At 36.0% G+C, this 72089-nt stretch overlaps 1 protein-coding gene across 2 annotated transcripts; it reads right to left on the bottom strand.

Moving 5' to 3' along the window:
- Positions 1 to 22984: 22984 nt before the first annotated feature.
- LOC131050153 (mitochondrial import inner membrane translocase subunit TIM44-2) lies at positions 22985 to 46905 on the bottom strand. 2 transcript variants are annotated; one of them, XM_057984326.2, is made up of 14 exons: positions 46472 to 46905; positions 46204 to 46310; positions 44977 to 45060; positions 44760 to 44835; positions 37139 to 37183; positions 36616 to 37062; positions 36370 to 36441; positions 36220 to 36284; positions 35984 to 36052; positions 35833 to 35905; positions 35578 to 35682; positions 23703 to 23774; positions 23502 to 23558; positions 22985 to 23383 (listed from the first exon to the last, which is right to left on the bottom strand). In XM_057984326.2, exons 1-14 carry the CDS (start codon positions 46547 to 46549, stop codon positions 23252 to 23254), a joined length of 1482 nt encoding a protein of 493 aa, XP_057840309.2. In that variant the 5' UTR covers positions 46550 to 46905; the 3' UTR covers positions 22985 to 23251. The 2 variants fall into 2 exon arrangements, with proteins under 2 accessions (XP_057840309.2, XP_057840308.2); XM_057984325.2 differs by having other exon boundaries at positions 23502 to 23564; positions 46472 to 46903.
- Positions 46906 to 72089: the final 25184 nt, after the last annotated feature.

Here is a 72089-nt window from a genome sequence, read left to right as displayed (position 1 = left end):
CAGTTTTAGGTTTTAGATATAGGTTCACCCACCTTGGTTTAGCAAAGCTTGAAGTGCAGGGGAATTTGATCTATCGATCATTCCCGTTTGTTGGCCAAGACTGATTTGGAATTCATCAAGAGAAGTGGCAAAACTCTTTGATTTCCAATCTGTGGTTTTGGGAACTAACAACTTCCATGTGGGACTGACTGTTGGAACTGGATATTAGACAATTAGAATAAGTCCAGTAGTCAACAAAAAGTTTGCAACTCCACAAAAAGTGAGAAAAATGACCAAAACCTTCCTGGATAGAGAAATTTTTTGGGCTTTTGCAACTTTCAACATATGATAATAGCAGGTGGAATGAAGAGGAATGACACCTAGACAAATTTGACCGAGGGAGATCCATTTAAATATTTCTCAAATCTATTATATATGATGGGCAAAATAAGGCTATATGCACAAGGGAGCATTCAAGCAAAAATTCCAACTGTTAGATTGAATCCCAACACACTCTACAACTGGTGCCAAATTGAACTATGGAAGATTCAAATGCTTATCACCTTATTTGATTTTAAAAGATTTTTTTTGTGGATTTGACAAAACTTGGAAGTTGAAGTCTATTTTGTAACACCACTTAGATAAATATGTGGACATCACTGTTGCTTGTGTCCCGATTCTGGTATAGTAAATAGGGTTTACTTGTTTTTAAATTTTTATACAATACTTTTAGCCTTTATCTAACATAATCGATAATTGGAACACTTTTCAATGACTAGGAATTGCAGCATTAGGAAAGTAAAGAAAAACAGATAAATGAGAACATACGAGTAGGATGCCAAGCTCAAATTTATGAGACACACACTCTGAAATGAACTTGTCTGCAACCAACTTTACATGATTCAAACACACAACCTGCAAGTCCACAAGAATTTACAGGCATGCGAAAATCTACAGGAATTTTGCCATCTCCAATAGTTCGATACCATCCAAACTACAGAATCAATCCTTCGATATCACCTGCTAGACAACCCAATTTGCAGAGGCAGAGGCAAAGGAAGAGGCAAAGGACCCGTTGAACCTGATTTATAGAAGCAGAGGCAGAGGAAGAGGCAAAAGAAACAAAGGAATTGGTAGAGGCAGAGGAAGTCAAGAGTTAATTCAATCCGTCACACGTGGTTTTCAAATGAACCCGCGCTTTTTTTTTTAATAATGCCTATGGTTGTCGGAATTCTGACTAACATGGGCTTCATTAGAAAATATCGTCAACATCGTCCTTGGTATTTCGACGTTATCGGGCGTTTTAAAAAAATTCAAATTTGATCACAAAATTCCTTGTCCGTCGGAAACCTTCATCGGAATTTGAGGCCAAATGTATTAGTGTTGGTTACAAAAGGCTACTCTAAGGTTGAGGGTGTTACTTATGGTGAGATTATTTCCCTTGTTGTGAAAATGATATCCCTTAGATTTTTTCTCTCTATTGCTATTTCTTATGATTTAGAGGTTGAGCAAATGGATGTGAAAATTTATTTCCTTCATGGTGATTTAGAGGAGGATATTTATATGAGACCGTCAAAGCACTATGTGGGAAAAGGTAAAAGTCATTTGGTTTGTAAATTGAAGAAATCTTTGTATGGACTGAAATAGAGCCTTAGGATGTGGTACAAAAAATTCGATACATATGTGTTAAACTTGGGATTTGAGTGTTCTAAATCAAATCACTATGTTTATTATTGATTTGATGGTGATCATTTCCTATGCATTGCATTATATGATGATGATATGTTATTCATTGGTAACGGGAAAGGTATGATTTCAAAACTAAAGTCTTAGCTTGTTGTTGAATTTGAAATGAAAGATCTTGGTGCAAAGAAACAAATTTTTGGGATGGAAATAAGAAGAGATAGAGTGAAAAAAAAAGCTATGACCAAAGTAAGTATGTGAATTCAGTTTATGAAGGTTCAACATGTAGGATTGTAGACCATTGTGTGTTCCTTTTACAGTTGGAACAAAGTTATCTATTTTAGATTGTCCTACATCCCCATCAGAGATGGAAGACATAAGAAAAGTGACTTACCAGAGTGCAATTGGAAATTTGATGTTTGTTATGCTCTGCACTAGACCAGACATTGCCCAAGCAATGGGAGTTCTTTCCTACTATATGTCTAATCCAAGTAGAGTTCATCGGGATGCAGTTAAAAGTCTTCAAATATTTGAAGGGTACCTTAGAGTATTCTTTGTGTTGTCATAAATAATTTGATAGGAGACAAGATTTCCATTGATATTCATGGTTATGTGGATTCAAACTAGACAAGTAATGTTAATAGTAGAAGATCCACTAGTACTTATGTGTTTACTTTATTTGGTGGTGCAATTAATTGGATGAGTAATTGACAAGTTGTGGTTTCTTTGTCCACTAATAAAGAAGAGCATATGGATACTACCCATGCTTGTAAAGAAACCATTTTACTTAACTAACTATGTTCATATATTGGAATAAAACAAGGTGTGATGATAGTATATTATGACAATCAAAGTGCGATCTGGCTAGCTAAAAACACTACATTTCATACCCAGACTAATCACATTGATATTTAGTATCATTATTTTAGAGATATAGTGGAGGATGGCAGGGTGAAGCTAGTAAAGGTAGAGACTTTAATGAATGATGCAAATTTCCTAACTAAGGTTCTCAGCATAGACAAGTTCAAATGGTGTTTACAGTCTATGGACCTCTTTACCCCTAGTGATTAAACAATGATGTTGGAACCCCTCCTAACACACTTGCAAGGTGCTTGACAAATGTGAGACTTGTTGGAAAATAGTGTCTCAATATTGCAATAGTAAAAAGGTATTACTAATAAAAGGTTATTGTCGATACTTGATGACGGGGGTTTAGGGGCTTGCCCCTAAAAAAAGAGAGATGCATAATTTATCATTGTAAATCTTGATTAAATTTCATTAGATCATATATAGATAACAAAAAATGTTTTGTGTTGTTTGTTTTCCCTAGAAGGCAACCTTATATTATGAGGGCATTGTATTACGACTAGGTGTTGTGATGTATTTTAAGAGTCTAATAACTGTTGAGTTGCCTCTAGATCCCATTGGTGATACACTAGGAGAAGTTTGTTTTGCGAGTATATTGTAATATGTTATTAATTTATAAATAATATTTTGCATGAGTTTTGGTGTGTAGGTCATGCTATTTATATTTATTTATGTTGAGTTTTTGTAACTGTTGCAAATATCTATAAATTTTTTACATTACCCTCCTCTCAAGATTAGTGTAGGAAGTTGTTCTACTACATTAACTTCCTTACAATATATGATTTTAGGGAAAGATGTCACTTACAAAAATAATGTTAATAGGGTATATTGACACCCAAACAACAAGCAATTGAGCTAGCACACTATGAGTCAATGGGGATTCAACAAATAATATTTATATAACTAAGAAAGTTGATGACAAGTGATGGGAAAAGAAATTTGTAGATGAACAAAAGAATACAATTTACTTTGGGTAAGAATTATGAGGGTACTACAACATGTACAAGCTTGTCATGTGTAATGGTATGAGGTATTAGCCAACTTCAAGGGGGTGCTTGTGCACAACCTATAAAATAGGAAAAGTGTGCTGGACTACATTATATGCTCCCAAGAGCTAAGCCAACAAATCATGCAAGTGAAAATGACGAATCATCAATTAATCTTAAATCTTATCATAATTTTACTATGCATAAAAAATAATGTGCTAGAAATTAGACAACACTCTAAACAAACTCAAGACCATCAAAGGCCCAAATAAGGGAAAGGAAATATAAAAGATGGCTCAAGAATATTAGGAATATAGGCCTCACATAAGTTACATTTACAACCACAAATTAGTGAACATAATCCAAGAAGGACTAAGCAACTATAAAAATTTAAACCCAAGGAGGAGAAGAAAGGCAACTTTCTAATAAATGTTTAGTTCATCAAAGAGTGTAACACAACAAGAAAAATGATATAGAATTTATTTCACAAAAGAATAATATAATGAAAAATTTGTTTTAGATAATTGATAATAATACACCACTTCAAGGGGTTAAACCTCCAAAAAAATTGATAATAATAAACTATCCATTATGTATATATATATGTGTGTGTGTGTGTGTGTGTGTGTGTGTGTGTGTGTGTGTGTACACACACACACACACACACACACACATATATACTGAAAATCTACATGAAAATATGATAATGAAATTACATGCAATATGATGACTACCCAACATAGCATAATATGATAAAATATTGAATTCGAAGATGCTATTCATCTCAAATAGTCAAAAAATGAAACTGGAAAGACATGCATATTATTATGTGTACCTGGATGATTGTTGCACTAATAACTTAAGAGGTCAAATGCTTTTTTCAATCTTTGTTCAGATGTTTTCTCCCTTTAAACTACACACTAAAATTAATGGCAATTATAAAATTGTGTATCACAAATTTAAATAGAAATCATATTTAAAATTTTGAGAAAAAACTGTAAAGAAAATACACAAAAGTAAAAGTTAAACCTTTGCATTCACCCAAAATTTCAAGATGCCACAAATACACTCCAACCATGTTTAAATAGAATTTCTATTTTGAAAGAAAAAAACATTACTTTGGATAGGATTTTGCTTTCAAAACAAAAAAAATTACCAATTTTAAATTTGAAAAATCTAATAATAATAAAGAAAATTAAATACTTTTTTTCTCTACTTTGAAAAAAAAGATGTATTTTAAATTTATAGAATTTGATAATAATAAAGAAAATGTTTTTTTCCAGTTGAAAATAAAAAATATTACATTTTAAAATTATATAATCTAATAATAATAAAGAGAATTAATTGTTTTTTTCATTGAAAACTAAAAAAAATTGCATTTGTCCAAGGGGTTGAGCTTAATTGGTTAAAACACTGGGTTCTCATTGTGAAGACCCAAGTTCAACTCCCAATAGGAACATCTAAAGTGGAATTCTAAGTTGTGACATAATAATTCAAAGATATGTAATGGGGATGGGGCCCCCTACTGTGTCCCCACTGGTTCATAGCTCCAGTCAAAAGCTATTCAGGCTTTGGCCAATTACCTATCAAAAAAAAAAATTGCATTTAAAATTTATAAATCCTAATTTAATATTTTTTCTAATTATTATTTTATATTTTATATTATATTTTGACTAATGATTTTTTTTGCTTTTAAAACATAAAATTTGATAATAATAATAAAAGAAATGCATTTTTTTTGCTTTCTACACATAAAATATTACATTTAAAAATTATATAATCTGATAATAATAAAGAAAATTAAATACTTTTATTTTTTTCTAATTATTATTTTTAATTTATATTATATTTTGATTACATAAAATTTGATAATAATAACGGAAATGTATTAAATGCTTTTTCCTTCTTAATTAAAATATGAAAAAAAAATTTGCATTTTAAAATTTAAAAAATTATATTTAAAGATCTAATTTAATAGTTTTTTCTAATTATTATTATTTTTATTTATATTATATTTTGATTAATATTTTTTTTTGCTTAGGGGGATGACCCCACAATGCAAGGGTTACTTGTGAGCCTCCTACATGGGAGGTCTTGGGTTTGATTCTACTCTACTGGCTCTTAGCTCCAGGGAAATGCTAAAATTAGCACTTCGGTTGTCAAGACGTGTGCAAGGTCAATTAAAATAAATTTTGGTATTTTTTTAGCATACATTTGTTATGTACATGTGGTCAATTGGTAGAGAGAGGTGTGCAAGGTCAATTAGAATTAGTTTTTTGCACACATTCATTATGTACACACACGCGCACACACACACACACACACGGGTAGGGAGAGAGGGAGAGAGAGAGAGAGAGAGAGAGAGAGAGAGAGAGAGAGAGAGAGAGAGAGAGAGAGAGAGAGAGAGAGAGAGAGAGAGAGAGAGAGATGTCTAACTATTTGGGTGTGATGTGTTGAGAAGAATTGTTGAAGAGCTTCAGGCTTGGCCTTACATATTGCTCTAGAACGATTTTGATTCAACTCTCTGCTAAGCTCTGAACTCTAGTATCCTCCATAGCTACAACAAGTATGCCTTGAATATTTTTCAAAAATTTCAATGTGTTTATTGAACACCCTAGTCAATAGTCCCTAATTAAATAAGGTTCTCATTTCCATAAAGTAATATTTCTTTGTTGGATTTCCATGATATAGTCGACAACAACAAATATTATTAAAAAAAAAATCAGCATTATCAAAGATTTGGGAGTTGGCCAGCTAACATGCAAGATTAGATTTGTGTTCTTCTTTATAAATTGATGGAAACACTAGAATTACTTCAATAATTTATAATGGAAATAACTGTCATGCAAGACTAAGTGTACTCTTATTTATGAATTAATGGAAACACCAAAATTACTTCAATAGTTTATAATCAAAATCATCTTTAATTTTGTTTCTTGGGTGAGGAGAGAAGAAAACGCGATAAAAGGAAAAAAAATATATATATACAAGTAAAATCAATTCTTAGCATATACTTGTGATACTTTAAAGGCCTTCGTGATAATAACAAAATAGGGATAACTATGTACATAGTTTTTTATCGTTTTTGTCAATGGAATTATTGTGGTAATTTTAATTGATCATTTTTTACTTTTTTGGTTATATTAAGTAATGTTTTTCAAATTTCCATGTTATATTAAGAAGTGTTTTTCTTTGTGATTTAATCTTGTTTCATTATGCAGATTGACAATAAAGATTAAGAGTTTGTCTCCTTTCTTCACAATTATATTCTTCAATATCTTAATACTTCTAGTAGTGTTTGCACACATGCTCGCTAGTTTATCTATCTTATTATAGTTAGGAATCCCATCAACTTGAGTTGTTTTACTTCAAGCTCCAAAAAGATTTGGGTCATATCATGCTAACAAAAAAATAACCCAAACTCTCTTTTATTTACCACTTCTCCATTTGCATTTATAGTATTCTATTATTTTAAATCCTTTGTCCTTCATTTTTCATTATGACCAAAATCTATATAAGCATCCAAACTCGACATCTTTACCTTGACTAGTGAATTAGTTCATAAGATCAACTTCCAAAGATATTGTGGTTATTCCAAAGGTTTCATTTTTTTACTTAATATAATAGATCCAAATCTAATGGGAAAAACCATCAACAAAAATTAAGAAAATAAAATTCTTACCCAATATTTGCTCTTACCTATCACCACAAATGTTAGCATGTACACAAGTTGTAGAGGAGCTTTTCCCTCCATGATTGTTTACTGAAAATCTATATGAGGATTGTTTTCTTAGTGGACACCCTAAACAAAATTCTTATCTTGCCTTAATTGTTGGAAGATATTTCACCATATTCTTCTTATAAAGAAAAATAAATTCTTGAAAGTTTAAATGTCCATAGCATTTTTGCCACAACCACAAACCATATGTCATTTCTTTGAGGGAATGCACTTAAGTGAAGTGAAAGGAAACACCCTCTTATTTTTTATTGAGGCCTTTTTCTTTATTTTTTTTGAGCAAATTGCTACCATGGGGTAGCTACCATTTTATTAACCAAAAGATTACATAATCAATTGAAAAGGGAGAAAAGAAGTGTCCTGAAAGTGACCTCTTGTGCTCTCTCAATCTACGCATTTGGGAACAGGCCCCCATTTACAAACATCGTGAATTGGTATGTTTCTAAGCCTACTTGGTTACATTGAAAGTTTACTATTCTTTAATTGTTAGTTTGTTAGTTTGTTAGCTTGGACAATTGTTTGTCCATTTGCTAAATAATTAGTAAATAATTGTTTGCTAACAAATGTAGTTAGAGTTCAAACAATTCTTATTAATTATTTGACTCTTTTTAGAAACTTCTAGCAACCAATTTGGTTAGGGTTGTTTAGTTGTTTTAATCTCAGTCGTTGATTGAGAATTAATCTCGGTTGTTGGTTTTCCAATGAGAGTAGTATATAAGGGGGTCGGGGGGCATTTGGAAATAATGAACGAATGAATTGTGTGAAGAACTTGCAGTGTTAGCAAGGGCACAGTGATAGCATTGGGATAGTAGCGGGGTGGAATCTCAGCAGGAGAAATTGGGAGGTCGTCGAAGCTCTGCCAGTAACAGGCAAGCAGTATTTGTATCTCTTGATTTGTTGTAGTTAATATATATTCCTCATCTGCAATACTAGTTTTCCCTTCGAGGTTTTTCCAGGGACAATTGTCCGAAAATATTGTGTTCATTGTGTTGCGCTTTTTTATGAGTTTGTGAAATTGCAGTTGTGTTATTTTCCAATATTTGTTGCTCAAATAATCTACCAAGATAGGAGGATAATAATCAGTAACTGTAATAGATTTTTCACATGGTATCAGAGCTAAGTTAAGGGTAGAAGAGATTTACCCTAGGCAAAGGAAACTGAGGGTTTATAAAACCTAGTTTAACCTTTAAAAAATTTATTTGTTTTAACCTTTGAAATGGCCTCAGTTGGTTTAAGAGATCGGGACAGATTGGATGGAAGCTCTAATTTTGGTGTCTAGAAAGCCAGAATTTCTTTATTGCTAGAAGAGAATAGTATCAAGGAATATGTTACCACTGTTGTGACTGTACCTACAGATGCAACACAGCGTGCAGCATACAAGAAGGATGATTCCAAGGCAAGGAGGCTAATCCTTGATGGTGTCAAGGACCATATAATTCCACATATTGCAGAGTTAGATACTGCAAAGAAGATGTGGGATGCCATTCTGAATCTGTACCAGAATGCTACCACTAATCAGAAGCTGATTCTCAGAGAAAAGCTGAGGAATACCCAAATGAATAAGGGAGAAGACGTGACAAGTTACCTTACCAGACTCAGACTTGTCAAGGATGAGTTGGCGGCTATTGGAGATAAACCAAATGATGATGAGCTGGTACGGATAGCCCTAAATGGGTTTTCTAAGCAGTGGGATGTCTTTGTTCAAGTTGTGAATGGACGAGACACCTTACCAAGTTGGGATCGACTTTGGAGTGACTTCACTCCGGAGGAGCTTAGACTAAGCCTTGTCAATGGAGCCAACAATAAGAGTCAGAAAAGTGAGGCAGAACAAGAGAACGTTTCCCTAGTGGGTAAAGGAAAAGCAAAGAAGGGGTCCAACAAAGGATCAAATCCACAAGGTGAGAAGAAGAAGAAAGACTTGTCGAAGATCAAGTGCTACGGCTGTCATGAGTTTGGCCACTATGTCAGCGATTGCCCAGAAAGGAAGAAGAATGACAAGAAAGGCAAGAAGCAAGTTGCAGCTTCAACAAGTGCATATGAGCTCTCGAATAGAATGGAAGATGAGTTTGCACTCATAGCGTGTATGGTTAGCTCAACCTCATAGAGTGTTTGGTACATAGATAGTGGAGCGTCATTTCATATGACAGGAGTTAGAGAATACTTCTCCAGTTATAAGGAGGAGAGCACCAGAATCCAGATCTCTATGGGAAACATGTCCAAACTCAACTCAGTTGGGAAAGGGACTATTCAGTTTCAGAGGGAGAATGGTAAGATGATTCCTCTTCATGATGTGTTGCATGTTTGAGGCTTAGGGATGAATTTGATTTCTGTATCTGTCCTGCAGGACAAAGGGTACAATGTACTCTTTAGAGGGGCACATGTATTGATTAAGCATAAGGATTGGAAATCACCCATAGCTATTGGAGTTAGGAGTGGTCGACTTTATAGGTTGCAGTTTGATACTCCTAAGGTACTCATGAGCAGTAGTAATCCTAGAGATATTGGAGAGATATGGCATAGGAGGATGGACCATATACATCATGGAGAACTTAAATTGCTTCATGAGACTGTGACAGGTGTTCTAGAGGTGAGCACAGAGCACGATGATGTATGTAAGGGATGTGTGTTGGGGAAGTTTGCAAAAGCATCTTTTCCAAGGAGTGACACTCAATCTGAGAGTGTTCTTGATCTAGTACCTTCAGATGTATGTGGACCAATGTCGACGAAATCTCTCAGAGGGTGTGAGTGCTTTGTTACTTTTATTGATGATTTCTCTAGGAAGACCTAGATATACTTCTTGAAGACCAAGGATGAGGTTTTCAGTCGCTTCCAAGAGTTCAAATCTCTTGTGGAGAATTCGACAGGAAAGAAGATAAAGGTTCTTCGGTCAGACAATGGAGGCGAGTACAAAGGAAATGAGTTCCAGGAGTTCTGCACCAAGGAAGGAATCAAGAGAGAGTGGATTGTTCCTTACAATCCGCAACAGAATGGAGTTGTTGAAAGGAAGAATCGGTCCATATCGGAGGCAGCAAGGGCTATGCTACATGATCAGGACCTGCCCCGTTACTTATGGGCAGAAGCATGTAGTACGACAGTATACATACAGAACAGCGTTCCACATAAGGTGCTAAGGAAGATGACACCAGAGGAAGCATTCACTGGGAAGAAGCCAGATGTTAGTCACTTCAGGATCTTTGGGAGTTTGGCATATTGTCACATTCCTAAGGATACACGTACCAAGTTAGATCAGACTACAGAAAAAAGGGTACTTTGTGGGGTATAGTGAAACCTCAAAGGCATATCGGATATTCATTCCAGGGACCAGGCGGATTATTGTTCGACGTGATGTCAAGTTCATGGAGGACAAGGCATTTAGAAGGTCCAGAGATTTGCCAGCAAATGATCAGAGTGAGCAGCCAACACAAGCTCCAAGGATCACTCAACCGAATCAAGGTCAGCAAAGCTCTAGTACAGTTACTAGTACAAGCATAGGCTCAAGAGGTGAGAGTTCTCAGAGTATGGAGCAATAGGTGCAAGAAGAGATGCATCAAGAAGACATGGAGGTTGATATTTCATCTTCTACAGTTGGCAGCAGCAACCGTAAGGTTCAACAGACACAAAGAAATACTCAGGAGTTAATGGGTACTCCTAGGAGGACTAGTAGACAACGGAAACAACCGGGCAAGTTTGATGACTATGTTGCATTAGTTGGTCAGTTGGTAGATAGTGAACCTTCTAGCTATCAGGAGGCTGCACAACATCAAGTGTGGCAAGATGCAATGGTTGAGGAGTATACCTCAATAATGCAGAACAATGTGTGGGAAGTAGTTCCTAGACCAACAGATAGGGTTGTGTTTGGATCATGTTGGATCTATAAGATCAAGCACGGTGCAGATGGTAGCATTGAGAAATACAAGGCAAGGTTTGTGGCAAAAGGGTTCTCTTAGAAGGAGGGGATAGACTATGAGGAGACATTTGCTCCAGTGGCCAGGTATACTTCTATACGAGCTGTAATATCAGTTTCAGCACAGATGGGATGGCAAATCCATCAAATGGATGTCAAGACAACGTTCCTTAATGGTGAGTTGAAAGAGGAGGTATACATAGAACAACCAGAAGGCTTTGTAGCACACAACAAAGAGACCCACGTGTGTAGATTAAAGAGAGCTTTGTATGGACTCAAGCAGGCTCCGAGAGCATGGTATGAGTGCATTGATAGTTACTTGCAGGAAATAGGCTTTGTGAAGAGTGAGGCAGATGCTAATCTCTACTACTTGGTGGTTGGGGTGAGATACTCATTCTTGTTCTATATGAGGATGACTTGTTTCTAACAAGTTCACTAGGGCTCATAGAAGAGTGCAAGAGGGACCTTGCAGCAGAGTTCGAGATGAAGGATTTGGGACTTATGCACTACTTTCTAGGCATGGAGGTATGGCAGACATATGGAGAGATTTTCCTTGGACAAGGGAAATATTGCATTGAAATCTTGAAAAAGGTTCAGGATGGAAGATTGCAAAGCCATGTCTACACCTATGATCATGAATTGGAGGAAGGTAGATACATCCAGGGAGAAGGATGTAGATCCCACCTTATACAAGCAGTTGATTGGTTCTCTCATGTATTTGGTCAATACCAGGCCAGATATAGCATTTGTAGTTAACTCTCTTAGTCAGTTCATGGTTGAGCCAAAGGGAGTACATTGGACAGCAACAAAGCATGTGCTACGTTATTTGCGAGGTACAATTGAGTATGGGATTTGATATGCTCGAGGTGAAGGAATCAAGTTGATGGGCTATATTGACGCAGATTGGGCAGGCAGTACAACAGACAAGAGGAGCACTTCAAGGTGTTGTTTCAGTTTGGGATCAGGAGTTGTCTCTTGGTTCAGTAGGAAGCATAAGTCTATGGCTCTGAGTTCTGCAGAGTCGGAATACATAGCAGCTAGCATGGCGACATGTGAAGCTATATGGCTTCAGAAGTTGCTAGTAGCCTTGTTTGGTCGGAAGGTTGAGACTACAGTGATACACTGTGACAATCAGAGTTGCATTAAGTTGACTGAGAATCTGGTGTTTCATGATAGGTCGAAACATATAGACATCAGGTATCACTTCATCAGAGATTGAGTACAGCGTGGAGTTGTTCAGCTACAGTTTATACCTACAGATCAGTAGGTAGCAGACATTATGACAAAGGCATTGGGGAAGGCGAAATTCATCTTCTTCAGAGAGAAGTTGGGTGTCATGCAGAACAGCTTCCTCGCTAAGAGGGAGTGTTAGTTTGTTAGTTTGTTAGCTTGGACAGTTGTTTGTCCATTTACTAAATAATCAGTAAATAATTGTTTGCTAACAAATGTAGTTAGAGTTCAAACAATTCTTATTAATTATTTGACTCTTTTTAGAAACTTCTAGCAACCAATTTGGTTAAGGTTGTTTAGTTGTTTTAATCTCAGTCGTTGATTGAGAATTAATCTCAGTCGTTGGTTTTCCAATGAGAGTAGTATATAAGGGGGTTAGGGGGCATTTGGAAATAATGAATGAATGAATTGTGTGAAGAACTTGCAGTGTTAGCAAGTAGTCTTGCAGTGTTAGCAAGGGTGCAGTGATAGCCTTGGGATAGTAGCGGGGTGGAATCTCAGCAGGAGAAATTGGGAGGTCGTCGAAGCTCTGCCAGTAACAGGCAAGCAATATTTGTATCTCTTGATTTGCTGTAGTTAATATATATTCCTCATCTGCAGTACTGGTTTTCCCTTTGGGGTTTTTCCAGGGACAATTGTCCGAAAATATTGTGTTCATTGTGTTGTGCTTTTTTATGAGTTTGTGAAATTGTAGTTGTGTTATTTTCCAATATTTGTTGTTCAAATAATCTACCAAGATAGAAGGATAATAATCAGTAACTGTAATAGATTTTTCACATTAGTTTCATCAGTGCATTCCCTCTGAGAGGTGGGGTCACCATTCTTCTTATTGCACACTCCATGGCTATATGATCACCAATTCTTCCTCACCATCCCTTCCTCCACATCTTCGTCTAGCACAAAATTTCAGTCGAAGACCAAGTCATGTTTACCACTCACATCCTTGATGAAGATGAATTCAAATCAAGTCGTCCATTATCTGTCTCGTTCATGGATTTAAATAAAAAGGCCCATCTAACAACCTGCCCAATATTCTTTCTTATCGATTCCACTATCAAATCATTCATTGTCCTCCCTCCATTCAAAGTCATTCCATGCTTTAGGATTATAGTTAATAATGACTAATTCATTCTTATCTATGACGTGGTTTGATAAGAAAATTGCCTCCATGTTTTGTACTTTGTATACATGCTTAATCGTGTAGTCCTTGAAATCTTTGAGGATCTTTCCTATGCCCTCAATCCACATTTTGGTTTTCCAACTCGGTGCATCACCAATCGTTATGGCTCTTACTACATTCAAGGAAATCCCTCTATGTCCAATTTGACCAGTCCTTTATCTTTGCACAGTGTCAAACCTGCTTTGAGTGCAACAAACTTTGTGTCATGATTTGTTCCAACAAGAATTTTTTGTGACCCTGCCCATATCAATTTCCTTGTATTGTCCCTTACAATGAACCCTACTCCTGACAAGCCAGTATTTCCCTGAGACATGCCATTGAAGTTGAGTTTGAGGTGACCTTTCAACGGAAGATACCATCGCACTCCTGTCCTATTAGACTTATTGATGAATGAATCTACCCTTGGTGGTATCAAGTGTGTCCACAATTTTTCTATATTGTCATCCCAAGTTGTGAACAGATTGTGTTTTTTCCTGCCACAGGCATTGATGTATTCGCATATGGCTATTTCAGTTTTGTTTATCAAAGTGCACACCCGCGTCTCTTTATTATTGAAAATGTGAGCATTTCGCTCTTTCCATAGCACCCATATTAATGTTGTCAGGATGGCAAGCCATAAACCCCCCCAAACCAACTCTCTACACATTGTGAGCTAGCATTCAAAAATATTTTTAAGCTTATTTGGAAATGGACCATTATAATTCATCTTCCTTAGAAAATATTGCCAACACTCTTGAGCCACATCTCACTCAACAAAGAGGTGATCTAAACTTTCTTCCTACTTGCAATACATCGGACATTTGAATGGACCAACATACCCCATCTTTATCAACCTATCCCCTATGAGGATCCTGCTTTGTACCACTAGCCACGCAAAAGCCTCTGCGTTGTAAAGAATATATGGACTCCAACATAGTTTTGATTTCCATTCACACTTCTCCAATTCCCCCCTCAAGTATTTGTATCCCAATTTTGTTGAGTAGTTACCTGATTTTACAACACACTAGATAATTTCATCTACACCTTTCACCAATATGATATGCCTTCTCGAGAGTCCTTCTCTTAACAATTTCCTACTATCTTCCTCCAATAAATTTATATCTTCCAATTTGAAGCTTCTAACCCCATTATTTTGAACTGTTTAAATGTAATCCTTGAATCTACTTCCCCATTCTGGCATCAAAATTTCTCTTGCCCTTTCCATCCCTAGAATAACCAAAAGGATTGGATAGCCATTCCACAAATCTTTCCAGAAGTTTGACCTCCATCCCTTATTCTCCAAGATATTTGGTTGTTATAAAATGTTTGCATTTAGTTATGACATTCAAAATGGCAGAGTCATTAGGTGGATTTGCAACTGTCAAAATTCTCTTCGTTGTCTTCATCCAGATATTTTGCTTGGAAGACCTAACGCTATAGAGCTTCATGATCCTTATACATTCACCACACTAGCTTAGCCACGAGTGCCCTATTTTGAATCATCATGTCTTAGACTTCTTCCCCCCCGCTCTTGTTTTGATTTCTTAATGACATTAAAGGTATCTTGTGAACATCATTCGCTCCATCCCACAAATTTTTTTTTTGAGTTTTTTATTTATTTCACTGGTTGATTTGTTCGTTATTTCTTATTGTTGAGAGCATGAAGATCAATATGACCACCATAACATATTTCCTCATTGTTAATCTTCCTGCCAAAGTCAGCCACTGTCCCTTCCAACATTTTGTTTTTTATCCAAAGTTCTTGACAACATCTTCCCATAGTTTGCTTCTGACTGCTCCGCTAAAGAGCAACAATCCTACGTATTTTGTTGGCAATTTCTCCACTCCATATCCCAATATAGCTGCTATCCTTCTTTGGGTCATTTTGTTTGTGTTAAAAAAAAAACTCTTGACTTGTCTTGATTTATCTTTTGACCCGAGAAAATGCAATAATTTTCTAGCACACCTTTGATCATCATTGCTTCATCCAAGGATGCCTTGCCATACAATAAGGTACCATCAATGAACATCTAATGAGAAAACGGTGGCAACAAATTTGCTATTATGACCATGTTCCACAACCCTTGACCAACAACCACCAATATTGTTTTGCTCAACACATCAGCCATAATTGCAAATAGGAATGGTGACAATGGATTACCCTAGCATAAGCCTCTTCCAACTTGGAAAAACCCACAGCCTTGACCATTGATGAGCACTGAATATCTTGGTGATGAGATGCAACCAAAAACCCATTCTGCCCATTGATTACCAAAGCCAAACTTTTTTAATACAAAGTAAAAATCTCCACCTGACATGGTCATATGCTTTCTGAATGTCCAATTTCAATATCATACTCCACATATTCTCTTTTTTAATGCAGTGTAACTGTTGAATATTCGGGCAACTAAGAGGGGGGTGAATCAGTTGACAATTAAAATTTCTATTAATCTTAATTTACAGATCTGGAACAATTAGTAGAATTGATTAAACATGAAAGCATATGCACATAGCAGATCAGACACAATAAACACCAAAATTTACGTGGAAAACCCAAGAAGGGAAAAACCACAGAGAATGATAATTCCCAATAAATGAACACTGGTTAAAGTGATTTTTATAATGGACGGCTCACTGCTAATGTGCTCATTGTAGATGGGCTCACTTCCCTGAAAGACTCACTGCAAAGAAGAAAGAAAAATAAAGAGAATTCACCACTAGAAACACAGTCTGCATTGTCGGAACTGCTTCCGGTAATAAGTTGCAGCACTATACTCACACAACCACTGGATTCCTCCAATCTCGCATGTCTTCAACACAAAAAGCCATATATAAACTCATCAAGTCATACACCTACATATACCATCTTCGGAAAAACATAATCCTCGATATCGGCTAAGACAGAGATCTAAAATAGGTCTCCACTAAACATTCTGGTGGTGGAAAGGAATAAGAAGTAGACCATATTTCATTGTTTCTCAACGAACATGTCAACACGCTACATACAACGCTGAAGCCGAACCCAAAACATTATCCGCATGCTATGTAACTATCTTTTCACAACTTCAATGTCTGGTCAAAAACCTCGAGCTCTGGACCAATCCAGACTCAAAAAATAGTACTAGATAACATCTTCCGAGAGACCAGAAGCATTTGGTAAATCCGAGAAACCTCTAAACACACATCACACCTATTTGTTCAACATACCACCTTCGGACCTAATTCGAACCTCAGGATTTGACATTAATGACAACACAAAACATAATGCTAACAATAACATCTCATGAGAAATTATTATTCCATCAAATATATTCCTATTGGGTACAAACCCACTTTATTCTAGCAAAATTATCTTTGGCAATATCCTTTTCAACCTGTTGGCCATCACTTTTGCAACTATCTTATATATTGTATTACACAAAGAAATGGGTCTAAGATCAGAAAAAATTGTGTACCTCTTGTTTCTTGGGAATAAGCACGATATTGGTATTGTTCATCTCTTTGAGCATGATCCTTCGCTTCCTTGATTCTTCGACCACCTTATGGATGTCTTGTCCCATGCATTCCCAACACTTTTGAAAGATCGTAGTAGTGAAGCCATCAAGGCCTAGCACCTTGTCTAGATCCAACTAGAATAGCATTTTTGGCCTCCTCCAATGTAACTGATGTTGTCAGCATTTGATTTCTTCTTCTAAGACTAATGTAGGGATCTCATTTATGATGTTCATGTTAATCCAATCTGCTTGCCCTCTCTTGCAGAAAGAGAACATCCTTGTTCCTTTTATGTGACTTGATTTTGCCCACCAATTTGAAATTATCTCCACCATATTCGGCCATCTAAACCACATTTTTAAAAATTTGAATTGACACTTAACTAGATGCGTCTCCTCTGTAATGTTTAGTTCCATCGGGAAGTGATTAGAAAGGGGAATTGGCTTGATAGTTGCACTTGGTGCACGAATCGCTTTTCACTGAAGCTATGAACTAGTGAGATCACATTTTTGAGGGGCCTCATCCTCAAATATATTCGGCATTAACACCCTTATATCTTCGTGTGTCGTCCTATCTATTCTTCTCCTTATCACTCCACCCCTCCATGACAGAACATCCACCTTATCACTCCACAGTAGCTCCATTGTGCTGGACGCTGGACATTTTGGTCAAACTTTCGTTGAAAAAGCATCTTCTACCACTCGGCATGGTCTTTGCGCTGACAAGCTACCCGTACACCTCCTTGGCACCATTGGCTACAACATTACACTGAGTATTGTCCTCTCTTCCAGCATGCGGAGGCAATACTCCTCTATGAACCTGCCTGCAATTCGAAATTGGGAATGCACTACCAACAATGCTTCGCAACCACAATTGCGCTGCAGGGACATCCCCTATTGAAGCCTTTTTCTAGAAGATAATAATTACTTGATTATCAAATAATTTGTAGTATGTATCTTCAAACAGAATTTTATTCTTTTTCTATGTTTGAATATTAGCTACAAGGACAAGGTTGTCATTCATTTGACCCCTTATCCTTGATTACATCAAATGGTATTAGAGGTATTTCATCCTACATGTGTGTGAATGTTATTTAATAAAAAAAACGTATAATATAGAAGAAGGCATGTCCTACACTTAGTGGTTGGTGGGTAGAGGATGTTTATAGAGTCTACATTTCTCAAATTAAAGTGTTGAATAGAGGGTGTGGTTACTTGGCCTAAATACTATTTTGGAGGTTCAACAGAGAGAATTGGTTTATATCTTACAAGATCATGTGAAAATGAGTATATAAATAATGTGTGGATGAAAATGAAGCATTACACTTACTATTAGAGTGGTTTGGTAGATCTTACATAGACTAGTGAGATTGTCTTGTATTGCAAACTAGTTACTAGAATGGAAAGAAGACGAGATGAAAATGTTTAGAATTTACAAGCAAGGGTTACTAATTTTTTTCTAAATCATGAGTAATTTAGAGGCTAAGGGTAGAATATAAAAATTAATTAGTTCAAGAACGTGATGTAAAAGAAGAAGAATAAATGCTTATGATGGGGAACATGGACATAATAATTGTTTTTTTTTTGTTTTGTTTTTTGCTACATGGGGGTACCCCCATGACCTAGCCCAACGCCCAACACCTCGTGTCTTGGGTACCAATGCGAGCTAGGGTGAGACTAGTCCCCCAAGGGGTGAGATCAACCACCCGCAAGATGTCCCACCCGTTTAAACCCGAGAGCAGTTTTGAACCCAAGACCATGGGGAACTACCCACAACCTCAAGCCGATTCGGCTACCTGTGCGGGCATACAAATTGTTGATCCTCAAGAAGAAGTAATAATAAAGATGTATCCTTTAGTCAACATGAAGATAATGGTGAAGATGATTCTAGTAACTGAGCTTGACATCTGTGAATGTGATAGATACATTCTTCTTTGGAATGAAAGGTGTGAGCGGTGGGCGGGAATCTCTCGATTCGAATGCAAGCGGGTGGGTTTCTCTGGGCATGTAGGAGCTTCCTCAGTCTAGTGATGAAATTGTTTATTTGGAGGGTGTGTCATTGCATGGTACTGGCTTGCACATTGCACGACATATTCTTGTCCTAATGTGTAGGACCCCCTCCTTTCGGTGATGATGTTGATATTTTGAGTGGTGAGTCAACAATTTGGCTCAAAACAAGGTGAGTGGGTCCTACCCAATCCCAAATGACTTCCAATGGATGATTCCCAAGGTTTTGAATCCCTCAATTCTTTGGAAAGAGCTTTTTTAAAGATGGTCAATTCAAACCTTCTAATAGAGTCTAGATTGTGCATTTTGAGAAATACACGTGTACTAAAATCAAGGACCCATTCCTAGACCTCTCCTTGGCCAAAATGGAAAACTCTTTGCTTGGGAGGTTTGCAAGTGAAAGGAAGGTGAAAGGAAACTTCTCTATCTTAGTGCTTCCAAAGGGAAACTTCTCTATCTCATGTTTGGCCCCTTGTTTTCTGCAAGTAGCATCTATGTTTCAACCCTAAGGCTCATCTCACAAGCCGCATTCCTACCTAGGTGTAACTATCGAGTCTCCCTTTAGAGTTCTAGGATATAATTATAATATTTGGGATTGCTGACTCTTTCGAGTAGTTCCTATCTATTGATTATGTTAGAAAAGTGAGGACTAGGTTGGTTTTTGCTCACTTTTATCTTAGTATTGAACATTACAAAGTCATATCATTATCATTTGTTCTACAATCCCACATGGGTAAATGGACAGTTGCTAGAGTTTGAAAACTTGAGTTCTTTCTACTAACGTTTCTCTACTCCTAGTCACGTTAGTAATGTCGGCCCAAATGCTGGGAACTGTAACATTATTCCTCCCCTTTGTGAAAGGGAAGGGGCTTTTGGAAACTTTGGTTGCTTCATAGGTTCATGGCTCCTTTGGTCCCAATATTGTTTCTGCTTCATCCCCCCTCTAGTACATTGTACATCGATATTCTATCACCCTCTTGCGTGTCCCAAATCTTCTAGACTTTCTAAGACCCCTTTGGTGTTGGTAGTACATATCGGTCCTCTTTAGGAGGTGTCCCTAGTTACTTCTTATGAGTTACAAATTGGTGCCCCCTTTGCTTCTGCTACTTTTGGTTAGGTTGACTTGTCTTCTAGAGCGAAGAGAAACTTGTAGCCACATAATGACAATTTCCCCATAACCCAAAAGAAAATCTATGCAAATAAGTATTCAAAATCAATATGCAAGATAATAGACAACATACCTATCAAAATTTTAAGGTATTAGAATTTGGGGGAGGGGACACGGTTTCTAAGGGTATGAAAGGGTTTAAAGGTGCAACGAAAGCCACCTTTTTTAAAAATTTGGATATTTTATAAGACAAGACTTCAATGAAAGGGAGGGAGGTGATAGGGAGGTCTAAAGGGAATGACTCTTTGGGCTTAGAGCCCATATTAGAATTGGCTAGTTTGATAGCCTTAATGATATGCTTTCTTTTGTTCCCATTAATCTGAAGACATTTATAATATGGGCAGTTTCTTTGTCTAGGTGGTCATTATCACATATCTTGTAGGCTCTAGTGAACAAGGTTTTGAGGATGCCAACTTTTTTAGTGTTGAGGATGGGAGGAGGTGTGAAGATAAAGATCGATGTGGTTGGCCTTGTGAAACACCTAGCGGGCTAAAGCTCCATTAGGCTTCCTAGTGAGCAACATATCCAAGAAGGGGAGTTAGTTATTGGTTTCAAGCTCTTTGGTAAAGGAAATGCAAGTTATGTTGTTAAGGTGAGTGGAATTCTTCTAGCTTTTTAGAACCATGGGGCCAACAATGTTAGTATCATCTATATTGCACACCCACCATTTAGGTTTAAGGGGAAAGGAATTTAGAGCTAAATCTTCAAAATGCTCCATGTAAAGGTTTGCCACTACCAAGGACAAAGGGGATCATAGCTACCCCTTCAACTTCCTCATAAACAATTCCTTGAAAGGTGAAGGTGGACCTAAGACAACTCAATTAAGGAGACAATATCACTATTGGTTTTAGGCTTGACAATCTCAATATAGTCTCATCTCCATATCACTATTATGCTTTTTAATATAACATTTCTTTTAATATTGCTAAAATAATATTACAAGATTTTTATTATTTATAAAACATTTAAAATTAAAAAATTTAATTTAAAATATATTATTAGCAAAATGAACACAAAGTGAACAAGTACATATGTAAAAATACACCACCATCACATCATTGTACACTATTGTAGCATTTTCTCAAGAGCATCCACATGAAATTTCTACACCTCGTGGAATTCAACCTCTACATTTCATTGTGAGTCTCCTAATGGAATATGGTGTTGGCAAGAATGCTCCACAAATGCCAACTTTTGTATTCACTCAAGTCTTATGTCGGCCTCCTGCTCTTTAATAATTGTGCTAATAGATCAAAATGTTTCACCAATGTCTAGTGTACCACACGAGCAATTGACTTTGTAGAACCCAAAACATTGGAGAAGGTTTGATGGGTCTTTGCAAGAGGGGACAAAGTTTCTAAGGGCATGAATGAGTTTAAAAGTGCAACAAAGGCTACACGTTTAAGGAATTTTGGATATTTAGAAGAGAAGCCTTCAATGGAAGGTGGGGAGCTAATAGGGAGGGATATAAGGGAATGACACTTTGGGCTTAGAACCCACATTAGAATTGTCTTGTTTGGTAGCCTTCATAATATGCTTCCTTTTGTACCCATTTAATATGAAGACCTTTGTAAGATGGGTGATCTCTTGGTCTATGTGGTCATTATTACATGTCATGTAGGCTCTAGTGAAGCATGAAAATAAAGATCAATGTGGATGGCCTTTCGTAACACCTGACAAGCTAAAGATCCATCAGACTTCATGGTGAGCAATATATAAGGGGAGTTGGTTATCGGCTTGAAGTTCTTTGGTAAAGGAAGTGCAATGAGCTAAGTTGTTAAAATATAAATAGAGTTCTAGCTTTTTAGACCCATTGGGCCAACAAATGTTAGTATCATCCACATAGCACTTCCACCATTTAGGTTTAAGGGGAAAGGAATTCAAAGCTAAATCTTCAAAATGCTCCATGTAAAGATTGGCCACTACAAGGGACGAACGGGATCCCATGTCAACCCCTTAAACTTGCCCCTTTGTGTTGGGGTCAAGGCTCAACTCTAGATATACACAAACTTACTAATAAACAATTCCTTGAAAGGCAAAGGTGGGCCTAAGACATAGCTCAACTAAAGAGGCAATATCATTATTGATTTTATGCTTGGCAATCTCCATAGAGTCCCATCTCCTTATCATTATGCTTTTTAATATAACTTTTTTTTAATATTGATAAAATAATATATCGTAATTTTTTAAAATTTATAAAATATTTAAAATTAAAAATTTAATTTACGATAAATTATTAGCAAAATGAATACAAATTGAACAAGTACATATGTAAAAAACACCACCATCACATCATTCTGTGTGCTATTGTAGCATTTTCTCGAGTGCACCCACATGAAATTTCTGCACCTCATGGAATCCAACCTCTGCCAATCAGTCCTTACGACTTCTTCCAGAAGCAGATTAGGTCAAATTCACAACACTATTTTTATAATCATACTACACACTGCTAAGGCTACTGATGAAAAAATTATTTTGCCCTTTTTGAGTTTATTATACCCATAAATATTAAATTTATGGGACCTAATAAAAATCAGGGAAGACAACTTCAAACAAAGATCTACCTTCATCCAAGTCCCCTTGACAAACAAGTATCTGGGAGGCAATCTCCTGCGATTGCTCTATTTAAACAGTAATAATCCAAATTAGTTTAAACATGTCCAATCTTTGAGTGACAGCAGAAAATTTTTATATAAGCAAATGCACCAAATCTTGAGTTAGGCATTTGGTGATACAGCTGAACTTTGAATGCAGCACTCATAAAAAAACAGATGTAAATCAAAAAATAATGGTGATGGCATTTTCTTATCAGCACTTGCAGCCATGTAAATGCAATCACATCTAGAACTTTCCCGCCAACAATATGGCTAAAAGAGATTAAGACCTATAACGCCTTTCAATACTTTTAAACCGAGATAAGAATATACTGATATAACCATATACTACCAAAATCATTAAGTATATAAAATTCTAATAAGTCGTACTCCCAACGAATGCTCTAGTGGAAGTGCATGACGTTTTCTTAAGAATATAACAAAAAATTAAATAAGGGATTGAATTCCCAATTGCTGCATCTCCCTCAACCTCCATGTAGGGTATACTTCACCTTCTTTCGTTTCTCCAGAATCCATCTGTTGCATTGCCCATGCATAATATACGGTATGGATATCATCCTGTCAAGGTCAATTTGTCATATTAATAAACCTTTAAATTAATCACAGATATATCCACCGCAATGTTGCTTCGTTGTTAATATTTATAAAAATTTCTAGATAGCATCCCGTATTTTACCTTTCCACCCTCGGTAATTTTACCACTTCTGTCTCTCACGCAAAAAGTTTGCTGAGTCTGGAACTAGCGTATACAAGAAAATAAGTGAATAAACCACTTAACACATTCCCAAAAAATCAATATAAATGTTTCAAACTTTCAGCAAATGACTAGAAAAAGGCAAACTAAAGATCAAAAATTGCATTCAAAGTATATACTCACAGCAATAATAATGATTGGCGTATCACCCATTAGTTTGGTTTCTTTGACTTCCACATCAGAAATGTGTAAAATCTGTTGAGACAAATCAGTTAGAATCACTTATTACAGAAACTAACTTTTGTGATACCAAAAATGACAGCTCTAAAACAAGGCTAGAACTATTTCACATCCAACAACTTCCACTAAATTTCTGACCCTACACATAAGACATTCCACTTCAATTCACATATAAACAGATGAATTTCCACTAAAACAAATGCAATACAGGTAAAACATGTGAATTCATTTCAAATAAACTGTAAATAATCCTACAAACAAAAAAATGTAACAATCGAAAAGAACATCTCATTGTCCTTGAGAGTTGAGGTCCTCTCACCTTTGAAATTTTCACATACATCTTAATAAAAAAAAAAAAAATTATGTATAGCCCCAAACGTACCCTAGTATATTCCATGCCATGCAATGTAGAGTTACTAACCAAGTACACAATGATTAATAAAACCCTTGAAATGTAAAGAGCAAGCCACAAGTTCTCAACTTTCATATCCTGCAGCCTGTAAGACCAAAATGGAATTCTTCATTACCTCCATTATGTTTTTGAACAATGAAATTTGATGTCATTTTTCCACTCTATCTGGATTCTGGACAGACTTGACACTCAAAAAGAGGCATTCTATTAGAAAGCTAGAGTTGAATTGGAAAAATATGTTATGAGACACATCCCTACCCCTGGAACCCCTATCACCTAAGGCGTTTTGGAGATGGTGAGATGTTGGAGAATGTCCCCAACCCATCCCCCCTCATTTGCCATATCCTGAAAACATTGCAAAACATGTCTCAAAATCAAGAGCACCCGGGAACATGAAGGGGACACCTGGACAGCCAGCATGCCCCATGGAAAAGGAAAAAAAAATTGCATCAATATATAATTATATATATATATATGAACTTTTTTTAACTTTTCAATGGTTTGTATGTCATGTCCCCTAACAAATGATTGAATATTGTATTAAAAATATTAATTATATTATATAAATCCTCCCATTCGTTTATATAAATAATTAATATTCACTTGCTTTATGATTAAAATACATTATCTTATATCTTTTGATTACCACCGTAAATAGTGTCTAACTATTACGGGATTTCCAACTACTTGATGCAATAAAAGGATGGATGAGAGCCAAGATGGACATAGGAGAATTTATTAAATTATCAGACCTGGAGATAGAAGTTGATTATCTACACGATATCAACCATTGAAGATTGAATTCCTTTCGTCAGTTCTGCTCTGGCCTATTGGACTCAGATGCCTGGAAGAAGATATATTCATAAGTGACAGAATACGGATTGGAACAATCCCCTTTCTTCAGGGAAAACCTGGCCTATTGGTGGTGACAGGAGGCGTGAGCAGTGGGATAGAGTCCGACTGGTGAACGTCGAAGTATACTGCAGTGGCGTGAAGTTCCCGAAGGTTTGCACAAACCTTATGTTCATGACAGAATGTATTTCCGATGCACAGTTTCGGGTATGATTTCCGCAAGTAGGACAAAGTGCGACTGTCAAATATGGTCTCGGGTGTATGTTCACAACACAACACGACTTGTGATTTCCGAGTGCAGTGCCGGGGTGCTTCCAGAACGCAAGTAAAGGCAACGTCACAACCCGAACCTGTGATTTCCGTGTGCAGTGACGGGATGTTCCCAGAACGCGGAATGAAGACACCATCACCACCAGAACCCGTGGCATGAGACAATATCTGGAGTTATCAAAAAATCACGTGATTATACACAGTAACCAGACCGTATCTGTTGACCATGCAATAAAGGATCGAAAGGAAGCAACAGCACTTTGGTATTGAGTCCCTCACGCTGCCAACCAACGAGCAAGAGGTGACGCTTCCGGGGGAGACCACAGCAAAATGTCTGGCAGTATAGCTGCGAACCAACAGGTGCACTTTGTAGTATTCGATTATATGAAATTAAATATTGATCATTCAATCAAGGCTACGTTGGTCAAAAAGCATGAAAGTTAATTCGTATACATGGGTTATACTGTTGACTGAAAATCATAGATGCATGCAATACACTGTTGAATGAAAATCATAGACTTCTCAATAACCAGCCATTTTAATGAAATAATACATCACTACATATTTGGGACATACAAATTTATTTGCAACCAGACCTAGTAAGGGATTTTATATTGTAAAGGGGCATGGGAGTTCCACAAGCCCCCTCATACCCACTATACACTCTTAGATGGCTATGTGAATGATATAAAAGTAAAAGGTTGACTGCTGCATCACTGCTGAGTGCTCAAGACTTCCATTGCTGCTATGTCATTGCTGTTACCGATTACACATAAGGGGGTTTGTAGGATAGGTACACCTCCCCATGTGGCACACTTACAAACTAAAGCCCTAAACTTTATGCTTGAATAACAGTTGTAAACTTGAAGCCTGGCTGCCTAAGTTGGAGTTTAACAGTGGGAAAGTTGAAAGTGTATGCAGCAATGTCAAAGCTAAGTCACAGGATATGGCGATTTTCATGGATGAGGTTCGAATTTAATCGAATTTCAAAATTCTATTAAAAAATCGAATTTAATCGAATTTCAAACTTCTATAAAAAAAATCGAATTTAATCGAATTTCCTCTAAACACAACTCAGCTGGTCGTGGGTATTCTTTGTATATGCTTTGTATCTATTGGGTCATGGGTGTCTGCAACTGCTGGGTTGCCCTCAGATTTTCTCCAACAAGGGTCGCTATTCTGATAATTTATTAGAAGTATACATATATTTAAAAATAAACAAAATTATAGAAGGCGAATTTTATCTGAATTTTTTTTCGAATTTCATCCGAATTTCATGGCTGTCGAATTCAAATTCGAATTCGAACCTTGTGACTTAGTGTCAAAGTATGTCATTTTTCCTTGATAATTTTTTTAGTATGTTAGAGAGGGTTTGTATTTAGTTTTAATTTTAAACTTCAAAAATGTTTTGGTTTCAGTTTGTTATCACAAACAAATCCCAAAAAATGAGCACTAACAGCAATGGTGACAATGTGAATGGGGGCAGTGAAGAAAATGAAGTAATGAGAATAGACCTTTCTTTTCATTCTGAAGATCCAAACACAAGTTCTGTTGAAACTCCACAACACCCTTTTGCATGCCCTTCACACTCTTCAAATATTTGCAAAAGACCCCTTTCAACCCAAAAATACTAGTATTAACCGAGGACGCATCCCCAGGACGGTGAGTCAGGGACATTATTTCGTCGTCCCCGATCCCACCCAACAACCAAGAAACACCCCTGGAAATGCAGGGACAGCAGAAACATGCAGAGAGGACAGCCAGCCATCCCAGCAACAATCATGGACATCTAGGACATCCCCTGACCATCCCAAGGATGGCCGCCCATCCCCCTTTTTTCCAACAACATTTTTTAAAAAACACACAAATGTTAAAAAATATACATTTTTTTTTAATTTCTTTTTGTGGTACCCACACCTCAGGTCGCCCTAAATGAGGAAAACAGCCCCTTTTTCAAAGCATTATAGTTCATTTTGTGTTCATTGTTTATCAGAAAAATATTGCAGCAGGAAGGTTTTATGACTTTAAGGTTTTATGAGTTTATCTTTTACCAGCATTGAAGGAAGTGTACAGAGGTTAAATCCAAGGCATATTTGCCATTTGGTAGTGGAGCACCAATTTTTTGACAAAGGCAAGTCATCCTATCCTTTTGTTTATTGTTTTTCAAGTATTTTCAAAGTTAAAAAGAAATGTCTGAAATTTTTATATTTTTTTCATTTTTCAGTTTAAAGTTTCATTAAACTCACAATACCAACATGAGCAGCAGTGAGAATGATAGTACTGATAACGAAGTGAAAGAAAAACAAACGCAAGACTTCCAACCTCACAAAGCATGGTAGTGTTGGGGCTGGGCAACCATCAAAAACATTTGAGTGCCCTTCAAAAGCCTTGTAAAATATCCCAAGGTCCTTAAAAAAAACCTCTTCTCCAACTTGTGAGCGTTGTAGACACCAAAAATAAAAAATTCAGGGTGGAATAGAGTGTGGTAGTGTCACATTTGCAAACAACTTTTATAGGAAGCTACACAGAGGTACGATCTCATTTCTTGGGTGTTACATGTTTTGGAGTTAAAGTTTGTCCAAATGTAAACAAGGATAAGAAATTAGAGGATCATAGATTGCACATGGAGGCAGAAATGAGGTCTCAAGCTGTGACAGTACTGTACCCTTGTGAAGGGTCGGGATACTTCCAATTGTAAGGGGCGCAGGAAACTGCCAAGTTTAAAGTTGGGTGGAAAAGCCCTTGATGATGCTCGTCCTCTCCAAAGCTATGCCAAGGCTTGATGCTAAAGATCTCCAGTTGGGAAGCTTGTTGATTGTAACCTCTGAACTTTTATCTCTTCCTTTGAAAAAAAAAGTTATCATATTGAATAGTATAATGATATATGCTTCATGTTATTGTTCAATAAAAAATTAACTTCTCAAATGAATCAGTTAAATTCTTATTATGCAGAAAAGCAGTTAGTTAGTTAGTTTTCATTTTTAGCTGAAACATTTATGTTTTATTTTGACATGCTCATTTCATCTTAATTTAGACAGCAATCTATTTTTCTTTTAAATATAGAATTAGTAGTTTTTTACAACAACAGTCTTCCATTGCCAAATTCTTTTATGACCATGCAATCCCATTTCATGTGGCTCATTCCTCTTATTTCAAACAGATGATCAAGTAGCTACATCTTTGATCATCTGTTTGAAATAAGAGGAATGAGCCACATAAAATGGGATTGCATGGGCATAAAAAAATTTGGCAATGGAAGACTGTTGTTGTAAAAAGCCACTAATTCTATATTTAAAAGAAAAATAGATTGCTGTCTAAATTAAGATGAAATGAGCATGTCAAAATAAAACATAAATGCTTCAGCTGAAAATGAAAACTAGTGGTCCCTCTTTTATATCCCTTGGAGATAATAGACTACACACTGCCCTCCTAGATAAAGAATATTATAAGGTTAATTTGCTAATGGAGGATATGAAGCAAGCATAAATTAGACAGGTTGTTCTACCATGATGGATGCGTGGAGCGATATTACTCATCGGTATCATAGTCCCATGCCCCAGTTGGCTCTTAATTTCTTGGAGCCATAGATTGTTCAAGAAAGCGTAAGGATACAAACTTCCAATTTAGCATTTTATGAGCAGCCATAGAGGAGGTTAAGGCCTCAAATGTTGTTCAAGTGGTCACTAATTCAGCACATGTGTGCAAATTAGCTGTTATGATAGTGGAAGATGCTAACGAGCACATCTTTCAGACCCCATGTTGTGTTCATGCATTGAAATAGAGGGGGAAATAGATTGGGTGAAATAAGTTGTGGCAAAAGCTAGAGATATTCAAATGTTCATTTGCAACCACCAGACCTCACTTGCTCTCTTCAAAACGTTTCAAATGAGAAGTTCCTCAAACCTGTTGAAACGAGATATGCCACTTACTTCATTTTGCTAAAGAGGATGTTTGAGGTGCATGAGCCTCTACAGCTAATGATGGTGAATTCGAAGTGTAGTAGATGGCCTAGTTCAAACTCTACCGAAGGAAGAGCCATCAAACAAAGGAACCTTGATGATGATTGGTGGTACACTATTAGGTAAGACATTGCTGATTTTAATGTTTAATTTTAACAATTGAATAATTGGTCCATATATGGCTTTATCCACTTCATCAAAATGAATAGACATACCTTTAGAAAGGTGGATAAGCTAGTGTTGATCCTGAAGACGCTGCTAAGGTTGACGAGGAGGATGCACCAAAGGAATTGGTTGATATTCCACTAGATAAGGCCGACCCTCGCAATGGCAGTGACTCAGAGAACTCTGATTTTTCACAGTATTGAGAGATGCAGATTAGGGGCAGCATTGTATTTTATGTTTTTGTATTTCCATATCATAATTGAAAGTGAAACTTGTAGCCTTTGGGAATTTTGCTATATTGTAAGCTATGTTTTAATATCAAATGCATATTGACAATGAATTTTGAAAACCATTTGACTTAAGGTTTGAGTTTTGCTAATTTGTTTAACTTTGACTCTTATGCTATATTAAGGTTTTATAATGTAGATATGCATGCTTTAACAATGTTATCATATGAATATTTAAAATTCCCAATATATTTAAATTTTTCCCTTTTTTTAGTGTCGTCCCCAAAAATGGCTTGAAAAATCGAGGACTCCAAAACACATACCCCCATTCCCAAAACTTAGGGTAAAATAGAAAAAAACCTTGCTTCAATTTTCCACCAATTTAACCATCAATATGGGAAAAAAAAATACAAGGGCCAACAGGCATTGGTTATGTCATATTTGCAAAATTGATTACCATGGGATCTATAGTAATGTTACACACCATTACTCAGGTGTAAGTTGGCATGTTAAAGTTTGTGCAGATATAACATTAGAATATCAGGTTGAAATGGCAAAGTTGGTTGGAGTTATGAAAAATAACTAGTACTACTTAGAGTGAAAGAATGTTTATCCACAAGATTAATTTATTGATTTGTATGACTATTCCACTGTATCAATTGGAAAGAGTTGTGATAAAAGGAAGGGGAAAGCCACTTCTTCTACTACAAGTGGAAAAAATACATTGATAAGGTGATGAATTTGTAAACAAGGAGCAAGCCAATGATACAGTGACCAAATTTGTTTATGCTCGTGCTTATCCTATTTCATTTGGCAAAGTCTCTGTTGGTAGGAAAAAGAACAGAAATGGCTATGGGGGCGAAAATTTGCACCCCCCATAGTGTATTTACAAGGGCCCCACCTTGTAAATACACTATGGGGGGTGCAAATTTTCGCCTGCATAGACGGCACCTAGACATCCAGAGATCTTGCCGCATCAAGCTGCAGAGATTGAGAGTTGGAACATAACATAGAGGCTAGCGATACTTTGTAAGGGTCACATCCAATTTTTTAGATATAAATATATCAAAGGATACATTCACCAATAGTAAGGTGAAAATAGGCAAACATAAGGTGAATAAAGGGAACATATAGAAAGGCATAAAAGGAATGTATATGATATGAATGGAGTTATAAGAATATGTATGATGTACTAAATGAATACAAATAAAACAAATACTTTTGAGTCTTAATATATTATGTTGTGTATGTTCTTATTCTGGTTAATAGCTAATCCTCTATTCAGATCTAATTCCCTGTTCCTTTAATAGGACCGAGTTTGGGGTATAACAACTACAACACTAGAAAGTCACTAGGGCTCAGAACTCCAGACTGTGTCCTTCAAATATGCTAACAGCCTCCTTATTTCAAAGTTATGTTGAGAGATGCAATGATAGTTGGACCCTTTTATGCTCCCCATAGAGAACATAGATTGTTTACCTTCTTCCTCAACAAACAATCTTCAAAGGTGAGCATGCTAATGGAGATGAGATAAGCATGGATTAGGATTGTTTGTTTCATTATCATAGATAGGTGGACTGATATATGACATCAACCACTCATTAAAATTATTGTTACATGCTCTGCTAGTGCTATTGTTTGTTCTGGGAAACATAAGGATGCTAATTACTAGTTTGTCATTTTGAAGGAGAACACAAAGGAAATTGGATCTTTTCATATTAAGAAAGTTGTAATTGGATTCAACTCATGTTTATAAGTTAGTTGCTTTGATAGTTGAGCACACTTAAAAACATATTTTTTGAACTCCATTGGACGAACCACCCAGCAACAGTGACACAGAGTCTTTGTCTTTTAATATTGATAGAATGAGACGTAGTTGTCCTTTAAAGTTTGACTATTTGACACTCAAATTTTAATTTTAATTTCTAAACTTTAAACTGCTGTTAATTTATGCATTTCATATTGTCATGATTAAATTTTAACATTTATTGTTGATATGCTATTGTTATAATTGACCTGCTGTTATACTACTGTAATGAAATTTGAGTATCGCCCTCTATCTCCATTGTCATATAGTTGTTATTGCTGGACATTAACATATTTTGAAAAATTCACATATATAGCCGTCCTCTGTCATCCCCAAAAAAACTGCCCTCAGACTGCCCATCCCCAAAAAATTATCTTCATACGGCCACCTCCCTGTCCCAGTCCTTGAAGTACCATGGAACATGGGAAAAAACTGACTGTAGTCAGAAAACTAGATGACCAGAATTTGTTCAATAAATGCATCTAAAATGGTAATTACATAAGTTATTCATCATAGTTGCAAAAAAAGATATGTCCCATGCAGGCTAGAAAAGATTTTAGCATCTCCCTCAACATAGAATATATATCCTGCCGAAACAATCATTCTGGCCCTTGCAGACATATCCAGATCCAGTTTTAGGAAGAACTTAACTTCAATGAGAAGAATGGATTACCTTGGCTCCTGCCTTCATAAGGAAATTGATACCAGTCCTTCTATACGCCAAAACTTTTTCTGATTGTATCTAACCATCCAATGTCAACCAAGAAAGGACCTCTGCAGGAAGGATTTAATGATGAACAGATATTTGAATTCTGCCTGCCTCCCTGCCTGAAAGGAGGGAAGGTCAATGTTTCCTTGTACTTTTCCCACTAAGTCCTATCTCCCACATTAGTAGTCTTGTTAATACAACTTTTGTAAGAAAGAACTCAATTTCCAAAGGATGTGCTCATTCTTTCTATCTTTAGCTTCAAAAATACATCATATTTGGCATACAGATACAGAGGACCCATTTCTTGCTCTTCCATAATATTTTGTGCTGTAACAAAAACATTTTCCACTTCTGCACTTCCAATCTCTCCAACAGGGAACCAAACATAAATTTGATGCTTAAAAAGGAAGCTTTCACTAACCATTATCGTCAGCTCCTAATGGGTCTCTTTGTACCACTCAATTTTTTCAAAATTTAAAATGTGAAAGGTAAAACTGTCCGGCATGCAAAAGGGAAGGCTAAACCCATATACTTGTCAATATGACAAATCCCATACAAACTGTATAGACCCTCATTATTTGCGTAAAGCCGATTTATTACAATTTGTTAGAAAGTACAATTTAAGTAGTTCTGAACCTGAGATTTTAAATGCCTGTGCATTATAGCACAGTTTTCAATGGGGAACCAATTGTTTGTGGTGCATGCGCGCATTTGTCTGAAAAACACAATCTGTCATGAAGCCTTTCCAACAACTTTCCTGACCACCCATTTTGCTGCAGGTGCTGCACCATGGACTCTAATATATCTCATGACTAGTCCTCATACATCTCTAGGGAATGTGTAATCACCTCGTGCCAACAAGGCAGCCCACATTGCTTTCCCAATGAAAATTTCTTAGTAATGAGAGATGAAAATAGAAAGGTTGAAGATATATAGACATTCATATCACAATCCTTCCTATTGTTATCTAAGACTCCCGGTACATTATTTGGCAGGCTCATTGCAACTTAAAAATGAAAATAAAAGAAGCAATCAATAGTTACTACAAACGCATGAATTTCCAATGTTTTTCTTACTTCAGATTGTTGCACGAGATGCAAGAGTAGAGCATTCGCAAAAGCTCAACCTCATTTTAACATTGTTTAATATTTAGCAGTTACAAAAAAAAAATCATGTTTCAAGGATGCACCCCTTCCCTTTTGGATGAATTACCATACTATGGGCATTCCAAGGACACCTCAAGAATAGCCCTCTGCAGTCCCCTATCTATCATTTTTCTTAGAAGATATTTCACAAATGGCTAAAAAACAGCTGCACACCAGCCATCACAGTCCTAAAAAGGTCTGTAAATATTTTCTAAAAGAAGTATTTAGTAATAAAAAGAATTATTGTCATGTTGTAGGGCCCCCACACCACACTCAACCCTAAATGAATGAGATAGCTCACTCTTCCATTTCAAACCCTTTTTACATGCCCAAAAAAAAGACATTGTGGAAAGCATGGTGCAGCTTGAGTTCACTAAACTAGGGCAATAAAATACAGTACGTGACAAGTGAGCACTAAGGAGAAGTAAAGCAGTAGCAGAGATAAGTGTATGTTTCTTCTTCTTATTTTTTATTTCTTTACAAAGTTACAAGAAGAAAAATTCTCCCTTTTTTTATTTCCAGTTTGCACATGCATTATTTTTTCCATAGTTCCATGGGGTTCCCTGATGGGGGAACGTGGGGATGGGGCCAGGAGCACCAAGGGCGTAGATTTGGGGATGGCTAGAGTACAGTGAGGGAAGAGCAGCGGTAGAGGGGCAATGCTGATATACAAATTGGGCTGAATTGAAATCCTCAAGGCAAAAACTGCAATATAACATCTCCGCAAGTGCCCCATGAAAGGTAAACTAGTTTTCACAAAGTTAAAGGTTGCAATCAGTATGTAATGGCATGTGCCATATAGCAATACAAAACAAGGTATTTGTCCAGATATAATGTCAGATTGTTTAAGGAGGGCAAAGCAACATATAAAGGCATGCTGATCCCAATAATCTTTGCACAATCAGCTGTCATTAATGGTTCCAATAATGTTTGCACAATCAGCTGTCATCAGTGGTTGCTAGTGTTACTAGTGATGTTTCTACAAAAGGAAAGTGAATGACTAGTAGTGAGAAGGTAGACAATTGCAAGCATGTTCCATAAGTAGGCACAAGAAGTGGCAGAATCTTCCATTGCCAAAATTTTCTTTGCCTGTGCCATCCCATTTCATGTTTTACAGTGGAATGATGATCTCAAAAAAGCTAATCAAATTGATGAGGAGGAGGCACAAGAGGGATTGATTGGCATTGAATTGTATAAGGCAACCCCTCAGTGTGACAGTATCCGAGTCGTATCCAAGCCACAAGCCATACTATAACCATATTTGTACCTTGTAGGGTGATAGGCATAGTAAGGGTTTTAACTTTTAACTAAGCATATCCTACAAAACTTGTTAGTTGCATAGCCCTGACTCCTAATAAGCCCTTTTACAGGTCACATGAAACCCAACACTTCTATTACAGATATTATAAGCGCTTTATGAAGTTCTAATCAGAAACTCACCTCATTTGTTGAATTAAATGCTAAATCTTCCTTAAAAATTAAACATATAAGAAATTAATTAATCATAACTAAGAATGACCTAAGACTTTTCTCCAACTTCTTAACACCTCTTCTGCACTATCACTATATGACATTACCTTTCAGATTATGAATGCCATCATGTCTGTCGTACAATCACCAGTCTTTTCGGAGCCCATGTCAACTTGCTTAAAAAGACTTAAAACTAATGAAATTAAACAAGGTATATTTACTATATATGTTAAACAGTAGATCGACATCTAAAAAAATGGGTTTGCTTTCTTGCTTGCCATCTATCTGCTTACAACACTTTATCACTTCTTTTTTTTCTTGTTTGATCCTGTTTTCCCCTAATATGAGTGCATCTAAATCCCAAACCACTACACAACAGTAAATTAAAATCGTAGTACAGCAACCTTTTCTTTGTCTTGGAGAGAGCCTTTAAATTGAAAACCAGAGTTTACATAGAAGCTGTCCTGAACCTTGGACCTTAAAGCGTGTCAAGAGATTACTACTACTGCATATCAATTTTGTGGTTTAACAGATGGTCCTTCAAACTCTTACTGGTGTACAGTCAACTTCATCTTTGGAGATGACTAGTTAGGATTTCAAGGAGCTATTTAACAGGTATACTCAGTCAAATAGCTATATACCTTCAAAGTAGTGACATATATTGACCATCATGTACAAACAGAAATACATGAGGTGAATTTTAATTTTCTTATCATGTATTCCAAGAAAATAAGAGTCGGTGGAGAAAGAAACCTAGCTCAAGACAATATTCTAAATAAAAACTATTACAAATCTAGAATACCTTGTTGTCAAAGAAGATTCCTTGGCCTTCATATGCCCTTCGTTCTGCTTTGCATCTATCAATCACTTCAAAGCTACAATTTTTTTTCAGAGTTTCCAAATCACCCTGCACATCAGTCCCAGATGTTTGCTTGAATCAACTCTATCTTGTGCTCTCACATCCTTCAAACATGATATAAATATCATAGAGAATACCATTCTCACATATGAATATAAAACATTACACATAAGGAATTGATAGTTACTGGTATCATACTTTGAGGTAGGCTTGAAGGGTGGGCTTAATAATCTCCTGCACATCGGCTATAAAATCTGGTAAAGAGAAGTACCTGTACGAAAAGTAAACTTTCAGCCCAAAACTATCCACTACATATTAGTATAAATAAAAATTAGTGAGGGCATCTTACGGATCACGTCTACGTATTTCCTTGTATGATATTGCTGCTGCAGATTCTCCAAAAATGGTTTCATTCAAACTGCAAAAATAAAACCATACAATAGCTTTATGTATAAGGAATGCAAAAGTTTACCACAGTAATGAGGAGCCTTATTCCATTTTACTTTCAAAAACATCTACATAAGGGGGAAGGGAGACGAGGTCCAAAAAAAACACAACATTCCACCTTAAAACATAGCATCTTACTCTTGAATTTTGTGAACAACAGGACTATCACTTGTTTCCCACCGCTCTCTTATATCTTCTGCTAACTGTAAACAGACAGCCAGCCAACAGTATGATTATGACAATTAAAGATATAAAAAAGACTTGCACTGAAACAGAATCTGTGTGTACCTCTTGACTCTTTGCAACAGCAGGATGCTCACCAATTCCCCTGACCCGCTTGTACAAAGGGTGTCCATGAGCCTGCATACACAAATAGGATTATATACAGGGATGCATACAAAATATATATAGGAATGAAAAGAAACGGTTTCAACCATCAAAAGATATAACAGATCCAAAAGAAGTGAGCATAAGAAAACGTAAGGTTCAAGGTTCAAAATGTCATAGCATTCTAATTCAATGTCTTAAATTTACCTTCTCTTTAAATTCTTCCCACTTCTTCCCCCAGCGAGTCTGTTTTACCCCTACAGGTACAATGCTTGTTGCACTACTCCTTTCTTTATAGGCTGATGCTGCAGCTGCGCTCTGCATTTTTCGCCTCCTAGATGGTGTGGATGTCAGCTCATCTTTTACAAGATTGTAGCCCTTTTTTGTTACATCAACAATTTTCGCTTCTTTCAAAGATTTGAATGCAGCTGCAGTGGAGAAGGAAGCAAAAGCAACACCCTTTCGAATCTTGTGAAATACTGTTCCACTTGCTCCACTTTCTTCCTGTGAACTTGCAGACTCTGTAGCCTCAGCATTTGCAGTACTTGATGTTGAGCTTCCTTCATGATTACTGCTGCTGCCTGCTTTAGACCTTGTCTTTTCTTTAGACACATCTGTTCCCACCTTAAAAGTCTTTTCACCGAAATCTTTTGCCTGCAATAGGCCTTGACTATCAGCACTGTTTACTGGTCCTACACTATTTTGACATAATGCTTTATAATTAGCTTACCTGTTCAGTTGCAGCTGAGATCTTATCTTTCATTACAGCAGACACCTAGGCATGCAACCATATCGTGTGAGAAAATCATATCTTAGTTCACAGACTTTGCTACATTGAAAAAAGGAAAAGAAAAAAAGCTAACATACATTTTATTCTTCATTACAGCAAATCCCAACCCAACACTCTTAAGTATGCATGCAAGCTAATCTAGTGCTAGGATATATTCTATATATTTAAAAAAATAATCCCAAATTTATAGAAAAACAGCTCATGCCTGAGTAAAATTTAAAAAGCCCATCAAAAACTGCAGGAAGTTTCTGATAAATTTGTGTGCTGTCACTTGAAATCATAATGACTGTTGAAAAACATCTGTGCAAGTTCAGAAAAGATGTCTACCTAATTCCCCTATTCCCAAGACATCACATACAGCCTTGAGACGTTTCTCATTACAGGCACTCATTGGGTATTGCTTCCAGAATCACAAAAATCAAATAACCTCAAGAGTCCTTATTTGCCTTGGTCTGATCTACTTTTCTGGGAAAGAGAAGAAAATCTGTTTAAGTTCTCAATCTTGCATTTCACATTGAGTCTGAAAATCTAAGTTACAAATCCTGGTATCAATTCAGCTTTGGGTTCAGTAGTTTGATTTACAGATTCAGTCAAAAAAAAATATAAAATCGGTGGTGTTCTATTCATCCATACAAGTACATACATATAAAATTTGGAAATATATACATATTTGCACCATTAATTAAGATAAGAATACCACATTGCTTTGTAAGCAAAACCACCATGAAAATTAAAATTAGTTGACTATCAATTAATCAAATTCACATGTCATGATAAACATTAAAATTAAAAAAAATAATGTCAAGAATCAGCCATCGATGATCAGGCTTCAGTGTCATATAAATCTTCGAAAATTTCATCATCCTGGAAAATATTAGATAATGTGGGTATTACTATATTAGAATCATAGTTACATGACTCATTAGGGCTCACCCAAACTCGGCAAGTCCTGAGCTGCACTAACCATACCAAGGGTCAAGGACCCATCACATGAGTACCTGGTAAATCTGAGCATGAGTCCTAAAAGGTAAGCTCAGCCAAGTCCATTGATGAAATCAAAAATAAAAAATTGAAAATGCTTTAACATAAAAGCATAAAAGTCGTGCATTTTTCGAAGGGTTTGGAAGACTTTTGGATGATGGTTAAAGCTATAAAATTTGAAAAATGGCATGAACTATGAAGGTCTATATGATCTTAAAGTCTTTAATTTGATCTTGGTGTTGAGGGCTGGACATTGCCCTCAGACCCTAGTCATTTCGGTTCATGCGAGATGGAAGAGCACAATATTTTGTTCTTTCAACTTTTTCCCATTTAAATTCCTAGTAACCAAATTACATTTATACTTCTAGTTTGATAAGTCAAACCTATCCTAAATAGTGCTCCTAAAGTTGCAGCAGCATTTCCAAACTTGTTTGAGATACAAGAGCATGACCCCACATAGGCCTAGCAATGTTTTTGATACCATGGATATCATAATCCATGAGTTTTGTGCACCTAAAACACTAGATAATGCATATGGCACTTGAAAAATTAATTATAAGAGATGTATATGGAATAAAAATTGAAACAATATGAGTAGCTAAACATATTGCATTAAACGGAATATTCAAAATGTCAAAATACAATTGGCCAATGACCTGATGCCAAACTCATCACTCAAATTCTTGAACTCTTCAAGGTCAAGCCCCTCCAAACCACTACCAACCAACTCTCCGTGTTGCATCATTGTCAACCTATGTTGGCTCTTCTAGCTCTACATCTCATCAAGCTATTGGACTCTCCTTGTATATAAGTGCATTGTGATCAATGAGACACCATGCCATCTCCACCCTCCTAAAGATAAGGTCTCAACAACAGAAGATCCAGAAACTTGGGACATAGACAATTGGCTAGTACAGTCGTCAAAGGAGGAGCAAGGCATAACTTAAAGCCTTGATAATGCATTGAATGATTGATCAATGAAGACTTGTTCATCTTGCCTCACTCTTCCAACCTTTCTCTCTCACAGAATTCCTCAATGCAATGAAGAATTGACATTGATTTGGATTGAGGGTGGGATGTCTTTTATAGGTTTTTAGAGCGTTTAGGGTGTGGTAGGGACCTCTAAAACTTTTAGGATAAGGGCTAGTAGCCCACTTTTCTGAAAAAAGGAACACTTTTTTTACTATTCAATATTGCAGAACAAACACAGGCTTCAAAAACTTTCAAAGGATTTGTCCAAGTTTACTCAAGGTCTTGAGGTTGTCCCCTTAATGTACCCAATAGAGGGGACACATTGAAAACATTCCCTTTCTAAGAGATATGTCTGAAGGACCATTAGTGATAGGGGCTAGGAAGGGATCATTTCCCTAGAGTCTTTGAATCTTGAGGATGTCCCATCTCCAAAGATGGCTTTCATTTTTATTTTTATTTTTATTTTTTGGAGGGTGGGGCATGTCCTATGGAACACTAGAATAACCACAAGCAATCTTGTTAACACTCACAAGATCACTTGTCCTATACAACAAGCTAGGAGATTCATGCATCCAAGTCAACATGCTTTGACTCAATATTTCACTTCCTTGTGTCCTTTCCCTTGAAGTCAATTCGTTTGTGTGTAAGAAGGCACAAGTTGAAATGCACATACACTAAGTCCTTTAGCTTTCTTGAGTGGTTAATTGTGCTTTATAAAGTGGATGAAAAAAAGGTGTTCCAATTCCTCTCAAATACAAATCAACTAGCAACCTACATGAATGTTATAATTGTTAAGGGTTATAAAAGTTTATAATTTATATTGTAGATAAAATTTCAAATATTAATAAAATAGAACTTTGCAAAACCTATTTACAAAATTTTAAATGGGACAACCATCAATCAATATAGAAAAGATCTCAACATTATAATATTTTGAACACAATGAGAAGGCAAAAAGTTGGAGAAAGGTGTTCATTTTGCTTCATCTTTGTTCAATAATTTTGTGCCCCTATTTTAAGAAGGTTTCTTCTAGACCTTGCTCTTTCTCATTTATGATGGTCTCCATCTTCTCAATTATTGAGTTGATGTCATCATATATCTCTCAAACAAAGCCTACCCATGTCAATATGACAAATCATACTCAAGATGTGCTTGGTAAATTAAAGAGATATTCAACACGATCCCACAAATATCATATAGGATCATCCACTTAATATTTATTGCCCTCTCAATGAAAATTTGCCACCATATGGACTAAATTTGGCTATATGATCATGTTAGAAAGCGCCTCTCAAACCTTCACATGTCATCTCAAGACAATTGTGTCCGAGGCAATATAGTTCTTAACAAATTATTCGAAAATCAAAATTAAAAACAAAGAGAAAAACATAGATAAATCAACGATCAAATGGGTTCCTCCTCAAACATGAGCATGGAAGATGAATTTTAGTGGTGTCTTGAGGAAACCCCAATCCCTCAGGAGCCAATCATATCATTTGACACTCTAATGGCAAATTGATCAAAATTGCCTCAAAGAAACTCTCCTCAAAGACTAATAAGGTGATTATCAAAGGCGCTTCATTTGTTTTAACTTTGCCTGAAGAAAAGACAATCTTCAAACCAAAATATTGAAAATATCTTGAAAGAAGGCTTGGAGTTTCTTGATTTACCAAAGGAATATTCCATCTCCCATCGCTATAGGAAGAAAAACAAGCTTACAAACTACTTATCAAATCATGGGGTAAAGATACTAGAATTCATTATTACAAGAGGATCAAAATATGTTAAGTGAGGCAAGCCTCACTTTGTATTAAAGGCTAACAATATGATCTGCTAACAACAAGGTTTATGACATTACATCCCAACATGCCACCAAGTATCACTCCCCAAACAAGTGATTCTCCGAATCAACTCTATAATTGATTCATGTTCTTTGCTTTGTTATCTAGCATTCATAGAATCTTTGGTGTTAGGTGCTAGTGTCTATTGAACTGCCTTCACTTTGACCAAGTTAAGAAGGGTCTTTTTCATCCAAGAGGGAGATGTGATGAAGGCCATTGGAGAAACAATAGGGTGGGATTCCTTAGAGGATATTAGATGCCTTTAAGTGAATTATGCAATCTCCTCTGTGCCAGTAAGCAATATTCTCACCTATTACTAGAGAGAGAGAGAGAGAGAGAGAGAGAGAGAATTTACTAAAGCTCTTGATCATTTTTTACTCTAAGAAGTTTAGAGTGGGTCTATCAAAACCTATGGCCAAAGCCAACCTCACCAAGCTTTCTTCGCTATCGTGCACTCATTGTGAGTTTTGGGGTTTGGACTCTATTCAAACAATGAGGGTCACTGAGTCTCAAATGGGAAGCCATCCAACACTTCCTTCACAATAGAGTCATGACACACACACATCACCAAATGGTGCAAGTAATGTATCTTAGCAACCCAAGAAATCTTCTCAACATTAGGAACAATTCAACGTGGCAAAAGTGAAAAAAAACAATTAATTTTTTTGGTTTATCATGCAACAATTGTCAAGCAAAAGGATGGATCGCATGGAGCCCAAAGTCAAGCAATTTCTAATAACATGGTCTAATCAAATTTATGCTCTCCCTTTTCAATTTTCGATTTCCATTTTTGGATTAGTATAATGTTGGTTTGCAACTAGCCATGGTTACCATTTTATAGTCAATTGGTAAGGCATTATTTATACTGGGTAGTCAAGTATGATAGGGTTAAAATCAAACTTTAGATTAACAATATCTATGTAACTAGTTAGAATCTATGTTTACTTTCTCATGGAAAAGATATCAATGTTCTAGGTCTATGTTGCCAATAAATGGTATTGTCCATTTTGTCATTTGATATGGTGTTGTATTGTGATTTCTTATCAAACAACTCTAAATTCAAGAATAATTTTTATATGCCCTACACCATGTGGTGATTAATGATGAATATTTGGATCTCTTCAAACTCATCATACACTTTTTTGATCCAACCAGTTCTCATGTCAATCTTTTGTAGCATAAGATAGAGGAGTTGGATTACACAAGTGCCCAAAAGATGTGTGCATAATGCCTCAACCAATAAACAACTACCCTACAATTTTTTAGCATTGTTTGTTAATAATTGAACTACGTTTGGAGACTCCACCTCCTCAATGTCTATCATAAACATGTTAACAATAAATGCATCATCCTACACCTCTCCCTCAAAATCTACTACTATCAAAACATTGCCCCATTAGGGGACATTGTAATAACATTGATCACTACCAATTTTTTAGATCCTTACATCCATCACCTCTATCTCGGCCATGAGTCCCTTATATACTACAATGAATCCTCTGCAAGCTTCACTCCTTTTCCATAAGTTGCTACACACCTTAAAACCTACACCCTTGTACCCAACCTTTCAAAGACTAGTTAATTTTTCTCACCATTTGTTGCCAATATGGTGAAAGAACATTGAAAGCCAATCCATTAACACAGATACATTTCATAATGTGTTAATGGACAACCTCTCGATATTCATCATGAAAAATCATTTCCAATGATCCCTTAGCTCTCTTATGTGTAACATCAAGTGACTAAAAATGGGTGGCTCGCTACTACAATTTTAAGATAAGATGGGTTAGGAGAGCTTGATTCCTCAAGATCTTTCTTTTTGACAAAGGATGAGCTGATATGTAACTTGTTGCTTCATATGCTTCTCCTACTTAACAACATATGCTCCACAACTTACTCTAGTGGAATGGAGACACCGTTTTCCTAAGAAACCTTTTATACCTTATCAAGGAATGCTACACAAATGTGCTTCCACCTAATTATATGAGCTTGAATACTCAACACAACACCAATTGCAAATTTAAACATAACCCTCTCCCCCCACCACCTAGAATCTATTGCAACATTTCAACATATTTCCATGAGGGAGAATTCAGGTCTATTCCTAAAATGGATTCAGCCCATGAAGCTAGAACTGATTGTCATTGTAACCCCGCTATGGCAACAAGTTTGATAAACAATAAAATTGAAACAAATCAAAATAAAATATGTATAGCATAACTTATTTAAAATGCTTAAAGCATATATCATATATTTTAAGAACAAAAACAAGACAAAAATTCTAAAACAAAACAAGACAGCTCATTTGTAAAAACAAAAATGCAGAAAAAAATAATAACTTAACTCTTGGAAAAAAAAACTCTTCTGCAATCTCCTTGACAGCAAAATGGCTCTTGCACACACATAGAATAGAAAACCAGCCATTTTGAAACCTTCACTAGTTAATCTTCAACTCTATTCATGCAATGGCATACAAAAATGTAAGTTCAGCACTAATTAGTGGTTTTTGTGTTTTCCCATTCACAATGAGGTAAACTAATTTGTTTTAGCCTTTAGAATGTGCTCAAGAAGGGACTTTTCACAGTTAGGGATTCATTTTTATGCATCCAAAGTCGAAGTCAAATGCCTAAAACAATTAAAAAATAAAAAGTAAGAAGCTATATTGAAAAAAACTGTCCAAATCTGTATTAAGTTAACTGCAGTTTCTGCAAAATTGTCCATGACAGACCCACACAGACCCACAAGCTGAAAACAGATCCCTAGCTAGACTGCACCAGATTCCAAACCAGGAATGTATCATACCTGGATCTGAGGGCTCCGGCCAAAGAACGGCAACTTAGCAGAAAACATGTATTTGCCCTAATCTAGGTTTTGAGTTTTCATAAAAGATTTGCTCAACCTCAAAAAACATTGATGGATGCGAACATTTAACAGAAACAATAAAAACAGTTCTACAAGTCAAAGCTTTCAAAATTACAACAGCATGCAATCAACACTTATGTCACTGAGAGAGAGTGCACTCGGTGTATTTAAATTTATTGAGATTCATCTTCCACCCATTTTGGCTGCATTAGAATTATACATTATAGGTACGAACAGACATCTTAAAAAGAACCCATTTCAACTGTTTCCTTCACAAATAAACTCAAATAGTTGCACCCAGCAATCACTAAGTAAAGCGACCATACTAAACAAGCAGTGTTTCCTAGGTCATCACTGCTGCAAGATATAAATAGAGGGATCTAACTGCTAATGCACATCTTCTCCATCACAAAATATCACAAACATGCATGCAGCTTTCTCGGGGGACTTCTACTTTTGGAAACTGAATCTTGCCAACTGAAATTCAAGCTCATAAATATACAATTTAAATCCAGCAATGCCTAATTTTTGAAATTTAAATTGGCACAAATACAAGTATCCTAAATAGTTGTTATAGAGTAAAAAAGGCTTTTAAAAAATCAAAATGTAATGGAAAACTACTGGAAAAAGAAAATGCTAAGTACTGTATGCACTAAAAACAATAAAATCTCTTTAATAAACATATGCAAATAAGGAAAGTTAATGCTTATCCAGTTCGTCCGACAATGTTTATCGTTCCTCCTTAAAGTGCAAACTGGGATGACTAAGGAAAATAAAATCTCTTTAATAAACAAATGCAAATAAGGAAAGTTAATGCTTATCGAGTTCGTCCGACAATGTTTATCGTTCCTCCTTAAAGTGCAAACTGGGATGACTACATTTGTAGACAGACACCAATGTCTAACCTGTTTTGCCTTAGTCTCTGCCTCCGTTCGTACTGCATCAGCATGCTTGTACAAATGCTTTGTTGTCTGCTTCGTTCTGCATACGGCACGGTGCCATCGCTTCCAAAATCAGGGCCTCCTTTTGAAGTATCTCTGTGCCTTGACATATACAGTATGTCTCAGCCTATCATAGAAAGTTGAAATCACCTCAGAAAGGAAATTGTACTATTTAAATTACCTAGTTTTCAGATCCTCTGTGATTGACTTAATCTCAACTGCTTTTTCTTTAAGCTCTTTAATTGATTTTTGAAGCTCCGGATTGCTGCAAAAAAAAAAATTCCAAATCAAAGACTGAATTGTAGTCCCAAGCCTCAACCCAAGAAGAGAACTGCTAGAAGTAATGTATTATAAACTATACTATATTGCTACAATTTTAATCTTGGAACTTGATTCTATACAAATTTTGGCATTTAATAAATGCAAACATGTGTGAGAACCCAAACTCACTCATTGATTTATCTATGCATGAGACTATAATATACACATAATAGAAAAGTAAAAGCGTCCATTGACTGAAATTCTTGGGCAGTATTATCAAAGCAATTTGAACAACATTCATGTTAGTACTTTCAATTTAAAAAAAGCAAAAATCCATCGCTTAAATACCATGGCAAATAAGCACATTGACCTATTTATGTAGATATCGGTGAAAATAGATCTCACGCGTAACTTTGCTCCAAACATCTATTACAAGGAATCAACTATGCTAACATACAATAACCAAAATATTAACCAAACGTTATATAATCTCCTAATTTTTATATATTTCCCTTTCCTAATCCCATTAATTTCCATTTTGAAGACATAGTTGAGTATCAAGAAATAAAACTTCCACTTTCATCTTAACTTCGATATTAATTTTTCTTGGATAAGGAACCAAACAAAACAACCTCGATGAATTAGGACCTGGTCACATGCAGAAGGCTTCGGGTTCTAAAACCGTGGTAAGAAAGCACCCTTGTAATTAGGAAACAAATGATGAGGATTAACTGAAATCTTATCCTGGAAAATCAGAGCCATTAATTTTCTTTTTTTGTGGCTATCTGAGGGGTGGGTTGGAAATTTCTCCCACCAGTTTGAGAATTTTTCTATCCACATAACGATATTAGAGGGCATTGAATTTTTTGGATTCCCGCAATGGTTTCTAATGGAAAATTTAAATGTTCGAATTGCAAAGAAATCGTAGAATCACCATTCTGAGCTAAACTTTTAGCATTAACTGCTTCTGTTGAATATATAGGACCACCTGATTGTAAAAGATTCCTAAATTTTCTCAGCAGCTTCTGCTGAGAAATTTTAGATACCCCCCCTGCCACACCGTAGCCTTCGACTAGAAGGACATTACTACCATAACAAAACTGCAGCAAAATAGGGAGGAAAAAAAAACATGGCAAAGCAAACGAACCTCTCAACTTCTCCCTTGAACCGCTTCGAGAACTCGCTGAAAATGCTCATATGACGAAAACTCAAACGGCTTTGATTTGGAAAGACAAAATTTCGATTATTTGCAGCCTGGAAATCGTCCATAAACATTAAAATGCAGTGCTTGAAAATAAAACACCAAGCTCTCTTTGCACAATATTTCCAGCAAAAATAACGCAAATTATCTCTTGCTAAGTACGAAACATACCAGAGTAATAAAAGACAATCAGACATAGAGATAATCGGCATACCTGTTGCCATGAGCGGTATAATGAAGAAAACTGCCTGGACGACTGGTTAAAATCACGACCTAGCATTCTGCTTGCCATTTTTTCACAGCCTTAACGTTTTTTCCTTTAAAGAATAATAAAATGAATCAGACGATTTAAGCTTGCCCACAACGAAACAAGCTCAGCAGAGAGGAAGTACGAGTTAGGGTTTGAATGGAGGTCTGAAACATTTGTTGCCGCATACAGAAAGGAAGGGTTTTCCTACACTAAATATTTATTCAGTGGCAGATTTTCTCAATAAGCCTTTGAATATACTTGGGAAGAAGGTTTACATTTCGGTGGGAAACAGTGAAGCGTAGACCGTAGCTGACGCCTTTGCTGCCTCTCACTTCTCTCTCCTAAGCGCCCATGATGGACTATTGAAAGTGCAATGTCACCCTTGCCATTTAGGGTTCTCTCTCATTGGATCAACTTAGGTCAAATAAAAGAAGGCGAATAGCTAAGGGAAGAGTACTAATAGTTGAAATAGTTCTAATAACCGTCACTTTAATATCATGTTAACCCCCAAAACATAATAAAAAATGGTCAGTACATAAATAAAAAAATACCATTAAATATTTATTTTAACACCAATACATGTTCACAAATGAATTAGTAGTTGAAAACAAAAAATAAAAAAAATAAACAACTACCGATACATTTCTTGTTTTAATACAAAACATCTTGCACAAATAATAAACATTTTTTTTAAAAAAAAAAATTTAATGTTTACATTTGCCACTTTATGCAAGTGGCTTAAAAGTACAAATGTACTCCAATTACAATTACATATGCATAGCTATTGGTGCATTACATGACATAAAAACAATCAATTTTAGACTTCTTAGACACTCATTCTTCCAAATATCACTTCACAACTTCATGCATTAAATGGATCTGCATTTGGTACTGCATTTGCAACAACTGGTGTAAGGCTCCCCAATATTCAAGATTTGCATAAAATCGAATTAAAAAAAAACAAGTTTCATTCAAACCATGGAAGAAAATTGAACAATTTGAAGCAATGGAGGACTGCATATTTAATATGACATGACCAACTGTTTCCCACAAAAATTCAAATTTGAAAATAGCTAGCTACCACAATCGAATGCATTGCACATTTGAATTATATTATAAAACAGAATTTTCCATGTTACTTTCACTACAATCCAATTCATTGCATATTCCTGAGCTCTGCAAATACCCTCTGCACATTCCTTACTCGAGGGCGCACATTCAGGTTGGTACACACAAAATAACTAAATTATCTCTGTGCAATCAACGTTAAATGCTATAAATCTTTCAATTCAAAATATATTGTTTTCAATAAACCAGCATTTCTTTCAATATAGTCACTGTAAATAATATTAACGGCCATATTGAATGTCCAATGATGGTTTACCTCCTTCGTAGCTGCATTATGCTTTGTCTATTGATGATTTCTTTGTATGTGGTTTACAATTTCATTTCAATGCTCTCTTATAGTTTAATAATGTCAAAATCCTCACAGAGAATGGCAAAACAATTGAATATCTCTTCGTTTTCTTTGAAACCCCTTCATTATTTATCATTTTATTTTATGGGTGTGTTGTTAAATGGTGTCTCTCTGTTTACAATGCTGAAATCATTACACTGAATGCGAAAAAAATTGATTATTGTTCATAATTGTTCAAAACCCCTTCATTATTTATCATTACAATAATGTGTATGCCTGATACTATTACTTACAGTGACTATATACTGGCTATATGGTTACACACACACACACACACACGCACACACACACACACCAGGTCAGACAACTTTTATTATAAAGTTTAAAATGGGTGGTCAAAAAATATGTTGAACACCCATAACAACCTTCTCGCGGACACGTTATGGGCCCATGTTGCACGAACTCCTACTATCTTTTTTGCCCTAAAAACTTAGGGAAATGAAGTTTTTTGTGGCATTTTCATTGTTTGCTCTGCCTTCAATTTGTTAATATACTCACTGTAAATAATATTATCAGGCATACCATATAGTACTTCCAATAAATTTCATATGAGAAATACAACAACATCATTCAACCATTTACTCATTTGACAAATGAATCTGCATCTTAATACTATATCAACAATATCCACTTTTTAATCACATCACAGTTACATCTTCCACTCATACATCTCGTGCTTCTAGTTTCTCTCCTTGTTATATAATGTTTCAAGTTTTGTACCTGTGTGTCTCTGTGTGTGTGCGCGCGTGCATGCACACACATCACAGTTACATACTTGAACTCATGCATGGTTTTTTTGAGTTCTCTGGCTATATGGTTATTGTCTATATTATCATGCATACAGAAATAGAGACACAATACCATTTTATTATGTTCAAATATGTTTAATGATGAGTTACAGAAATAGATTTGTTTTTCATCATTTATCTCAATGGCATTAAGGGTTTCATTTCAATTATCTGTCTCTATATATATATTTATACAGTAGCATTTTTTTTGTTGAAAGATGTTCAATGATGTAATTGTTCACTATCTAATAGAATATCAACAATATCCAATTTTCAATCACATCACAGTTACATATTTGATGGGATGGGGTTTGGGATAGACTAGCCTAGTCTATGCTCTTAGATCCTTTCCTTGGATCACCTGGTGTCCTCTTCACACCCTAGGGTCTCTAGGACTTCCCTAGCTTGAGGAATCGTCTGACCTTGCCCAATCCACCCACCAATGAGTTGCAATGTTGCTCCTAAGGTCTCACCTACTCATGAGACTCAAAACCCCTTACTATGGCTAATAAGGTCTAGGCTTGTTTCACACCTTCCAAGGTCTTAGCAAGGTTAGGTCAGGGCTATTCATGGTTCTTCCACCCATTCAAGTGCCCCCAAGAGGTTACAAGCTTCCTACCTCTTACCAATTTCACAATTTTGTCTTTTTGCTTACAAAATAGGGCTACAAGGATTAGGACCAATTAGGCCTCCTACCCGGTCCTTTAGGGCTCCCTCTCACAAATGATGCACTTGCTTGTGAAACTTCCCAAAAGACCTGCTATTCATTTGGCAAGGACTCAAGGATTTTCTAAGTTTTAGGTCTCCAAGTGTCTGTACACTGCCCTAGGTGGATTTTAAGGTTTTCAAGGGTTTTTGTGAGGGTTTTTAGGGTCTGTCAGGGTCTCAATTAATGTTTTGTATTTTTGCCACCTTGTTTGGATTGGTGGAGGCTCCTCCTTCACACCAATGGTGCTTCACTCACCCTCTACAACTGCCCCAAAGGGTGCACTCTTCTCTAACCAACCTTGCTCTTCAAGACCTCTACAACTTGACCTCTCCTAGCCGGGCACTGTCCAGTCTCGCCTAGGAGTGGGTCTTTATATGGCCTCCCTGCACTTTCATGGGCCCTGCTTGCATTGTACTATGGTACAAGGTCTTCACTTCCATTCCCCATGGTTTCATGGTGTTTCCACAATGGGGAATGGAGTTATGATTTCATTTGCACAAACCAGTCCAAAACTGGACAGAGAAAAGACAGTTTACAAAGTATTTACAAACACACACAACCTGCAAATAAAAACCTAATCTAGTTGCTCACAATGAAAGTATTTACACCATAGAAGTCACTCCACATAGTTTTGCACGCAATTCAATCCATTAACTTGCTCGGTAGCTTCATTCAAACTAATTGGTAACCAATTTTCAGTCTTAGTCAGGTCACTTTGCTTGAGTCGTACAATGTCTGACATCCAACCCCTTAACTTAGGGTTTGTAACCTCTTATACTACCCATACCTCGGTCTATGTGCCCATATTAGGGTTGTCCATGCCAACCTAAGGATTTTGGCCTCCTGGTGGAAAAGTTGCTTGACAACTTTTAAAAGTTGTCATGCAACTTTTTCAACTTTTGAGCAACTTTCCCAATGTTGCTTTTCTTGACTCCTAGACCCACATTGGGCCAACCTAAGGACACCACCATGCTATAAAGGACCCCTAAACACCTCCAAGGCATACATACCCTCAATTTTCAAGAAATCCTCAATCTTGACTTGTAACCCTTAAGACCTCAATTAGGACCCTAACTAGGACCTATGAGCACATGGCTCGTTATTTTATATGCAAAGGCTTCAAAAGAAGCATAACACCAAGAAAACAAGAAGGAGGGAGAGCTTGGAAGGGTGCTCCTACACCATACTCCCCCTCTGCACACAACTAAGAAATAGAAGAAGAGATGAGAGTCGGGTCTATGCCAAGTGTCTTGAACTTGCTCTCCTCCACCCAAGTAGCTTCAGATACTGGTCGATCTACCCATTTCACTAAGTGCTCCATGTAGACTTGGTGTCTAGTAGACTTCTTCACCCTTGACTCCAAGATCTCATCTACCATAAGCTTCTTCACTTGTGGTAAGACATTAACATCTAGGTCCTGCAGCACCTTAGTTTGGTTCTCCTTTTGCCCTGCTATTTCACCCTTGTACATGATCAAGTCAGCTACATTAAAGACTAGTGATATAGCCAAATCTGAAGGTAAATCGACCTTATAGGCATTCTCACCATATTTTGCTAGAATTTTACAAGGTCATACCCTCTTCATCTGCAGTTTGGTAGGCTTACCACTTTGCATCCTAGCTTTGCTCAAATGGACCATCACAAAGTCACCCACTTTGAACTGAACCTCTCTTCTGTTCTCATCCATTTTGGCTTTCAACTTTTGAGTGGATTCAAGGATGGCCTTCTTAACTTGCTCTTGGACTTCCTTGATGGTTTAAGTGAAGTCCTCTGCTTTCCCACTCTTCATCTCCAAAGTACCAAGGTCTCTCAACTCACATACTCCCCTTGGATGTCTACCATACACAACCTCAAAGGGACTTCTACTAGTGGTCCTATTCACACTGTCATTATATGCATATTGTGCTTGAGGAATGATCAGGTCGCATGTTTGCCCATACTCCTTAGTTAAACACCTCAACAAGTTGCCTAATACCCTATTGATGACTTCAGTCTGACCATCTGTTTGTGGATGGTAAGTTGAGCTAAATGAGAGATTAGTTCCAAGTCTCCTCCATAACGTCTGCCAAAAATGACCCATGAACTTGTTGTCCCTGTATGAAACAATGCTTAAAGGGAGTCCATGAATCCTTACAATCTCCTTAAAGAAGAGATATGCAACATAGCTTGCATCATGTGTGGTCCTACGTAGAATGAAATGGCTCATCTTAGAAAATCTATCTACTACCACATAGATGTTGTCCATACCTATCTTTGTCTTGGGAAGCCCTACTACAAAGTCCATGCTTATACATTCCCAAGGTCTATTTGGGACCGGCAAGGGTTGATAGAGACCAGCATTGCTTGATCCTCCTTTTGCTCTCTGACACACACCACATTGCTCCACATATCTTTTCACATCCCTTGGCAACTTTGGCCAATAGTAGTACCTTTGTACTAAATCCAAGGTTTTGTTGACCCCAAAGTGTCCACTTAAATTGCCATTGTGTTTCTCTTGGATGAGGTTCTCCCTCATGGATCCTCTTGGTACACACAACTAATTACCCTTGAACAAGAGACCATTTTGGAGAGTGTAATCTGCATACTCACCATGGAAATGGTTCTCAAACTCCTTGCAAACCTTGTAAGTTGATGAGAAGTCTTCATCTCCTTCATAGAGGTCTTTGAAACCTTCTATTCCTATGCTTTACAACTGTAACTCTTGAACTGTCAACAACTTCCTGCTTAAGGCATCTGCCACCTTGTTAAGTTGTCCCTTCTTATGCTTGATGGTGAAGGTGAAGGATTGGAGGTATTCCATCCATTTCAGATGCCTATTGCTAAGCTTCTCTTGAGTGTTGATGTAACTCAATGCCTGGTTGTCTATGAACATCACAATTTCTTTTGGGAGTAGGTAATGCCTCCATTTCTTTAAAGACTGCACTAATGCATACAACTCTAGGTCATAGGCTGAGTACTTCTTCTTAGCTTCATTAAGATTCTCACTGAAAAATGCCATAGGTCTCCCCTCTCGACTCAATACACCCCCTACTGCAATTCCACTTGCATCACACTCCAAAGTGAATAGCTTGTCAAAGGTAGGTAGGAGTAGAATAGGTTTTGTGGCTACTTCTTGCTTCAACAATTGAAATGCTTTGTCAGCCTGCTTAGTCCATTTGAACTTAGTTTTAAGGCCTCCCTTAATGGTGTCAAGAACTGGTGCACATATGCCACTGAAGTTCCTCACAAACTTCCTATAGAATTGAGCTAATCCATGGAAACTCCTTACCTCAGTCCCTATTCTAGGTGCAGGCCAATTCAAGATTGCCTCCACTTTGCTTGGATCCATCTTCAAGGTTCCTTTAGACACCACAAATCCTAAGTAGACCAGCTCTTGCTTTAAGAAGTCACACTTCTATAGGTTGATGGATAACTTCTCCTCATGCAACCTCTCTGAGACTAACCTCAAATGCTCAAGGTGCTCCTCTTTGGTTCTGTTGTAGATGAGAATGTCATCTAGGTACACCACCACAAATCTGCCTGTGAAATCCTTCAACACTTCATTCATCAACCTCATGAAGGTGCTCAGAGCATTGGTGAGTCCAAATGGCATCACAAGCCATTCATACAATCCCTTTGTGGTTTTAAAAGCAGTCTTCCACTCATCACCCTCCTTAATTCTTATCTGGTGATAACCACTTTTAAGGTCTAGCTTGGTAAAATACATAGCCCCTCCTAAACAGTCCATCAGATCCTCTATTCTAGGAATAGGAAACCTATACCTTATGGTGATCCTATTGATTGCCCTTGATTCAGTGCAAAGTCTCCACTTACCTCCCTTCTTTGATGCTAGCACTATTGGGATTGCACATGAGCTAATGCTCTTCTTAATCAGTCCTTGTTCCAATAACTCTTGCATTTGCCTTGCTACTTCCTTATTCTGATCAGGTGTGAGCTTATATGCTGCCTTGTTAGGTAGGGATGCACCGAGAACAAAGTCTATCTGATGGCTTATAGACCTTCTAGGTGGGAGTGTTGCAGGTGCTCCATCACTCACTATGTCCTTATACTCTTGCAACATTTGCTTCACCTCCTTGGGTACTTTTGCCTGTAACTTGTCTTCTTCCTCCTTTGGTTTCACAAAGATGGCACACTTCACTATCTCCTCCTCATGTAGCAAGTTTAAGAACTCTTTACCAGTAGCCATTAAGACACTAGGGGTTCTTGAAGTTCCCTCTTCATCCTCTATTAAGGACTGAATCTTGAAGGTCTTGCTATCCTTCTTGAATGATATGGAGTTCTCCTCTCCATCATAGATCACCTTCCTATCAAATTGCTAGGGTCTTCCTAGAAATAGATGACAAGCATCCATGGGTAACAAATCACAAAGGATCTTATCCTTATATCTTCCTATAGAAAACTCTACCCAAGTCTGTTCATTGACAAGCACACTTTGTCCTTTGTTCAACCAAGTCACCTTGTAAGGGTTTGTGTGGGTTATTCTTGTGAGTTTCAACTTCCTAACTGCCTCTTTTGATATGATGTTGTCAGCTAAGCCTGAATCAACTATCACCTTGCACACCTTACCAAGAACTTTGCATCTCACCCTAAACAATGCTCTCCCATGTTTGGGTTCCTCCTTAACCGGCTGTCTGATCAAAATCCTATTGAACATCATATTTTCTCCAATTTCTGATTCAATCTAGTCCACATCTGGTGTCTTGCTGCTTGAAGAGTCTTCATGAGCATAAGCAACCCTCTTTCCACTGTTTGATGAGGTAGGCTTGTCAGGGCATCTATATGTCGGGTGTCCCAATTGTCCACAGTTGTAACACTTCATAGTTGCAAAGTAGGAGCTACCTTAGTCGGTACCTCTACCCCTACTTGGACCACCTTGTGCACCTCTTCCTCTAGAATGTCCTCCTCTGGGATTGGTTTCACTGCCATGCTCAATCAACTTGGCTTCTCCTTGGTTCCTTTTCTCATTTTCCTTGCTTTGGTAACCACCTCGGTGATTCACTTGTTCTCTACCTCTGCCTCTACCCCTGTTATTAGAGTCTCCTTTCCTTTTGTTCCTCTCTTCTACCTTAGCAGCAAGCTGATGACACTTCTGGATAGTGGTAGGGGTCCATAGGCTCATCTCCTCTTGAATGTTCCACTTTAGGCCGCTTAGATACCTAGCCACCTTAATTGATTCATCTTCTTGGACTTTGGATCTAAGACATAGCTTTTGAAACTCCTCTGTGTAGAAGGTCACATCAAGGTCTTTTTGTTTCAAACCCTATCTCTTCTTATGAATTTGGACTTCATAATCCTCTGGTAAGTAGTTCTCTTTGATCTTGCTCACCATGGCCTTCCAATTGGCAATAGGTAGCTTCCCCATGCTAACCCTTTCTTCTTGCAGGTACTTCCACCATGTTAAAGCTACTTCCCTTAATCTTGATTTGGCAACTTTAACCTTCTGAGCCTCTGTCATTCCCTCACACTCAAAGTGGTTTTCCATGCCCTCAATCCATTCCATGGCAGTGTCAATATCCATCCTTCCACTGAAATGTGGCAATCCTTCAAAAGCTTTGGTGTTCAAAGCCTTAATAGCCTTCACAAAAGGTTATTCATTAAACAAGGGATCTAGTTTAGGAATAATGTCATCTAAGTCAATGGTTTTCTTGCCTCTATCTTTGGTGTCTTCACCCCAAGGTTCATGTGTCCTCTGATCCACCACTTCCTGCAGCTTATCCCTTATCTCACTCATAGTTACTTCAAGGAGTCTGTTCTTCTCCTTCTGCTCTTCTACCTCTCTAGCCAGCTCTGCATTAGTAACCATTCTGCTCTCCCCTACTGATTCACCAGTATATAGAGACATACACAGTCCTCCAAGTCTTTAACTGCTCTGATACCAATTTGATGGGATGGGGTTTGGGATAGACTAGCCTAGTTTATGCTCTTGGATCCTTTCCTTGGATCACCTGGTGTCCTCTTCACACCCTAGGGTCTCTAGGACTTCCCTAGCTTGAGGAATCCCCTGACCTTGTCCAATCCACCCACCAATGAGTTGCAATGTTGCTCCTAAGGTCTCACCTACTCATGAGACTCAAAACCCCTTACTATGGCTAATAAGGGCTAGGCTTGTTCCACAACTTCCAAGGTCTTAGCAAGGTTAGGTCAGGTCTATTCATGGTTCTTCCACCCATTCAAGTGCCCCCAAGAGGTTACAAGCTTCCTACCTCTTATGGATTTCACAATTTTGTCTTTTTGCTTACAAAATAGGGCTACAAGGATTAGGACCAATTAGGCCTCCTACCCGGTCCTTTAGGGCTACCTCTCACAAACGATGCACTTGCTTGTGAAACTTCCCAAAAGACCTGCTATTCATTTGGCAAGGACTCAAGGATTTTCTAGGTTTTAGGCTTCCAAGTGTTCGTACACTGCCCTAGGTGGATTTTAAGGTTTTCAAGGGTTTTTGTGAGGGTTTTTAGGGTCTGCCAGGGTCTCAGTGAATGTTTTGTATTTTTGCCACCTTGTCTGGATTGGTGGAGGCTCCTCCTTCACACCAATGGTGCTTCACTCACCCCTCTGCAACTACCCCAAAGGGTGCACTCTTCTCTGACCAACCTTGCTCTTCAAGACCTCTGCAACTTGACCTCTCCTAGCTGGGCACTGTCCAGTCTCGCCTAAGAGTGGGTCTTTACATGGCCTCCCTGCACTTTCATGGGCCTTGCTTGCATCGTACTATGGTACAAGGTCTTCACTTCCATTCCCCATGGTTTCATGGAGTTTCCACAATGGGGAATGGAGTTATGACTTCATTTGCACAAACCAGTCCAAAACTGGACAGAGAAAAGACAGTTTACAAAGTATTTACAAACACACACAACCTGCAAATAAAAACCTAATCTAGTTGCTCACAATGAAAGTATTTACACCATAGAAGTCACTCCACATAGTTTTGCACGCAATTCAATCCATTAACTTGCTCGGTAGCTTCATTCAAACTAATTGGTAACCAATTTTCAGTCTTAGTCAGGTCACTTTGCTTGAGTCGTACAATGTCTGACATCCAACCCCTTAACTTAGGGTTTGTAACCTCTTATACTACCCATACCTCGGTCTATGTGCCCATATTAGGGTTGTCCATGCCAACCTAAGGATTTTGGCCTCCTGGTGGAAAAGTTGCTTGACAACTTTTAAAAGTTGTCATGCAACTTTTTCAACTTTTGAGCAACTTTCCCAATGTTGCTTTTCTTGACTCCTAGACCCACATTGGGCCAACCTAAGGACACCACGATGCTATAAAGGACCCCTAAACACCTCCAAGGCACACATACCCTCAATTTTCAAGAAATCCTCAATCTTGACTTATAACCCTTAAGACCTCAATTAGGACCCTAACTAGGACCTATGAGCACATGGCTCATTATTTTATATGCAAAGGCTTCAAAAGAAGCATAACACCAACAAAACAAGAAGGAGGGAGAGCTTGGAAGGGTGCTCCTACACCAACATTGAACTCTTGCATGGTGAATTTTGAGTTCTCTGCCTATATGGTTATTGTCTATATTATCATGCATACAAAAATAGAGACACGGTACCATTTTATTTTGTTCAAAGATGTTCAATAATGAGTTACAGAAATAGATTTGTTTTTCATCATTTATCTCAGTGGCATTGAGGGTTTCATTTCAATGATCTGTCTCTGTATATATATTTATACGGTAGCATTTTTTTTTGTTGAAAGATGTTCAATGACGTAATTGTTCACTATCTAATAGAATATCAACAATATCCAAATTTCAATCAAATCACAGTTACATATTGAACTCCTGTGTGGTGAATTTTGAGTTCTCTGCCTATATGGTTATTGTCTATATTATCATGCATACAGAAATAGAGATACAATACCATTTTATTTTGTTCAAAGATGTTCAATGATGAGTTATGAAAATAAAATAAAAAATTCATCATTTATCTCAATGGCATTGAGGGTTTCATTTCAATGATCTATCTTTGTATATATATTTATACGGTAGCATATTTTTTTTGTTGAAAGATGTTTAATGATGTAATTGTTCACTATCTAATAGAATATCAACAATATCCAATTTTCAATCACATCACAGTTACATACGGAACTCCTGCATGGCGAATTTTGAGTTCTCTGCCTATATGGTTATTGTCTACATTGTCATGCATACATAAATAGAGACACAATACCATTTTATTTTGTTCAAAGATGTTCAATGATGGGTTACATAAATAGATTTGTTTTTCATCATTTATCTCAATGGCATTGAGGGTTTCATTTCAATGATCTCTCTCTCTCTCTATATATATTTATATAAGCACACACAGTAGCATTTTATCGTGGGTACCCTATCGTTGCAAGTTCACTGAACATAATGGCACGAGGTAGAAAGGGAAACATGTATGTTAGACGTCGAACAATTAGAGTCACTTGTGGGGTGCACTTCCCTGATGAAGATAGTTTTGTTCAAAATGAAGACCCAGAGACTCCTACTGTAGATGACCATTCACCTAACAATGCAACTGATGTGGAAATTGTTGCTATACATGACCATCCTACTGCAGATTGTAATCCTATTTCAGAAACACCACAAGTACAAGTGGCCTCAAAGGCTCCCAAACCAAAATGGAGCATATCTGACATGAAAGAGGCAATATCATGCATAGAAGACAAGCGCATGTCTCTTAGAGGCACATCAATCAAGTATGGTATCCCCATTGCCTCTTTGAGGGCATGGCTGATGGGAACCACAACCACGACTGTGAGGGGTCCACGCACCATTTTATCAGCAGAGAAGGAGGATGAAGTTGTCCAATGGTGCAAAGACATGGCTGAAATTGGTCACGGTCTCTAAATCAGTCAACTTCAATCAACTGTTGCCCAAATTACCGAGAATAGGCCTAATCCATTCAAAAATGGGATGTCGGGGAGGTCATGGTGGGCGAGTTTTAGATGAAGGCACCCTGATATGATGATGAGAACAACAGAAGGAGATAGGGCTATTATGCTTCGACCTTCTATTGTTGCCTCTTTCTATGACAACTTGGAGGTAATGTACAACCTCAATCACTATGGTAGCAGTCAAATTTGGAATTGTGATGAGACTGGTGTGCAAGCTGGGAGGAATTGTGGAATGAGAGTGATAGCCAAATTGGGCTTGAGGTGTGTACCGCACCTAATTTTGAAGAGTAGAGAGTGGATCACTATTTTGGCATGTGTTAGTGCATGTGGTTTCAGCATTCCTGGATTTTATTTGTTCAAATCTAAGAGGCATGTCCAAAACTACATTGCAAACTGCGAGCCAGGAGCATGCATGGCAGTCCAAGAACATGCATGGATGACGAAGGAGTTGTTCTTAAATTGGTTGGAACATTTTGCACATTCAGTCCCTAGTGGAGTTTCACCCTCACATAGGGCCCTACTGATCTTCAACGGTCATGACAACCATGTAGTCTTCAAGACAATTGAAGAAGCAAGGTAGGTAGGTATAGATTTGGTAACCCTTTTGGCTCATACAAGCTACAAATTGCAACCACTTGATGTCTATGTATTCTCACCTTTCAAGAATTATTTCAAACAACAGAGGAGTATATGGATGTCAAAGTTCCCACAAATTGAAATTGGAAGGGAAGAGTTGGCAACTCTTGCGAGCAAGGCCTTTGCCCGAGCATTAATACCGGCTAATATAATCAGTGTCTTCCGTAGGACAGGGATTTGGCCACTTAATCGAAATGCATTACAGAATGATATGAGACCAAGTGAGGCATTTGAGGTTGTAGTTGATATACAACTAGTTGTTGGAACAAAACATGTTGTCGCTTCAAGGGATGAAGAACCAGAGTATATGGCAGCGGAAGCTTGCTTGTGGTTGGTTGGTTTTAATGAGGAAGACATTCAAGATTTTGTAGAGCTCCATAGTGGAACACAAGCAACGGTTGAGGGTACAAGTATGACACCACAAAATACTGAAGCAGGTCTGCCCCCACAAACTAGCCAGCCAAATGAGGGTTTCGAAAGTACATCAACAGGCATGTCTTTGCCAACATAAGCTGACATACCAAAGTGGACCCAAGAAGCAACCAAATGTGATGATGTAACACTTTCCATGCCAAGTCTGCTAGAAATTGATCCAACAGATGTGATACATTACTTCACCAATGCAGTCAACTGGGAGCAGCAAGATGGTGCTGATTATGAAGACAAAGTTCACATAAGTGAAGACGAACTTGAGTTTGTGCCAGCACACAAGAGGATGGGCAGCAAGCGCCAAGGCAAATCAACAAATTCTTAAGACTTCTAGTGCAGAGAATGATTCAATCTTCACGTGGAGGTAGGAAAGGGGTGCTACGTCTTAGTAGCTAGTCACAGATCTTGACATCTGATGAGTACATTTGAAGGGAAAAAGATAAAGAGGCTGAAAGGAAAAGAGATGAGGAATTGGCAGAATGAAAGAAAGAACAGATGAGACAGAGGAAGGCACAACGTGAAGCAGAAGCGATAGAAAAGGAGGCTACGAGAGTGGAAAAACAGGCCAAAAAATTGCAGGATTCCCAAGACAAGTTCATTCGAAGACAAGACAAGGCAAAGAAAGAGGCACAAGCAAAGCTTGAGAAGGAGAGGATGAAAGCTAAAAAGGTAGCCAAGCGTGCGAAGAGGAAAAAATATGTGGCCACAGTCGCAGAACCTCTACCCATCCGACACCCAATTCTCATGGAAATGATGAACCTCTTGTCCCAAGCCTTTGCAGCTATTAATACTATGTAAGTTGGGACTACACCTGGATCCTCAGACACCATGCAACTTACTTCAGATGTAAACCAAGCATTCCTTGCTCAAATAGCAAGTTGCTTACAAACCCCTCTCAACGAAGAAAACAATGTTGTTGGGCCAAACCCTAGTAGGCCACAGTCCGTTGGGGTTGGATTTGTGACACCTCCTCCATTTAATACCCGTATGGAGAATTGATCAAGTCTGATGAGTTATATTTTGTGAGCCCTTCGAAGAGTAGATTTTGAGTTTCAATATAACTATGATGTGATTATAGAATGACATACTGCCATATTTTGTAATGTGATCAGAACTCCGTTGTTTCCAGATATCTCAGATGGATATTCCAATGAATTGATGGTGTTGTTGTAAATCTCATATGTTTGTTTTTTGTGATGTGATATTTCTCATATATCAGTTGAACTAATCTCATATATTTCTCACTATCAAAAAAGGCCACATAAGTGTTCAAATTGCTCACTATCAAAAAGGCCATACTAATGGCATCTGATTATAGTATTCAAATTGCAGTCATTATATTATAAGTATTCAAATTACAGTCATCATATATAAATTGCAGTGTCTAATATGTCTACTAGGTCATTGCATTGAAATGATAAAAGGAAGTGTCCTATTTGTAAAAAGGCACCAGACAAATAACTATTTTCTACTGCCTTACAAGATATCTTGTTAGCTGCCAAGTTTTCCTTGTTGGCAGTATCTAACTAGACATCTTTTAAGGCACTATAAGACAATTCTTTGTCTATTTTTTTTCTCAAATAGGGCACTTCCTTTTAATCAATATGAACCAAGTGTGTTTCTTGCATTAACATGAACTAAGTGAGGAATTTAAACAAATTGAAACACAAACAATTCAGAAATTGAAACATAAACAAATCAGAAATTGCATTGTCTACTAGATCATTGTGAAAGTATAGGTCCAACAAAGAGAAGATTGAAACATATGAACTAAGTGAGGAATTTAAACAAATTGAAACACAAACAATTCAGAAATTGAAACATAAATAAATCAGAAATTGCATTGTCTACTAGATCATTGCGAAAGTACAGGTCCAACAAAGAGAAGATTGAAACATATGAACTAAGTGAGGAATTTAAACAAATTGAAACATGAACAATTCATAAATTGAAACATAAACAAGTCACAAATTGCATTGTCTACTAGATCATTGCCAAAGTAAAGTCATATCGACTTTACCTGAGAGGAATGGTTGTTGTCTTTGACATAGTGACTCCTTGATCATTGCCTGCCATAACAATCACAACAAAATGCAAAACAAACTAAAGTGTGTTAAGAAACACATTTAATAAGAAATGCATAACTACCTAAGATATCTACACAAATTAATATAAAATGTAAGCATTAAAGGCATAATCTCCAAAGAATTGAAGTGTGTGAATAAACACATTTACATTGATATGATGATCTTCCACAAGTATGGTTCTTCCCTCGATGCTCTAGCACGCTTGCAAAAAACAATAATAATCGAGTGACAACAAATCATCCATACATTATTGAATGCAGAACAACTTTTTGACCGTCTTTAACATTTGACAACATGCATACAATCCTTACACATTCATACATACATATTCAAATGCATAAGTACATACATATACATATCCACCTACATACATATGCACATGTACATAGAATTGCACATATGCACATATGCACATATACATACATATGCATATGCATAACATACATACATATTGCAAACAAATAGTTACCTAAGGACTGTGCAAAGGGAATTTGTAGAACTCAAAAATATGCAATGAATTTGATTGTAATGAAAGTGACATGGAAAATTTTGTCTTATAATATAATTCGAATGTGCAATGTATTCAATTGTGGTAGCTAGCAATTTTCAAATTTGAATTTTTGTGGGAAATAGTCGTTCATGTCATATTGAATATGCAGACCTCCATTACTTCGAATTGTTCAGTTTTCTTCTACACACACACACACATGTATATGTGTGAGTGTGTATGCGTGTATGGACAATAACCATATATGTATGTGTGTGTGTGTGGACAATAAACATATAGTCACATTAAACTGTAAGAGAGCGTTGAAATGAAACTGTAAATCGCATACAAAGAAATCGTCAATATACAAAGCATAATGTAGCTACGAAGGAGCATAAACCATCATTGGACATCCAATATGGCTATTAATATTATTTACAGTGACTATATTGAAAGAAATGTTGGTTTACTGAAAAGTATAATTTAAATTGAAAGATTTATAACATTTAACATTGACTGTAGAAGGAATTTGGTTATTCAGTGTGTACCAATTTGAATGACCGCCCTTGAATAAGGAAACTATTGTTGATTACAACAAGTTCTGTGGCTATATGGTTATTGTCCATATGCATATAAAAATATATATAGATAATAACCATATAGCCAGAGAACTCGAAACAACCATCATTATAGAACATATTATGCTATTGTGTTCTATATATATATATATATATATATATATATATATATATATATATATATATATATATATATATATATATATATATATATATATATATATATATATATATATATATAGGCACAGAACTTGAAACTGTATATAACAAGGAGACAAACTAAAAGCATGAGATGCAGGAGTAAAATATGTAACTATGATGTGATTGAAAACTGGATATTGTTGATATTCTATTAGATAGTGAATAATTCTATCATTGAACATCTTTCAACAAAATAAAAATGCTATCGTATAAATATATATACAGAGACAGATCTTTGAAATGAAACCCTCAATACCATTGAGATAAATGATGAAAAACAAATCTATTTCTGTAACTCATCATTGAACATCTTTGAACAAAATAAAATGGTACTGTGTGTCTATTTCTGTATGCATGATAATATAGACAATAACCATATAGCCAGAGAACTCAAAAAAGCCATGCAGGAGTTCAGTATGTAACTGTGATGTAATTGAAAATTGGATATTGTTGATATTCTGTTAGATAGTGAACAATTACATAATTGAACATGTTTCAACAAAAAAAAATGATGTCATGTGTATATACACACACACACACATAGGTACAAAACTTGAAACATTATATAACAAGGAGAGAAACTAGAAGCACGAGATGCATGAGTGGAAGATGTAACTGTGATGTGATTAAAAAGTGGATATTGTTGGTATAGTATTAAGATGCAGATTCATTTCTCAAATGAGTAAATGGTTGAATGATGTTGTATTTCTCATATGAAATTTATTAGAAGTAATATATTGTATGCCTGATAATATTATTTATAGTGAGTATATTAACAAATTGAAGGCAAAGCAAACAATGAAATGCCACAAAAAATCTTCATTTCCCTAAGTTTTTAGGGCCAAAAGGATAGCGGGAGTTCGTGCCACGTGTATGTGAGAAGGTTGTTATATGTCGACAATAACACACACACACACACATATGTGTGTGTGTGTGTGTGTGTATGTATATATGTAATGATAAATAATGAAGGGGTTTCGAATAATTATGAACAATAATCAATCTTTTTTGCATTCTTTGTAATGATTTTGGCATTATAAACAGAGAGACACCATTTAATGACACACCCATAAAATGAAATGATAAAAAATGAAGGGGTTTCAAATAATTATGAACAATAATCAATTTTTTTGCATTCACTATAATGATTTCGGCATTATAAACAGAGAGACACCATTTAACAGCACACCCATTAACCATTTAACACACACACACACATCTCCCTCTATGTGTGTGTGTGTGTGTGTAATGATAAATAATGAAGGGGTTTTGAACAATTATGAACAACAATCAATTTTTTCACATTCACTGTAATGATTTCGACATTATAAATAGAGAGACACCATTTAACAGCGCACCCATAAAAGGAAATGATAAATAATGAAGGGGTTTCAAACAATTATGAACAATAATCAATTATTTTCGCATTCACTGTAATGATTTCCGCATTATAAACAAAGAGACATCATTTAACAACGCACCCATAAAAGAAAATGATAAATAATGAAGGGGTTTCGAATAATTATGAACAATAATAAATTATTTTAGCATTCACTATAATGATTTCGACATTATAAATAGAGAGACACCATTTAACAACGCACCCATAAAGAGAAATGATAAATAATGAAGGGGTTTCAAACAATTATGAACAATAATCAATTATTTTCGCATTCACGGTAATGATTTCAGCATTATAAACAGAGAGACACCATTTAACAGCGAACCCATAAAAATAAATGATAAATAATGAAGGGGTTTCGAACAATTATGAACAATAATCATTTTTTTTTGCATTCACTGTAATGATTTCGGTATTATAAACAAAGAGACTCTATTTAACAACGCACCCATAAAATGAAATGATAAATAATGAAGGGGTTTCGAAGAATTATAAACAATAATCATTTTTTTTGCATTCATTGTAATGATTTCGACATTATAAATAGAGAGACACCATTTAACATCACACCCATAAAAGGAAATGATAAATAATGAAGGGGTTTCAAATAATTATGAACAATAATCAATTTTTTTCGCATTCACTATAATTATTTCGGCATTATAAATAGAGAGATGCCATTTAATAGCACACCCATACAAAGAAATGATAAATAATGAAGGGGTCTCGAACAATTATGAACAATAAATAATTGTTTTGCCATTCTCTATGAGGATTTTGACATTATAAATAGAGAAACACCATTTAACAGCGCAACAAAAAAATGAAATGAAAAATAATGAAGGGATTTCGAAGTAAACGAAGAGATATTCAATTGTTTTTCCATTCTATGTCAGGATTTTGACATTATTAAACTGTAACAGAACATTGAAACGAAACCCTAAACCGCATACGAAGAAATCATCAATAGACAAAGCATAATGCAGCTGCGAAGGAGCAAAACCATCATTGGACATCCAATATGCAAGGAGGAAGAGTGACTGTTACCTAGGAGCAAGCTGATGAGGAGGTTGCAGAGGAGGCTAAGGTTGTGAGTGAAGAAGAGGTTGCAGAGGAGGCCGCCGACGGAGACACGAGGTTGCGAGTGACGAAAATGCAACTAAAAATCTTCATTTCCCTAAGTTTTTAGGGCAAAAAAGATAGCGAGAGTCCATGCCACGTGGGGCCACCATACCTACGTAGGAAGGGGGTTATGGGTGGTCAAAATGTTTTTTGACCACCCATTTTAAACATTTTTATATTCATAATATTTTTAATTATATGCATATGATAATTTTTTTAGGTTAATTATTTTTTATAAAAAGGTGAAAAATATATTACTTTTTAGGGTCCAAGGGGTTGAGCTTAACTGGTTAAAACACTGGGTTCTCATTATGGAGACCCAAGTTCAATTCCCAATAGGAACATCTGAAGTGGAATTGACTCTTGGCCTTCCATAGGATGGGGAAGGTCTTGGGGTCAATCTAATCAAACAGAATAATAATAATAATTCAAAGATATGTAACGGGGATGGGGCCCCCTACTGTGTCCCCACTGGTTCATAGCTCCAGTCAAAAGCTATTCAGGCTTCGACCAATTACCAATCAATATGTATATATATATATATATATATATTACTTTTTAGGTATTTTATAAATGGATATTTGCCTTTTGGTGTGTGGTCGAGCGACACTTTGAAATGACCACTTTTTGACCTTTTGATGCATAACGACCCCTAGAGATCGGATCGTTACTACCCAGAAGCCAGATCAATAGGTTTAAGAAGTTAAGTCGCATATGAAGACAACCCAAAAAAAAAATCAAAATTCGATGTATCATTTAGGATCTGTGGGTGTGCGAAGTTAGCTATGACGGCTACTGCTGCTCTTCCCCTAGAACAATTCAAAGAATCTTTTCATTCGTGGGCAAATTTGTGAAAGAAATGTGTTGGTTTTCGGTCAACATGCAAATAAAAATACACACCTTTTTATTAGCTTGATAATTTGATAACCTCTTTATTAAAACAAATTATTTTTCCATAATCTATGATGCAAAAAAAATCACACACAATCAAAATTAGAAGAAAGAATAACCTTTTTATTAGCTTGATAATTTAATAAATTTGGGGAATCACTATTTAATACTATTTAAATGGAAATATCTTATTACTCTCCTTGAAGGAATGAGGGTTGTGAGTGACCATTATAGAGAGGAGTATAACAACTATTTCTTATTACCATGTTTTAGAAATTATCGTCACTATCTCTCTAACAAGTGCCACATAGTGGTGAGTAATTGCCTTATAGTATTGTAATAAAAATATTTGTTGTAATTCATAATTATTATAATTTTGAGCTATTATTATTGTAAAGTTATATTATTTTAATTGTATTTGTGTAGTATTTATTATCTCTCACTTTAATAAAATAATATAAATAATTACTAACAATTGCACCTTGGTGTGCAGTGGGTATATCGAAGAGGTATGGAAGGTCAATTAGGAAAAAAAATGGTCTATTTTTTGTATAAATTTGTGTAGTACATGAGATCAATTGGTAGGGGATTTAAAAATGATGTTGTTTGTGCAACAAAGGTCTCAATGGAGAAGTGATAGCTTCAAATCAACTATGCATCCAGTTACAAGGATCCAATCATGATTGAAATAAAACCTTTGAATCAAGAAAATAATCAAGTTTTATTACCGACAAGATTGTATTATATTTTCAATAGGGTGAGAAGGAGAGAGATGTAGACATGGGGAAAGGAGGGTGAGATAGAGCGAAGAAGAGCTAGAGAGAGAGAAGGGTAAAAAGATGGAGATGGAGATGGAGAGGAGAAAGATGTGGATCTAGATGAAAAGAGAGGATAGAGGAATAAAGATAAAAGAAGAAATATTGAGAGATAGATATAACAAGGAAAATAGATACATATATAAAGGTCTAAAAAGAGGGAGAGGGAGGGGGATATATATATAGGGAGAGAGAGAGAGGGGGGGGGAGAAAGTGAGAGAGATAGGTATAGGAAGGAGTGAGAGAGCAGGAGAGAGCGTGTGTGTTTGTGTTTTCAAAACATAGAGAGGGAGAGGGAGAGATATAGATAGAGGGAAATATATAGAGATGGAAAGGGATAAGGAGAGAGACAACTAGATAAGGATAGGCATAGAGAGATGAGGAGATAGAGGTAAAGAAAGATATGGATAGAAAGAGATAGAGAGAGGAGAGAGAGAGAGATCAATAGATAGGGAAAAGAGGGAGTGATATAGATAGAGAGGTATAGGGAGAGAGATATGTTTTATTGCAATAGATTATTACACTATTATCTTAGTAGACAAGGATTAATATTAATTATTTATAATACCTCAACTCAAAAACATAATATTGTGCTACCAAACATAAATAGAGATATAATAAGAGAAGGCATGACTATCAAACATAAAATCATCTTTGTGAAAGATTTAAAAAAGTTATATTTATGTAATATTAACTATAACTATTATTTTAAAATAATATAAATAATTATGATATTGTAAAATAATATTTTTCTTAAAAGCATAATCCTAATTTAATTTATAATTTGTATATAATTATAATTATAATAATAAAATTAATTATCTTAAATTTTAATTTGTAGTGTAGTATTATATTATTTTAATCATATTTATGTAATATTTTTTATGAATAGGCAACCATATCTACTAATTTAATAAAGAGCTACACTATTCACACAAAAGGTAGGGGGTACAGGATCACCCCTTAGAGTCCATACTGTAGAGCTCAAAAAAGCTATAACAACATGGGCATCACCCAAAAACTAAGCAAAAAAAAAAAAAATAATTGCATTAATTACAATTGGTTTTAACAAAATAACTATCAATTATTATAAAAGTAAAAAGAGACATTTTTTAATAACAATGAAAAATATTTAAATTTATGACTACAAGTTATTAAATTATTTTCTATATATTAAAATGATTAAAAAATTTATGATTTTCAAAAAGTATTAAAAAATAGAATGATTTCAAAAATATATATGATTATTGATTTTAATAAAATAACTATTAATAATTATAAAAGTAAAAAGAGACATTTTTTGAATAATTTAATAAAAAAATATTTAAATTTATGAGTTATTAAATTATTTTGTATATATTAAAATGATTACAAAATTTATGATTTTCAAAAAGTATTTAAAAATAGAATGATTTCAAAAAGATATATAAAATACAATTATAAAGAATATATATAATAATTAAATTAGTTTTTAATAGAAATATTTGTATTTAATTTTTAATATAATTTAAATTAAACTGAATAAATCCCCATAATTAGTTTTATTAACTATAATTTGAGTTAATAAAAAATAAATAAAAATTATATATCTATTTAGAAAAAATATTTTATTTACAATATTATAAATAATAAAAAATGAAAAAATTGTTTAAAATAGACATGTATTCTTTTAAAATGCAAAGAAATCCAAAAAAAAAACCTAAAAAATCTATCATGACTAAAAATTTGCTCCTATAACAGCAAAAATTTTAAACCAGTCATAATGTAGATAAATAATTTTTATAATATCTCAAATTTAAAAATATAAATCTTAGCTTTACAAAAACCAAGTTTATTTTGAAAGAAAAAATAATATTCACTTTTGAATGGTGCAAACTAATTGAATAGTTAGGCTTCAGTGAATGCAATAGTATTGCCTACGACAAGTACTAAGAATATGCAACAAAGCTCAAAGAAACATGTGAACATTTTTCATATTTACTTATAATAGAAGTAATTTTTTTTTTAAATAGTCCATTATATTGCTAGAAGTGATCGTATTCTCACAAGAGAGCAAAGTGAAAAGGCATCATAAATGTTTGCTTGAAATTTTTTAATTAGTCTAATTAGTCATTTTATTTTGTCTCCCACGGTAATTTGGAATTTAGAATTTTCCCCACAATATTACTAGTAATAAACAAGTGTCGCGTAGTGGCAAGTACTTGTCATCATAATATTGTAATAAAAATATTTGTTCTAAATTTTAATTATTATAATTTTGAATTGTAATAAAAATATTTGTTTTAATTTTTAATCATTATAATTTTGAATCATTTTTATTAGAATAATTATATTTAAGTAATACTAATTACAACTCTTATTTTAATAAAATAATATAAACTAGCAATTGCACTTTGGTGTGTAATGGGTATGCTAAAGAGGTGTGGAATGCCAATTGGTGTGTAGTTCATGAGGTCAATTTGTGGTCATGATGTTGTTTGTGCAACAAATGACTTAATTGAGAAGTGATAGCTTAAAATCAACTATGCATCCACTTACAATGACTCAATCATAACTCAAATGAAACCTTTGAATTGAGAAGATAATCAAGTTTTATTAGCAATAGGCTCATGTTATGTTTGCAATGGGTGAGCGTGAGAGAGAGGTTGAGATAGGGCTAGAAAGAGGTGTATATAGAGGGGTAAGAGTGTGTGTGAGATAGAGAGATGGGTAAAGAGATAGAGATAGAGATAGAGAAGAAGATGAAGATATTGATGGAGTTGAAGATAGATATGGAGAATGGGGAGAGGAAAATGGAGAGAAGGAGAGAGATATGAGAGAGACAAGGAGAAAGAGAGGGGAGAGAAATATATAGATATGAAAGAGAAAAATAAATAACTGGAGAGAGATGAAGATATAGAAAGATAAAGATAGAGATAGGAAGTGAAATATAGATAGAGGTAGAGATATAGTGGTAGAGAGAGATAGAGGCGGAGGAATAGATCAAACAAGTGATAGGGAGAGATAGATATAGAGAGGAAAAGAGATATGGATATAGAGGTCCAAAAAGGAGGAGAATGAGAGAGAGATGGATGGATAGGAGGAGGCATGTCTAGAGATTAGGGGGAGAGATGAAGATATAGAAAAAGAGGAGGGAAAAAATATGGAGCAAGGGAGAGGGGGAGATAAAGAGGGAGAGACAGAGAGAAAGATAGAGAGAGAGATATAAAGGAAGAGGGAGAGATGAAAGATATATATATATAGACGGTGAGATAGAGATATAGATTTTGTGTGTGTGTGTGTGTGTGTGGTGAGATAGAGCTAGGGAATTATAGATACGGAGAGAGGAGAAGAGGGAGAGATAAATAGGGGAGATATATATATTGGAAGAGAAAGAGAGAGATATAGAGATATACAGGAAGAAAAAGTGAGAGAGAGATAGAGATAAAGAGATAGATAGGGGGATAGGGAGGGAATGAGGGAGGGAGATATGGGGATAAATAGAGAGGAGGGTAAGATAAAGAGAGGGCTGACCTAGAGAGAGAGCGGGGGGGGGGGGGGGGTATTGATATAGATAGAGGAAAACATAGATAGATAGGATGGAAAATGAGAGAGATATAGATATATGTATAGAAAGAGATAGATAGACTAGCTAGAGAGCGGTAAAGAGAAATATAAAAAAAGATATATTGTGCAAGAGATATGGAGTGAATGAGAGAGAGGGGGGCAAGAGTGAGAGAAAGGAGCTAATAAAGACAAGTAATAGAGAGAAAGGTTTAGACTCTAGAGAGAGGGAGAGAGATAAATATGGGGAAAGATAGAGATATAAAGAGGGGGGAAGAAACATGGAGTGTGTGTATATACATTAGAGATAAAAGGCAGAGAGATATAAAAAGAGGGAGTGATAGGGAGATAGGGAGAGATAAAATAGAAAGAGGGAGAGAAGGGATATATAGGGATAGAAAGGATATATGGAGTAAATATAACTTATAAAATATAAAGGGGGTGAGAAAGATGGAGAGATGGAAGGACATAAAAATGGGGAGAGGGATAAATAGAGATAGAAAGAGGGTGAGAATTAGAGAGGGGGAGATAGAGAGATAGAAAGATAAAGATATAAGAAGTGGCATATGGAGAGGTAGAGAGGGATACAAAGAGAGTGGAGATGAAGGAAGAGGAGTGTATAATATCTAGAGATAGTGAGATAGGGAGGGAGAAATAGGCTGGAGTGTGTGTTTGTGTGAGTGAGAGAGATATAGATATAGAGATAAGGAGGGAGAAAGAGGGGAATGTGCGTGTGAGTAAAAGCGATATAGAGATAGATATAAAGAGGGAGAAAGATATACGAATAGATAGAGAGGGGGGAGAGGGAGAGAGATGATATAGAAGTAGAGAGATATAAAAAGAGGGAACGCGAGAGAGAGAGAGAGAGAGAGAGAGAGAGAGAGAGAGAGAGAGAGAGAGAGAGAGAGAGAGATGGGGAGAGGTTAGGAGATATAGATAAGGGAGAGAAATAGAGATGGAGATAATAATCAATGACATTCTAACATCAGCATAACTCCCCAAGGACATATGTTATCCTTAAATTATTTGCATGAAATAAGTAATTGAAAGTTGCTCTTTCTTGCTCTCTTGCTCTAAATATTTAATTTAGGTGTTAAGTTGAAATTTATTTTATTATATAAATTAGAATAAAATTCAAATATAATTATTCTATAATAATAAATTTTTAATAAGACAAAATTAATAAATTCTAATATCTTTTAATTATTATTTGTAATTCCATAAATAACACAAATAATTAAAATACAATTTTAATTTAATAAAACAATTAATCCTTAAAAAAAGTGAAAGAATTAGAATAAATAATAAAAAATAGGATATATAATAAAAGAAGATAATACTAAATGATATTCTTATCAAAAGAAAATAGTAATAAAAGAAAGATTTTAATAAGACAAATAATTATAGATTAAATTAATTATAATAATTTTTAATTATTATAAAAACATATAAATAATTAAAATAATTTTAAACTTAAGGAAAAAAGAAAAAAATAGAATTAAATAAAGTTGGTTC

This window comes from Cryptomeria japonica, chromosome 3 (assembly GCF_030272615.1).
Source record: "Cryptomeria japonica chromosome 3, Sugi_1.0, whole genome shotgun sequence".
NCBI lineage: Eukaryota > Viridiplantae > Streptophyta > Pinopsida > Cupressales > Cupressaceae > Cryptomeria > Cryptomeria japonica.
The sequence above is the reverse complement of the archived record's forward strand: the minus strand, read 5'-3'. Positions and strand labels throughout refer to the sequence as shown.

Coding starts and splice junctions, on each gene's coding strand:
- LOC131050153 (XM_057984325.2), bottom strand. CDS start 46,549: ATGGCAAGCAGAATGCTAGGTCGTGATTTTAACCAGTCGTCCAGGCAG. Junction 36,442..36,615: donor GGGAAGAATTTAAAGAGAAG/GTAAATTTAAGA, acceptor TTGTGTATGCAG/GCTCATGGACACCCTTTGTA. Junction 23,775..35,577: donor GAATCTTCTTTGACAACAAG/GTATTCTAGATT, acceptor TTGTCTCAACAG/ATTTTACACATTTCTGATGT.